Genomic DNA, 72,089 nt, shown 5'->3' with positions numbered 1-72,089 from the left:
GATCCTCATATATTAAATAGTCCCTTCTGTGGACGGTGGCCAGGTTGAAGACATGTGATCAACAATGCCTCATCTGAACAGATAGTGGAAACCGAGCCTCATTTTTAGGTTTCGCTGGAGGGCGGAGCTCTTAGCTCCGCCTCCAGAGAAATCTCTTGATTTCCAGTAAGGAGAATGGAATACGCCCCCCTGCCCCATTGGCTAGCTCCATAAATGGAGGCTAGCCATTGGAACAGAGCTCTGTCCGTCAAGGCCGGACCAGATTCGGGGGCGTTCCCGAGATTTTTTCCCAGGGCGGAGTTACGTTTTTTCCCGTTCCCTCCCCTTTCACTGATGCGCTGTCCATTTCCGCCCCCCCCTCGCTGTCCTGTGCACGTTTCCCGCCGTCCGTGTCCTCTCCCGCCCCCTCCCGCCCCCTCCCGCCGTCCGTGTCCTCTCCCACCCCCTCCCGCCACCTCCCGCCGTCCGTGTCCTCTCCCGCCCCCTCCCGCCGTCCGTGTCCACTCCCGCCCCCTCCCGCCGTCCGTGTCCACTCCCGCCCCCTCCCGCCCCCTCCCGCCGTCCGTGTCCACTCCCGCCCCCTCCCGCCCCCTCCCGCCGTCCGTTCCACAGGTTCCTCAGGTTCGAGGGCAGAGCGTTCCAAGGATTACCCTGGCATCCTGCCAGCCTGCAAACATGTAGCACATATATAGCGTGACCCTGGCCAAAAGGCATCGGAGCGCTGCACTGTTGATCCTTGACTTAACCCCACGGACCAGGACGCTGCAGCGGTTTTAGAACCTGCACCGGATATACTCTTTCAAAAGTTTTCTAAAGGTGCTGGTAAGTGTGTCCTAGGACTTGTGGTTCGTTCCCACGGCCAACAGAGATGGACACCAGAACGACCACCCTTCTCATCTGTGCGTGATGAATGGTTTGTGAATCCGATTGGCATAGGAGATACCACGAGAGGAAGTGACGTCACCTAGAAGGGATCTGTCTGAAGGCATCTGGGCATGACAGGCTTTTACAAGGTGGTGAAGCTGAAACTCTCGACAGTCAACAGATGCACCCCAAAGCCCGGGTCCCCCCCCCCCCCCCCCACCTCCAACAACAAGAGAACAAAAGCCAGCTGTCATGGCCGACTTCCCCTGGACGTTGAGCCAAAGAGGCCCACTCCACGGTGGTCTCACCTTACCCGCCCACCTTATCACCTCTCGCTTTTCAACGCCCTGCAATCCTGTCCCCTTGTCTTCCCTGCTTGACTCAAAAAAGGGCCACCACCTTCCCACTCGGCGCCTCTCCCGTTTCAGAGGCCGAGCCTGCTCTCAGGGGCCCTCACACTGTCAGGGGCAGAACGGGCCATTCAGGCAGTGTTTGCTCGGCACACCTTGAGGTGTTTGCAGGACTCAGGAGGACACGGGACAGCGGCATGCCACCGAAGCGTCACACCCTTGGGGGGGTGAGAGGAGGGTAAGGCAGCAGAGGTGTGGTGAGTGTGTGATGAGTTGACAGGCTCCATACAGCACTGACTTCAAGGTGTGTTTACTGGCCACAAACCCCTTCATATCTGCTCAGTCGAGAAGGTCAGAGAGGGTCCTCTAAGAACAGATCTCCTAATAGAAGCTCCTTGGCAGTGTCCAGGCTAACTTTGCTCGCCATGGTGCCATGATGCCAGTTCAAGTTGCCGACCTAGGCCTCGTTTCCTTACGTTTGCGCTGATCTGGATGAAGTGTCAGCGATCGAAAATGTCCTCTGTCGTGAGAACTGCACACCAAACTCACACACCCGCAGCCCGGCCACCTGTCACCCACCTTCAAGAACGGATGACGCTAATCTCAGGGCCATGTAGAATGTTACTGGACCGCTGAAAGCGCCATGAAGCCATCCCGACAGCAGAAAGCATTATGCAAACACGGAAAGGGTCTATTTATATTCGTCTACACCTCATGAACAAAACACAGAAGTGCTACGTAAATTCCAGCTCCGAGGACCCTAAGAAATAAAACAAAGGTATCATTAAAAGCATTTCACTCAACACATAACATAAATGAACAAGACAACAAAAAAGAGAGAATAAATAGGACACCACAGCTAAATAAACAAGCATTTACAATGCAACGGTTTCGCCTTTGGAAAAGTTAGAGCTATTAGCAATGTAAATGACAATGCCATTTATTTATCTGTTTTCAAAACCAACACATAAATACAAATTTTGTCATTTACAATGCCAATAGCTCAAACTTTTCCAAAGGCGAAACCTTTGCATTGTAAATGCTTGTTGTTTTAGGTCTTGGGGCTTACTTTTTACTTGGACCACCTTGATGACCCCAAAGACGCATCTCCGCCAACCTCCTGGAAAGCTTGAGCAACATCCGCCGCACTCAACTTGTCACCAATCACACACACAGCACAGGACACGCGCTTGACCCGATCTTTGCTGCCATTGACAGAGTCAAGTACAGCCATGTCACTGAACTCACCTGGAACGACCACGGCTGGCCAAACCATCATGCACACTTACAGGGTGCTCATCACTCCTCCCCTGCAATGCTCTGGCGTCATGGAGCTCAAACCTGCCTGCACATAAGGAACTGAGCCACTACAGTAGGGAAAATAAAATGATAACGCTGCGCTTTCATTTTAGTTTTCCTATTTGAACTGCTAAGAGAGCAGTGGGGGCGCACCTCCGCCTTAGCAGAGGAGCCGCCCTGGATGCAGAGCTGACAGGACTCTAGGTACTGGGGCACTCAGTTTCCCATCAAACTCTTCGTTTCATGGAGTGCTCCTTTTAAAGTGCTACACCACAAACAACTGGGCAGGAACAAGTCTGACAAAAGACGCTGCATCCACATGAGGCTGTGTCTGAGGCCTATAAGTCTATGTTTCTTTTCGTGTCTGAAGCTGACTCCATGAGGGGTTGAGTGCCACCTTGGGGCTACAGTTTGATTGTTTTAGTGGAAGCAAAAGGTATAAGTATTAAACTTAGCTGGGACCCAGGACGTCACTAGCACCACTTGGTCATAGTTGCTTAGGAAGCAGCACACAGAAAGAGCCTGGATGAGTCCTTGTTAATTATACCTCACAGAGTCAGCTGCCTGCAGTGCCTCAGCACCTTGGTAGGAGCTTTCTTAATATGCGTGACTAGGCATTTTAATGCGGTGTTTCCGACACCAGCATTTAATTGCGTTAATATTACCCTTGATGCGTGGTATTTGGCAGGATGTTCATTGTTTTTTTAAGAGAATTCTTAATGTGCATTAATTTATTACATTTATATTTGTAATCCATTCTACTTTATGTCCTTTTGATTCTTCTTCTTATGATTATGACTAAAAATTAATTTCATTGATTGTGATAGCACAATTGGAAGGTCATTATAAACTTTTGCCTTAATTATTGTCTTATACGTAATTATTGTCTTATACGTATGATTCACAGGGCATTATGTGAGGTAGGTTCCAGGAGAAAAACTATCCAACCAACATCATTGCTAAATGTTTAATTTCATAATCAACGCTTCAACAGATCAAAACATGTTCTGAAAAACAGCAGACACAATTGAGGCTCTTTTGGTAGAAACATTTTAAAAGGAAAGCACACAAAGAATATTTACAGAATGGCATAGAAACCTAATAACATTTAATTACTCTATACAGCTTTTATGATCAAAGGGTAAAAGCAATCCAGTATAAGTAACTCGCTCAAAACAAGAAATGCATATCATGACTTCAGGAACGAATTGCAAAGAGCATTGTTGATTTACCTGATATCGCTTTATTCAATCATATAGCAGTAAGTTATTCAAATAGAAGTAACTGATTGTATTTTACTTCCCTGCTGTATTATAAACCTCCATTTATATCCTCTGCACATCCAGGAGCCAGTGGCGGCTCATCCGCTATGGCGGAGGAGTGTCGCCTCACTGATTACAAGCAGTGCGGGAAGAGGAAACATAACATGATAATACATTTCAGTTATTATCATGTTATGTTTCCTTTGCGGGCGGGATGGTGGCAGGGCTGGTCTGCTCACGGAGCAGGGCAGAGGCGGAGTGGTTTGCCCACTCAAGTGCTCAATGACTGTTTGGTTGACCTTCTCGGGCCGCCTAAAGCAGTCATGCCGCTTCCCTGTTCTCCATGCAGGCTGCATTACAGCCTGCATGGAGAACATGCCCACCCCTACAGCCCCTGTCTGAGAGCCGTGTCACAGCATTGCAGCATTGTGATTGGCTTACCGGAGGGAGCCTGGCTGCCTGCTTCCTTGTGGACTCAGGTGAGCAGGAGCAGAAAAGTTGTGGGACCCGGCCTCCAGGTAAATTTTTTTTTTTACATTTCTAAACCCCACTCCCCCCACGCAAAACCCCCAGTAACCTCCCGTGACCCGTCTCGTGACCCCCGCGCCCCCACACGTGAGCCATGCCGGCCGCCCCTGCCAGGAGCTTGTGGATGTGAGTTTGTCAGATCAAAGTCACACAGGGTGCCCCAAATTGTGGTTCATACATTGAGACAGAAACAAGATGTGTCTCGCCCTAATGCTGCTTCAACTGGACTCATTTCCTATTGTCATGAAACCAAGCTAAAAACGAATAGAGCAACATATACCACAGTTTTACATAGAAATAAAGAGCACATGTAAAACTTTATACCAATTGAAAATGGCTGTCAGACCCAATGTAGTTGACGATTGTCAGTAAATATCTTGCCTAGCATCCACAAATACATATGGCATTATACAATTCAGTCTCTTTCTCATCTTGAAATTGTGTTTGTTTGATCTCTAAATTTCCATATCTTTTTGTACCACCTCCCCCACTTGCACCAACATTTCTCCAAAGCACACCTTTTTAAATTCTTGTCTTTCCATGTATGATTAATATCATTTAAATGACCCACCTCAGAACTATGCCCTTTTTGCCTCCAGAGGTGGACACAATACTTGCAATGTGGCCCCCACAACTACATAGTGGGGCGTACGTACAAGCCCCTATCACCACCACAACGTCACTTTTTACGACATTGTGGTGGCGATAGGGGCATTAACTTCTTTACAAGGCAGCGTTAAGCCACTTGACGTGGCTTAGTGCAGCTTTGTAAATAAGGCTATCATGCTATGCTTAGCGTGAAAGGGGTGGGCAGTGGGTGTTGCGGTGGGCGTTCCACCACAGCACCCATTGATTTTGACGCTTTCCCCTATTTACAAGGGCAGCGTTAACAGCAGGCAGCTCCAAAATTAAGACCCAGGAAAACCTGGTCTTAAGTTGGTGAAACGAGGAGAAATGCAATATTTCTCCTCGTTTTTGCTTTTTCCATGTGTGCTGTACATAAACAATCTTAAAAAACAAAATGCCATTTTGTGAGTTCCATGTGTGCTGCATTAAGCAGCACACATAGAAGCGACAAAATGGCATTTAAAGATTGTTTATGTGCAGGAAGGGGGACCTTCCTGTACATAAACAATCTTTCCCCTGCACGCAGACACCCTTGCACTATGGTCCAAGGGTGCCTGCGTTGGCGCTACACTTCTAAGTGTAGCGCCAGGGCAGGGAGAAACACAGGGCTGCATCATATCGTTGTAAATATGGTGCAGCTTTGCGTTTCTGAAGTGGCGGAATGAGGTGTTAAGCCATGACGGCTAATGCCTCACTCCGCCACTTCCTTACACATATGCCTCAGTGTTCTATATGTGAGATCTGGAACAGACACAGAACTCAAGATGTGGCTCCTGATGCTGGGCACATGTTCCAGATGTGTACTTCAGAACTAAACTGAATATGCCACATGTCGATCCAGACCTTGTCACACTTCTCCAGCTGAGGCCTTCATAGTGCCATGTACGCTACTAACAACCTCCTTTTCTTTGTGGTTTTCCACCTCACCTTGAACTTTCGGACAAGTGTGCTGCTGACATTCGCTGCTGAGTCACAACTAAAGACGCAGAGTTCCTGATTGGAAGCTTGAATTAACCACCGCATTAGTTAAAATATGTACTGTGCAGTTAGTTTAAATTATAAAATAACAAGAATTACAAGACACGAGGCACAAGAAACAGTGAATAAATACATTGAACTAGGCGTATGTGCTGGCCTACAAAAACAACAAGCTAAAGAAAGAGGCATTAGTTACAGAACCAACATCCAATTATTATTACAAGTCAACTAAAGCACAATATTAACAAATATTAAACATTCCTCATATAAAATGTCATTCAAGTGAACAATAAAAACACAAAGGAGTTGTTGTTGCTGGGAATAATGGTCCGAACCGGCAATGTTGATTGTGGACGCAATGCACACCTTTGCGTGGAACTTTGATTGGCAGACCTCTGCCTGAATTTTATCTGACTGTTGTGGAACTGTTGCGACATGATCCTGGATGCATATATCTGTCATTGTTATTCATCTACGGGTGATGTTTGCTATAAAAATCATTAAATATATGTTTAAAAATGAAAAAAACTCAAAGGAGTAAAATATATGACAGAACACGAAATAGACAGGGGGACATTAAAACCCAAAATACTCATATACAACTTTTGTTTAGAGACGTCAATAGTCTCCAGCATGTAACATTTCAGTGCATTTGATTACTGCTGCACAAACTGGGGGGGAATGAATATTTAAATACAGTGCTGCAGCCTCACTGCTTAAAGCCTGATATAAACTGAAAAAAATAATTAGTAATTTTCTCCCACTAGCAACAAGAACAGGGTATAGGCAAAGTAAAAGGAACCCATTTTTTTTTCATACTCTTAGAGGTAACAGCAATAACACTATACCTCACCAGACTACCAATCATATCTATACTCATAAGTTGCCAAAGAAAAACATCTAAACATCAAACATTTCAGGCAAACTTTTTCTGCTCATAGAACTCTGAGATACCCCTATAGGTTACAAATCAACACAATTCGATCCACTATGCTGTGTTATGTTACATGAATGTGCACTAGACAACGTCATGCCCTTAAAGTATATGTAAGAAAGAATCAGAAGTGGTAAATTAATAATCTGCCTATATCAACACCTGTACTTAACTAAAGGAATTTCAGATCAAATTCTCAAGGAAGGCTTCTATTTGGCACGAATGGTCCTCCAAGTCGCAGTATATCTTGAGCTACCAACGTCTATGAAGGAACTACGGAAGATTCCTTGGAGTATTGTAAGACATTATGGAAGAGTGTGGCTGTGCATAGCCCTATCCTGAAGATATTGGAATGGTGAGTTGCATGGAACGTGAAAGTTGTGTAGGACGTAGAAAATTGAGGGGCATATTATCAATGAAGTGGCGAAGAGAGGCGATAGCCGTCTTGGCTCATCGCCTCTCTTTGCCACTTCGAAAATGCTAGGCTGCACCATATTACCAAGGATATGGTGCAGCCAGGCGTTTCACCCTGTGATGGCAATATGTTTTACAACGTATCACCAGCACAGGCACCCTTGCACCAGAGTTCAAGGGTGTCTGTGAGCAGGGAGGTTTGTTTATGTGCAGGAAGGAGTTCTTTCCTGCACATAAACAAACCTAAAATGCCGTTTAGTAACTTACATGTGTGCTGCTTCGTGCAGCACACATGAAAGTTACGAAATGGCATTTTTAAAAACTGTTTCTTCATGTACAGGAAGGCACTGCTTCCTGTACATGAACAGACCTTGTATTCCCAACCCAGCAGCACCATGCGATAGTAGCAGGATAACGCGCCAAATAACCACATAAAAATCAACGCAACACTGGAAAAATGCGAAACACGAACGTGAAAAAAGTTGTGATGGTCCAAATCGCTATACAAAAATCAGCATCAATCAGCGACAGGTCTGCAATTCCCACGTGTCATGCGGGAAAATGCACTACAAAAGCAACAAAAAAAACCCACACCAAAACCAAATCAAACTGCGTAGCACCATGGATGCCTCCGGACCAAGTGCAGATGACAAATCGAACCCCACAAGCCCCAGGGAGGACAGCCAGGAACCCCGCGTTCAGAGAAGGGCAAGGAGAAGAGGAAGATGGGGTTCAGTCCGCAGGAAGACCGGATCATCGTCGCGGAGGTGATAGAACACTACCAACAACTGTTCGTCACCTCCACTGCGACATTGGCAACACAAATGGAAATATGGCAGTCCATCGTCAATAATGTGAATGCAGTCAGAGTGGTGAGGAGGTCAATGGAGGAGGTCAAGAGGCGATGGCATGATTTGCAAAGAGAAACTCACTGCCAACAGGAAGGCAGCTAAGGTGACTGGAGGTGGGAGTCCTGCTCCACAGGAGGAGCTGGATGAGCTGTGGGAAATGGTAGCCACAGTCATCAATGTGGAGACGATGCAAGGAATCGGGAGCTCATACACAGCTCAACATGACCTGACCCAACAGCAACAGGGTGAGTAATGACTATTGACTGGGGGGACAGAGGGAGAAGGGCACAATGGCACACATGCACAAACAAATGTAGCACACTGCACACCCACAATGATTGTGGTACATGTCCCTGATACCCTTGGCACACTGCAGCACAAATAGAAACACCAAGTAGGCCACCGTCCACAATGTGCACAAAGGGGCCCCCCTCCCTATCACCAATCCCACAACTTACCCATGCACATGTGCTGAATCCAGGAAAGCCGCGGCTTTGTGAGCCACACTGACAATGCAAGTGACACTGCATGACCGATAGCACGGCTGAAGCCAAAATACAGGACATGGTGCACGGCACAACACTGAGGTGGCCCAGTGTGGGCCACATCCTAAAAGTAGCCGGTCACAGTCTGACACATCCACATGCACATACAACCCTTGATGTCAACAACACAACTGCAAACAAACAATGCACAAGAGTACAAAAACCGTCCAAGAGCACAAATGACCCACGCTGGCCACACCTCAGCACCTGAAAAGCACACAAGTCCAAGGCACCCCACCTCAAAGGGATAAGGGGCCGCTAAATCAGAGCTGCAGGGGTGACTCACCCACAAGGCAGCACACACACATAGCAATACAATGTGTCAACATACATGGAACACACTGTTTACCTGCATCTTCCATTTACAATGCAAAGGGACAATCAACACCTCCTGCAGAACAGACCAGACATATCTTCAGTGACAATGAAGAGGACCCCCTGGTCATCTGCACCCACACCCTCCAACATATGATAGACAGCCTCCGCACCCCACCTCCAGGAGCAGGGCAGCCCAGCTGCATGGAGGTGACATCACCCCCTGCCCAGACCACACAGCAGAAAGCAAACACCACCACGGCTGGCTCACAGGACCCCCATGACCAACACATGGATTTCCAACGCTGTGTGTTAGGGTGCCAGGAGAGGACGGCTGATCAGCTGCGGGTGGGGTACGGCCTCATGGCAGCCAAACTAGATGCCATACGTGGATGTCTAAGTCCCATCAGGGACCATTTACAGTCCCTAACGGATACCCACTGTCTACTCCATGCTCTCCAACAATCCTTGACTGACATTGCTGGGGCCATTACTCGGATACAAGAACTGTTTAGTCAGACAGGCTCCAACGATGACAGCACATAGGTGGCACAGATGCGGAGGACAATGGAGACCATGGAGCTGATGCAGGCTGGAAGTAAGGCTGCCACGGCTGAACACCAGCGAGATGTAGCTGGGATCTTCCATGCCCTGCAGTTCCTCATCTTGCCATTGCTGCCACAGAGCCAGTACCTGATAACAGCTACAGGACCTTTGACCTACACTTCTCCGCCCCCTGATGTGTCATTGGCACACATTGATGCAGCCATTACACCTCCACACACTCCGGACACACCGAACACAGAAGACGTATCAGAGGAGTAAGATGTGGAGGGTAATGACAGTGTAAGAAAGGAGATAGTAGCATCCATTCCCCCCATATGGCCTGGCCCTGCCTGGTTCAGCCCTCTGCATCATGCCCTGGAGAAACACCTCCCACTGTCCCCTGAAACACTCTGTGATATTCACCTGGACCCCAACATGGACTGCCATATCTGCTATGGTTACCAATGACACAGCAATCCAGCTGCGGACTGAACTCTTCCTCTTCCAATTCACTTTTTATTCCCCCAAGGACTCTGGTTGGCCCATCACTGGGCAACCATGTAATGTGGCCCTGGCATGGCCATGTACTGCTCCAGCTCCGACACCCTACAGAATGTGAATAAAACATTCAAACTCACACAGATGTGTAATGGCTATGTTCAAACAAGTATAAAAGTAGGGATGTATGTAGGGACATTGATTGAGCTAAAAGGTACACCCTGGGAAATGACATCAATGCACATGTTTGACCCTGACCCAAATGGCCAATTAGATGACTGTGAAGGTGTAAACTAGCTGTGGCATCATTGCACATGAACAACAATCTCGTAACCCCCTAACATAGCTCCACGTCCATGTATCAAATAGGGCTATTTGTAGAAATGTCAAAATCGGTAGCAGGCCTGAAGTAGTGCCCCCCATCAAATGTGGCAACAGAACATCTCTTTGCATGACCTGCTCACACACATCTGTGTGGACACAGCCTGTTTTGATGGATCACATTGAGCCACATGGCAAAAAGTTAGACATCATACTCACATTGCTGAAGACACATAGGAGCACAGGTCTACCTACAACTATCCCAACCACAATGTCTGGCTCACAGAGGTCGAGCTGCAAATAGGGACTCACCCCCAATGTACATGCAGCAGTCTGTCCCTCCCTGTGTACGGACAATGCTCATTGAGCCACTCGTTGTGTCATACTAATCAACACTCATCACAGTTGTACACTAGTGAAGTTGCGTAGACTTTATTAGCATGTGTGTGTCACTGCGGGCAAAGCAAGGGCCACAACATGCAGAGAAATGCTTAAGACACTTACACAAATCATGGGAACATGACGAGGTGCAAGACGATGTGCAAGAAATGGGGATGCAAAAATGAAAACAAATCATTACAGGTGGCAATACTCTCCGCACACATTGCCTTGCTGGATGAGTCATGTGATGTTTGGCGTCTGCTCATTGCCCCGTATCAGGGGACACGACTCACAGCCCATGTGAGCTGCATAGTGCTGTACCACCAGACTGCGCCGACTGTGTGCTTTGCTGACAGTGAGCAGGTGAAAGGGTCCAACAAGGTCACATGTCATGCTACATTGCCATTTGTGTAGTCTCCCTCCATCAGTATGTCTGATTTAGGAACGTTGCCAAACAATGCTGTTCAGCTCTGCCCTTGCACAGGTGTGTACTAACATGCGTAGGTGCACGCACATGCATTCTGAGTCTGGGTGAATGCAGACATGTTCACTGTTGTTCTGGGATATGTGAGCATTCCTCCAAGATGCAACAAGGTGTGGGGAACTGGGCTCTGGGTGTCAATCAGGTGTGGCTGCAGGAACGAAGTTACTCGTCCATGAATGCGAGCGTAGCTTCATAGGCTATCAGTTTGAGTAGTACATCGTTCTCGAGTTCAACAAACACGAGGGAGAGCCAATCCATTAACTGGTCCGGACAGATGTTCCCCGTCCACGCAGTTTCACTAATCTGCAACACGGCCCAATAATGGAGCTCCTCGATGTGGTCACTGCACAAGACAACTTGTGCAATCTCCCATCCACTACTGCCAGCACATACGCCACATATCAAGGCATCCCATGCACGGGTATCCTGGTTTCACTCCTGTTCATGGGCCAACAGGGGGCGCACACACAAGTCATAATCCAGTTCAGCTACCATTGTGTTGGATAGGCAGACCTCCATGGGCCACTCAAATGTGCATGATCGACAATGGAACCAGGGCTGGACGCATGTGACGTACGCAAGACGGAAACTCAGATGGTAACTGATTCGCAACACTGCCATTGGCAGTGATCCCAACAGATGCAGCATTTGTGCACGGTACAGTCCCACGTGACAGGGGTTGTGCATGTGCCCAGGATTGCCTGCGATTGCATTTGTTGGTCTCGTAGCACCGGCAATCCTCAGACCAGCGGCAGTTCTGGGGACAATCTGCCAAAGCTCTGGGCAAGGAGTCGTATGTGTGTGCAACATTTGAACGTATGGGTTGTTTTTTACCAAACAGAACAGGGTAGTCTTAAGCAGTTTCCTAAAGAAAAGATGATTAGAACATTGCTTTAAATTTAGAGGAAGCTCATTCCAATACCATGGGCCAAGGCAGGAGAGGGTTTTTCCCCCCAGTCTTGCTCTCCTAGCTCGGGGGACCTCCAGCAGATGTTTGGAGCTGGAGCGGAGAGACCTTGAGGGTCGACAGGGAGCACATTTTTCCGAAAGATAACTAGGGCCAAGGTTAAGGAGTGCCTTGTGGATGGTACAGCAAATTTTGAATTTTATTCGTTGGCGTATGGGGAGCCAATTAAGTTGCAGAAGAAGGGGGCGAGAGGCTGTCCTGGAAGGCATGTTCAGAACCAGTCGTGCCATCGTGTTCTGGACCACCTGAAGTCTGCTGATCGAGGTCTCATTAGCAGAGATCAGTAGACCGTTACAGTAGTCCAGATAGCTTAATATGAGAGCCTGAGTCAGAGTCTTCCGAGTAGAGTCCGGAAGGAGAGGAAAGACTTGACGCAGTAGGCCCAGAGTATGGAAGCAGGTGTTAGACTCCAACCAGCCCAAGCACTGCAGGAACGTAGCATGCACCAATCCCCTTTACTTGCCCCTTGGACCCCCACAGGTCAAACTCTATGTGGGCACCAATGGACCCGAAAAGAGGGTGGTAATGTTGAGGAGACACCAAGTCTTCCACCCTTGGCAATGAAAAGGACACAGCTCCCTCCTGCTTTACGCTTCTGCACCACTGTATAAGGGGAGACAAAACAATCCCTTCATGTATCTCTGCAGGTATTAACACCACCAACCCTTAATGATCATGCCTTGCAATACATACAACAACCCCCTCTTACCACTGTGATGTGCAGGCTTTGCTTCGTAAAGGTAAGGAGTTCGACCTAGTGAAAGTCGCACTCCAGTAACTGCAATGATGACTGTATAATTTGCAGGAAGTGGAGGGAGCTTTCGCCGTAAATTCCAAAAAATAATATAACAAATGAGGGGAAAAAGGTCTTACTATGGTAAAAGCCACCGCCTAAAAAAAACCCTTCGATTAGTTCCTAAAGGACAGGGACAGAGGGTAGACTTCCGTAAATCCCCACAACAAACCCAGCACAGCCTTCGCGGAGTGACCCGAAACGTCACTTCCGCACAAAACGAGGCAAAAAGCAGTCCCAGCAAAGACGCGCTGGAACCGCCGGAGCTTCGTCTAAAGTTCGCGTTGCTTTCTTTTCTCAACACGAGAGAATACGTCTCCGTGCAACGCGAGTGTATTCGGGGGCCCCCGAACACACCAAAACAAGAAAAATAGTGCTGGGATACAAAATAAAAGGATAGGCAGGAGGGAAGGGAAACCCGGGAACCCAACACAGACTTACTAACTAAGGGGACATGGCGGGGGAAATGGGAAAAAGCGAATCTTCTCACGAGCCCGTGAGAAAGGCAAAAATAAACCAAAGGGGCTTCCTAAAAGCTGGGAGATTCTTGGAACAGCAACAAAACGGCAGCCAACAACCAGGGAAGGAATCCAAACACTGGCAATATCAAGCATCGAAGTAAAGGTAGGACCACCTTTTATCCTACTTCCTTTGTCATGTGATGTCAAGGCATGATCATAAAAAAGGGACTAACCCGATTCCTAACAGTACCCCCCCCAATGATCCTCCCCACAGGTCGGGGCTTCGAGGGGTGTTGTCTGTGGAACAATCTAACCAATCGCGGGGCATGCACCCCCCCTGCTGGTTCCCATGTCCTGTCCTCCTTAGTGTACCCTTTCCAATCCACCAGGTACAAAAGGCGCCCTCTAACCCGCTTCGAATCTAGAAAAGCCTGAACTTCGAATTCCTCCTGCCCATCCACCAAAACAGGTGGTGGAGGCGGTAAGGCTTGGACTGATGGTATATAGGGTTTAAGCAAGGAGGTATGAAAAACGGGGTGTACCCTATATTCTTGTGGTAAACTGAGCTTCATTGCTACGGGGTTAACAACCTGTAGTATGGAAAAAGGGCCCACAAATCGGGGCTGCAATTTACGAGATCCCTGCAATCTCAGGTTGCGTGAAGCCAGCCATACAAGATCCCCTATCTTGTATGCCGGAGCATCGACTCGATGCTTATCCGCCTGTGCTTTCATCGCCCCCTTTGCTTCTATGAGGCTGTTCCTGGCTAACTCCCATATGCCTCTCAATTGCTCACACACGTCATCGATGGCTGGCACGCGACCCGTGGGCTGTATAGCTACTGCTCTAGGATGATACCCAAGTGAACAGTAAAAGGGTGTCATGCCCAAGGCGGAATGCACACTGTTGTTATAAGCGAATTCCGCAATGGGCAGAGCAGTTACCCAATCACAGGACAAGGATGCTATCAGACACCGTAGGTATTGTTCCATCGTCTGATTAGTGCGCTCAGTCTGACCGTCGGACTGAGGATGGTAAGCCGAGGATAAACGTATCTCGGTTTTAAGCACCAGACACAGTTCAGTCCAAAAGTGTGAGACGAACTGCGCCCCCCTGTCCGATACAATCACCACCGGCAACTCATGTAACCGCACAACCGAAGACATAAACACCACCGCCATCTCCTTCGCAGAAGGGATTTTAGGAAGCGGTATGAAGTGGGCCATTTTGGTGAACAAATCTACCACCACCAATATGGCGGTGCAACCAGCAACTAAGGGTAGGTCTGTTACAAAATCCATACTTAAAGTATGCCATGGACCAGGTGGTACCTCCAAAGGCTGTAAGAGTCCTGAGGGTTTACAATGCGAGGGCTTGCTGATCGCACACACAGGGCAAGCACTCACATATCCCTGAACATCCTTAGTCATGGACTCCCACCAGAACCACCTCAAACACATCTCCTTGGCCTTCCTTATTCCTGGATGGGCGGCCAAGGCAGAGGAATGACACCACTCCAATACCTCTTCTCTCAGCACAGGTGGAACAAACAACCTATTCTCATTATACAAAAGCCCATCTTTCATAGATATCTGGGGTATAGACAACCAAGGCGCCAGATCTACTTGGTTCAACCGTTCTTTCACGAGGGCAGGAAAGTCTTCCACAACCAAAGCCCCTATTATCCTTTCCCCCGCTATCATCGCCCTGCTCTCCTTCACTACACCTTCTTCCTTTGCCTCCACGTGTATTCGGGAAAGAGCATCAGATTTCGCCTGTTGGGCTGCAGGTCTGTATGTTATGATGAAGTCATATTCATTAAAGAATAGAACCCATCTCATCTGGCAAGGAGTCAAGGCCCTGGCAGAACGAAAGAATTCTAGGTTCTTATGATCGGTGTAGATGGTGATGACATGTCTGGCACCCCATAAATAATGTCGCCATTCCTCAAATGCCAGTTTGACCGCCAGCAGCTCTCGTTCTGCCACAGTATAATTACGTTCCGCTGGTAACAAGGTTTTAGAAAAGAACGCAATTGGATGCATGTGACCAGTGGCTTCATTCCGCTGTGACAATACCCCACCTACAGCACACGAAGAAGCATCAGTTTCTACAAAATACGGCATGGCAGGGTCAGGATGCACCAATACCGGTGCAGACACGAACTGTCTTAGCAACGTACGAAAAGCCTCCTGAGTCTCACTTGACCAATCAAAAAGGACGTCCTTCCTCAAAAGGCGAGTCATCGGAGCCACAATGTCAGAGAAATGCAGTATAAATCGCCGATAAAAATTGGCGAAACCTAGAAGCACCCGTATTTGCTTCACATTTGTTGGTACTGGCCAGGTCTCTATAGCCTGAATCTTTTTCGGGTCCATTCGGATGCCTGCTGCAGATATTACAAACCCCAAAAACTCTACTTCGGGAGTACTAAACTGGCACTTCTCCAACTTAGCATATAAATGATGTTCCTGCAATGTCTGCAAGACCTGTAACACATGCTTGGTGTGGTTGAGCCCTTTCTCTGAATATATTAGTATGTCATCCAAGTATACTATGACTGTCTGATCCAGATACTGGCCTAGGACTTCGTTGATAAAGAACTGAAATGCAGCTGGCGCATTACACAAGCCAAACGGCATTACTGTGTACTCAAACAGTCCGTACTTTGTTTTAAATGCCGTCTTCCACTCATCTCCTGGCCGGACCCGTATGAGATGGTATGCGCCCCGCAGGTCTAACTTGGTAAATACCGTCGCCTTGCGGAGCTGGTCTAACAACACGGAGATAAGCGGAAGAGGGTACCGGTTTTTGATGGTGGCCGAGTTCAACGTTCTGTAGTCAACGCATGCCCTCAAAGACCCCTCCTTCTTCGGTATGAAAAATATAGCCGATGACACTGGCGAGGAGGAAGGACGAATGTAACCCAAAAGCAACATCTCATCTATATACGATTTCAAATGGGCCTCCTCAGGCTCAGACAATGCGTAAACCCGACTGCACGGCAAAGGTGCTCCTGGTATTAGATCGATCTTGCAGTCATACGACCTATGCGGTGGAAGGCCTTGGGCACACACCGTATCAAACACATCCTCATAAGCTGAGTACTGGGGAGGAATAACACTCTTTTCAATCATGGCACAAGACAAGGGGTTGATCTGTTCCGCTGCCACAACATAGCAATTCCTCAAACAATGTACTGAGTCCAACGTTACCAATCTCTGTACCCAGTCAATCCTCGGGTTATGTTTTTGCAACCACGGGACCCCTAATACCAACCCGAAAGAAGGTGCATCGATTAAATCAAAGATCACGCTTTCCACGTGTCCGTTCTCACACAACAAACCAAGGGGAGCAGTCTGTCTAGTAATACACCCTGATGTCAACTCTGTCCCATCAATCGCCCTTACTGGCTCGGGCTGTTCCTTCAGGTGACAAGGAACCATCAACTTCTCAGCCATCGAGATGTCTATAAAGTTTCTGGTGGCCCCAGAATCTAATAATACCGACACAGGAATGCGTTTCTGCGCCGAAAGCAGCAAGTGAGCGCTAATCACGAAATGTCTTGGAGCTTGATCTAAGGCCCCTACCACCTCATACTGCTCTATTCCGTCTTTACCTGAACTTTGATCCACTTGTATGCATGCCACCTTCTTGCCAAACCCTACCCCTGATGGTTTCACAGGGCAATCACGTGCAAAATGGCCCCCCTGTCCACAATAGAGACACAGATTCAGCTCTCTTCTTCTTTTCTTTTCCTCTGAAGTCAAGGGTCCCTGTACTCCACCTATTTCCATGGGTTCCGGAGCTGCTCTACTCTCCCCTGTTGACTTCACCTCTGGTTTCACATAACTGCCACGAGAAGACTGGAACCGAGTACGTTCTCCACGCCGTTCCGTCATCCTATGATTCAGTTTTACCACAAGATCGATAAACGCTGCACAATCCTCAGGCGGATCCACCACCTGTGACACTGTGTCCTTTAATTCCTCACAAAGTCCCTGATAAAACAGAGACGTCCTTTTCTCGATTGGCCAATGCGTCTCTGCTACTAATCGATTAAAGTTGGCTATATAAGACAATAAGTCCTGCCTGCCCTGCCGTAGTTTCAACAATTCAGCATCGCTGGCCTGCATAAACGCGTGCTTAGCAAACAGACCCCGCATTAATTCCTTAAATGCCTGATAGTTATACAGCACACGGTCGTTGCTTTCTACCAAGGGTATCGCCCATTGGGCCGCGTTGCCAGCCAGATACGACAGTATAAAAGCAATCTTAGCAGAGTCGTCGGGAAAGGCATTCGTCCTACACATAAAGTGCAGCTGACACTGGTTCATAAAGGTGCCGAACTTATTGTTCTCTCCTGAGAATCTCTCCGGGGGGGCCAAGGGGACTGCCACGGGGGTCGTCACAGTTACCGCTATGGGATTACTGCCACTCGTAGTACTTGTTCCCGCCCCTCCTGTATATGAAAATGCAGCAGGCTGTATAACAGAGCCTGTGCCCCTGTTAGTTGCTTGTTCTCTGGCTCTAACAGCCACCAGTTCCTGTTTCAGTCCTACATTCTCCTGCTTTAGCTCCTGCACCTGTGCCTGGAGGGTATGCACGGCTCCCATAATATCCTGCAAAGTAAGAACACCCGTTCCCCCGCCTACCGGATTCCCATCCTCATCCATGCTAGTCCAGGCAGTGCTATTATATCGTGGGCTTGATATTCTGTTAGACTCCAACCAGCCCAAGCACTGCAGGAACCTAGCATGCACCAATCCCCTTTACTTGCCCCTTGGACCCCCACAGGTCAAACTCTATGTGGGCACCAATGGACCCGAAAAGAGGGTGGTAATGTTGAGGAGACACCAAGTCTTCCACCCTTGGCGATGAAAAGGACACAGCTCCCTCCTGCTTTACGCTTCTGCACCACTGTATAAGGGGAGACAAAACAATCCCTTCATGTATCTCTGCAGGTATTAACACCACCAACCCTTAATGATCATGCCTTGCAATACATACAACAACCCCCTCTTACCGCTGTGATGTGCAGGCTTTGCTTCGTAAAGGTAAGGAGTTCGACCTAGTGAAAGTCGCACTCCAGTAACTGCAATGATGACTGTATAATTTGCAGGAAGTGGAGGGAGCTTTCGCCGTAAATTCCCAAAAATAATATAACAAATGAGGGGAAAAAGGTCTTACTATGGTAAAAGCCACCGCCTAAAAAAACCCCTTCGATTAGTTCCTAAAGGACAGGGACAGAGGGTAGACTTCCGTAAATCCCCACAACAAACCCAGCACAGCCTTCGCGGAGTGACCCGAAACGTCACTTCCGCACAAAACGAGGCAAAAAGCAGTCCCAGCAAAGACGCGCTGGAACCGCCGGAGCTTCGTCTAAAGTTCGCGTTGCTTTCTTTTCTCAACACGAGAGAATACGTCTCCGTGCAACACGAGTGTATTCGGGGGCCCCCGAACACACCAAAACAAGAAAAATAGTGCTGGGATACAAAATAAAAGGATAGGCAGGAGGGAAGGGAAACCCGGGAACCCAACACAGACTTACTAACTAAGGGGACATGGCGGGGGAAATGGGAAAAAGCGAATCTTCTCACGAGCCCGTGAGAAAGGCAAAAATAAACCAAAGGGGCTTCCTAAAAGCTGGGAGATTCTTGGAACAGCAACAAAACGGCAGCCAACAACCAGGGAAGGAATCCAAACACTGGCAATATCAAGCATCGAAGTAAAGGTAGGACCACCTTTTATCCTACTTCCTTTGTCATGTGATGTCAAGGCATGATCATAAAAAAGGGACTAACCCGATTCCTAACAGCAGGTACCCACTGTCTGAGCTACGTCCTCCTTAAAAGTAAGGGCTTGGTCCAGACGGATGCCTAAGTTCTTAACAGAAACTTTAGGCGTAGGCGACCACAATAGGGGAGCAAAATTTCTGTTTTCCCGACATTACATTGGAGGAGATTGCTTTTCATCCAGTGTGAGATAGCTCTTATTCCAGAAGAGAAGGTCGTCTGTACAGAGGGAGTGAATTTGTGAACGGGAAAAGCAGCTGTGTGTCGTCTGCATATGATATTGGAATAAACCCATGGGTCCTTAGGACATTGGCCAAGGGAGCAACATAGATATTAAACAGGGTGGGGCTTAGAAAGGAGCCCTGAGGTACTCCCTTGGATAGTTCCATGGGTGGCGAATGAAATGGTCCCAAGTTGACAGTCTGGGATCGGCCTGATAAAAAACTCGACATCCACTGAAAGGCGAAATCTCTTAGTCCAATCTCCTTCATTCTCCTAGGCAATATTAGATGAGAGACCGTGTCAAATGCGGCCGATAGGTCCCATAGCACAAGAATCGTGGAGTAGCCCTTGTTTAGAGTCATTCTGATGTTATCGGTGACCACTAGCAGAGCTGATTCGGTGCTATATTTGGGCCAAAATCCTGACTGGGAGGGATCTAAACAGCCAGAAACTTTGACATGGTTTGAAAGATGTTTATTGACATGACTCTCAAGTATCTTGCTCAGGAAAGGGAGGAGCAAAATGGGACGGAGGTTAGTCAGATAAGTCATATGGACCTTGGCGTTCTTACAAATCAGTGTAACCTGCGCAGATTTCCATTCGGCGGGATATGACCCTATTTTAATGAGAGATTGAGGAGATATTCAATCTGAGGGGATAGTTGGGGGGCCAGGATGGTGGCGATTCTAGCTGGAATCAAATCACAGGGCGAACCTGATTTTATTTTATGGATTAGAGTTATTACATCTGCTGTAGTTAAAGGAGGAAAACTTTCAAGCAACAGCGGAGGGGCTGATTCTGAAGTGTCTAAAGTCAAAGGAGCCAGACACTGGCTCCCGGACAAATTTTTTTTCCATAAATTTGCTCAATTTTTTGTAAAAAATAGTGCGCAATATCATTACACAATGTTTGTGTAGGTGCTTCAGGGTTCCCCCAGGCCTTGGGTTTCGTAAATGATTGCAAAATATGGTATAAAATCTTAGGAGCGTTGCCAGCCAGTACAAGTAGGGTGGCAATGTGGTTTTTGCTAAGCATGGGCGAATTTTGCGAATTCACGATCCGCGAATTTGCGAATTTGCAATCCGCAAAATTTGCGAATTCGGCCGAATATGCAGATTTTTTTATTTTTGTGTGTTCGCGGGGCGCTTTGCGTGTTCGCGGGACGATTTGCATGTTCGCGGGGCGCTTTGCGTGTTCGCGTTTTTTTTGTGCGAGACCGCTCGTTGTTGTGCCCTTCTGCCCTCTGCCCCACTCGTTTTTGTGCCATTCTGCCCTGTGCCCCACTCGTTTTTGTGCCCTTCTGCCCTCTGCCCCACTCGTTTTTGTGCCATTCTGCCCTCTGCCCCACTCGTTGTTGTGCCCTTCTGCCCTCTGCCCCACTCGTTGTTGTGACATTCTGCCCTCTGCCCCACTTGTTGTTGTGCCCTTCTGCCCTCTGCCCCACTCGTTGTTGTGCCCTTCTGCTCTCTGCCCCACTCGTTATTGTGCCATTCTGCCCTCTGCCCCACTCGTTGTTGTGCCCTTCTGCCCTCTGCCCCACTCGTTGTTGTGCCATTCTGCCCTCTGCCCCACTCGTTGTGGTGCCCTTCTGCCCTCTGCCCCACTCGTTGTTGTGCCCTTCTGCCCTCTGCCACACTCGTTGTTGTGCCCTTCTGCCCTCTGCCCCTCTCCTGTTTTATTTTAGAATGGCGCCGGCAAGCTGCCAGCGCCATTCTAAAATAGTTACTAAGTTAGCTTCATCACGAAGCACTAATAGATAAAATAAAGCAGGTTGCTCGAATTCAGTTAAACTCGAGCACCTGCTTCTATTAGTGCTTCCTGTTGAAGCTAACTTAGTAACTATTTTAGAATGGCGCTGGCAGCTTGCCGGTGCCATTCTAAAATAGTTACAAGCTTGAAGCTTGAACTTTTGCCCCCCGGATCCGTTCCGCTTGCGGATTTTGGGATTTTCGGCAAATTCGCGGGAATTCGCGGATTGCGAATTTGCCTAAAATCCGCAAAATCCGCGAGCGGAACGGATTTTGCGCCTGTGCGGTTTTGATGTTACTATGGTAGCTCGACAGGGTATCTAAAAACAACGTTTTATCGCATTCATCATGAGTGGTATGCCACTTTTTCTCATGTTTCCTGCAGAGTTGGTTTTGTGCATACAGCTTGGGAGAAAACCAAACAGCCTGAGGACGTTTGGAATGATTAGGGGATCGTTTCAAAGGTGCAAGGTGGTCAATAGTGTGAGTTAATACCATATTGAATTTAGTTAGAGCTTCTGCTAAGTTGTCCGATGGATGATTCGGAGGCATTTCAAACAACGTTTGAAAACTCTCCGAGGTGACCTTCTGCCATTGTCTACAAGTTAGATGGGGGCCACGTTTGTCCCTTGGGTTCCTTAGGGACCTGGATAGAAAATTCAATTAACGCATGGTCAGACCAGGTTAGTTGAGACGGGGGCTTGCACTGAACATTGGGAGAGTTGGAAAAAATGATGTCCAGCATATGACCAGCAGTATGAGTGGGACCTTCATTCAACTTATTTAGGCCTAGGAGTGCTAGATCGTCCAGGAGGGTTTGTGAGTCAGCGTTCGTGGTACATTCACTGGGAATGTTGAATTCGCCTGACAGTAAGAAAGTGTTACTTGCGAGCACATGGAGGCTATTAGTTCGGTAAGTAGCAGTGAAAATTCCGCTGGATGTCCTGGAGGTTGATAGACCAGGGCCCTCTTCCAGCTGACATGGGAAGAGAGGTCAATTCGAAAGATAAGGACTTCCATCTTTGCATTACTGCACTCATCCATTGGGGAGACGTTAATGCTATCTTTATAAACAATAGCAATTACTTCCCTCACCTTGAGTGATCTATCCATCCTAATGAGTTTATAACCTTTGGGTATGGTGAGAGCAATGGAAGGAGTGGAATGGAGCTTAAGCCAGGTTTCAGTTAAGAACTCAAGCTCAGGCTGTACAGAAGATATTATATCCCAAATCTCAGTGGAGTGCCTGGGCAGGGAACGGACATTACACAACACATTTTTCCATCCTATCTGTGATTTATTTGTAGGATTCTTAATGAGTTGGTCCTGAAAGGTAATGATCTCTGTACTAGAGGGGCTAGTACTGGATGTGGGGTGATGAGATGTTTCATAGATCGACACTGTTTCGCCAGAGTTGCTCTGGTACTGACAGACTCTGCAGGTGAAGGGGCCTTCAACAAAAGGCAGGGATTCAGTTCGACAGGAAGGTGCGACCTTGACTCTTGACTGTCTACTGTAAAGCCTAAGTAGAGCTATGCCCATTTTAGATATAATTTGATCAGGGGTCCTGGCGACTTTCAGGCGTAGACCAGCGCAGACTGTCTTGCCACCGGCGTGCCGCTACGCGAGTCCGCTGTGTGTCATTTGGTGCATCCGGTTAAGTAGAGGGGGTTGGGGCCCTAGAGCGCTAACCTCCCTCTCAACCGGAAGTGAGTAAAGGTTTAAAAAACTCAAGAACTCCCTCCACAACAAACGAGCAATGCTTGCGGTGGACCGGGGAGTGAAAGTGCAAATCAGAGCAAGTAAGCAGGCAGGGAAACAATATTCATCAACAAGAAAGGTATACTGTTCCCACAGGGCGGACAAAGAGAAGGAGGGATATAGTAGTGGGGTGGATCCTCCTCTTCGGAACTAGAGTCCTCACACACCCAGCAAGCTAGGTGTCATGCTTCATCATATGGACTTGATCCTCGTCGGGCCGGCGCTGCAATGCCCGACGGGCACCCGAAACCTGGCTCTTTAGGGGAGATCTTTAGTTCCTGCCATTTGGTGCGTGGGTTTGAGGGCCCTAAAAAACAGTGTAGATGTGGTGCAAGTGAGTGATATTAAAAAAGGTTGGATAGTCCACAAAACACTCTTTATTAGAATGGTAATCCACCTTCTTAAAAACAAACTGAGAGGCTGTGCTCTGGCTCAATGGTCCAGTGGAGCTCAGCTCAACTCATGTGAAGTAGTCGACATGTTTCATGCGTTGCAGTCAATACTGATCTATCACGTTTCATCAGGACCTATTCTACTCATTACTATCTACAGGTGGGGGTGGTGAGCGAGAATGCTCCTAACTACCACACTCCTTGGATGGGAGCACGAGGTCCCGGCAATCCTAGTGGTAACCTAGCTAGTGGCAATTACTCCATTTGATAATAGTCGGGCTGCTGACACCCAAGTGTTGGTGTCCTGTCTCCTTCGGACGTGCGCTGCTACACCTTCCACGCGTGGAGCCGCCGACGAACCGTCTCTCTCTCTCTCTCTCTCTCTCTCTCTCTCTCTCTCTCTCTCTCTCTCTCTCTTTCTCTCTCTCTCTCTCTCTCTCTCTCTCTCTGTCCTTCTTATCTTGGATATTGTCTTGCAGGCTTTGACTTATATATTGTCCAAGGTGACCCTCCATGACTCTTCCAAATAGTTGTTTGGAGACAAATTTGGTTGTGATATTTTGTTTGGACATTCAATGGTGAATGTATGATTCTGTTTTTCTGTACTCACATGAATGTTAATTGTTGTAAAAGTGCGACATCAGGCGAATGATTTTGTTCATGATTTCGTGACGTTGATGTGCAATATCTTGGTCCGGAGGAGGTGGGGGGTGCCCGGGGGACAGGGCCTGGGGGGGGAGGTAGTCCTGGTGGTGGTGGGTGTTATGGCCCTCTTGGGTGTCCGAGCTCCATGATCGTTGGCTCCATGGCATCTGTTGTTCTTCAGGTGTGGCTCTGGGCTGGGCTCCCTTTTCTGGTGCAGGTTGTAGTCCGACTTTACACCAGGTCAGAGCAGGTGTTAATTTCCTGCTGCTTATGTGCCTTATTGCCTGTTTTGTGGTCTTATCGCTGATCTGGCTGGTCGTTGAGAATGTTGTGACGTGGTGTTGTCGTGCTTTTTGCACGGGAACGCCGACTCTCTGCATATCATTAGCGTTTGTTGCCGGTGTAATCTGTGGCGATGTTTTTGCGGCTACTATCGCAGGTAAACTGGTGATGTGGACTGTTAGCACCAGCTTGTGAATGGGGCGATACATTTATTGCGACTTTGGCTGCAAGAAAGTGCAGATAACTCGGCGTTACATCCTTGAGAATATGCCCCCAGGATTTTTCTGGTCTTAACTTTGGCTCTGCCACCTATTATAGTTTATCATGAAAGGGGTCCCATCATCAAGGCAGCGTTAAGACAATTAACGTGGCTTTAAGCCACGTTAATTGGCTTAACGCTGCCTTGATAATCCCGTTAGCGGCAGAAAAGCGCCTATAATGCGGCGATAAAGCCCTTGATAATATGCCCCTGAGTGCCTTAGGCAGTTGCCCAACACGGAGCATGTTTATGATTATATACTCTGATCTTCACATGAGTGTGGCGTTGATACTAATTTTGCCTTCATATTTTCTGTAGTTGTACTATAAGACAGACTGGGCTAAGATTGACCATTCCCTTGCAACTACAGATGCAAAGTGATAGCATAAGTTTGCCGCGGTTCTTTGTAGAGACAATAGACAGGCCTTGCATTGTGATGAGGAACTAAATGTGCCAGCTCTGGGACAAATTTTGTTAGCTATATTGGTCAACCAGACTCTGTTCCAAGGCATGTTCGATTTTCCTTCAACACTGCTATTGCTGTTAGTTCTGGGCCACTGTACATAATTTGTGCCAGAATTCGAGGGTTCTGTGATCGACAATACTAAACATATGTTTGAGTCTTTACAGCAAGCAGCGCTAAGGAGGATTTTCTCTCCAAGATCGTCCAAGATCTCCTCCACAGCTCCTCTAAAAGAAATAATGTTATCCACAGGAGTCTGGCCGCATGAAAAAGCCTTAAATCCTTATCAGCTTCTCTAACGCTTAGCCTGTCCTCCTTTATGCATTTCCTTACCTGGTTACAAATTGAATCAATTCTTGCACGCTTATCCCTTTACTCTTCCGTAAAGACTGCCACCAACAAGGCATACACTTCATACATCCTCCATCCTCCTCCACTGATTTCAAAACACAGCAGTAAGCCAATGGTTAAACATTCTGCACAAATATTTTTATTCTCTGACACAAATGATAATTTTACCATACACTTCTAAACTCTACACTCTATGACGTAACCCTCTTGCAGCAAGAAAATGCTCGAATAGAGATGAGCAGGAAGGTGGTACCTCATATGTACTGTGTCAGCTTTTCCAACTTTTCCACTGCTCACAGAATTTAGCACAGCGCTTAGAAATAGCGTTAGGGGTTTAGGATGTTTAGAGCTAGCTAATCATGATAGAAATGTTCTTATTATTTTCACTGACCATCACATGCATTGCTGAATTTGTGTTTGCATTCTGTGTGAATACCGTTCATATTTTACACTCCAGACTAGGATTTTAGAAAGAGTATTTGAATGTTCACTCTGTCCCTGAACTTATCTATTAGGACTGAACTTTACCAGAAAACACTTCCAGTGCATTACTGCTCAGTGGCTTGTGCACAGGTCGCAGGTCGCAGTCCAGCTGGATTTGAGATTCGTATTAGTGCATTGAACTGCGTTTTTGGACAATGGAGTTAGAAATCCGACTCTGCTGCTCTGGTGGGCGGGGCCATATTATGACATGAATGCCCAAGAGCAAGTGGGTTAGTCGAACAAACGAGCAGAATGATCAAGGTGTGCTTGAAGACAGACTGTGTCATCAGTATTCCTCAGAGGAGCGCCCTTCAAGAGATGTGTGGGTCTCCTAACCCTAATGTGGCCACCTCATTCCATCATTATGGACATCACTTCCAGTTCTGGGATTTTGTGTGTCAGCCTAATGCATTCCAAGTGTTGTAGTGTTGGTCTGTTTCCAGTGAACTGCCACGCCTGGCAGAAGTGAACTCCTGAGTGAACATCTGATACCTTTGGCAGCCGGAATCTCGACATCAGATGAGAGACAATTAGCCATGTTGAATGTGCATCTTGAATAAAGGCTGTTTCCTCTCATCTTTGTTGTGGACTACGCTTCCATAACTGGTGGGCTAATCATCCACCTACTATTCCCTTACCTCAAAATTGACCCCATTCTCCCCTATCTCACAACCTATCCTCAAGTTCTCAGACTTCCTCTCTTGACTTCTTTTCTTGCATTCTTTCAATCATTCATCATGTTACCTCTTCTTAAACATATGCTCCTCATACCTTTCCTTGTCTCATCCCTCCTCACCCTATCACTATGTCACATCCCCCCTCTCTCTCTCTCTCTCTTTCCCATCTCACACTTAATTCACACACCCCAGCTGAATGTCTGACAAAATATCAAGACAGAATATCGACATACAAAAATATCGGTACAAAAATATCGATGTCAAAAATATCGACATCCTATCTTCAACATGGTAAGTACAAAAATATCGAGAAAAAAAATATTGATGTAAAAAATATTGTTATAAAAATATAATTTTTTTCATTAAAAAAATATGTGGAATACATTAAATAATACTTATAAATATAATAAACATAGTTAAAATATTTTATAATATTTAAAGGTAATAATTAATATACATAATTTAATAAAAATTAATTAAACATATACATATAATATATAACATGTATACTTACTTAATAATACGTTTTAATATTTATTTTAATAACTTATAAATAATTAAAAATATTATAAATTCCATATACATATATACACATAAAATAATAACATATATAAAAATTAAATAAACATGTAAAACAAATTAAAAAAATAAAATGTACTTTTAATATTTTTAAGATTAATTATATACTACATTAGCTAAAATAATACAAAAAATATTAAATACCAGAGGGAATAAAACTATTATTCCAACTCCAAAAAAAACAACAGTAAGGAAAATGTTGGATAGCGTAGGGGTAAAAATTACTATTCCTACTACAGAAAGTGCAACAGTAGGAAAAGTGTTGGATAGCGTAAGGGTAAAAATTACTATTCCAACTCCAGAGAGTGCAACAGTAGGGAAAGTGTTGGATAGCGTAGGGGTAGAAATTACTATTCCCACTTCAGAGAGTGCAACAGTAGGGAAAGTGTTCCATAGCGTAGGGGTAAAAATGACTATTCCAACTCCAGAGAGTGCAACAGTAGGGAAAGTGTTGGATAGCGTAGGGGTAACAATTACTATTCCCACTCCAGAAAGTGCAACAGTAGGGACAGTGTTGGATAGCGTAGGGGTAAAAATTACTATTCCCACTCCAGATAGTGCAACAGTAGGGAAAGTGTTGGATAGCGTAGGGGTAAACATTACTATTCCAACTCCAGAGAGTGCAACAGTAGGGAAAGTGTTGGATAGCGTAGGGGTGAAAATTACCATTCCGACCCCAGAGAGTGCAACAGTAGGGAAAATGTTGGATAGCGTAGGGGTAAAAATTACTATTCCCACTCCAGATAGTCCAACAGTAGGGAAAGTGTTGGATAGCGTAGGGGTAAACATTACTATTCCAACTCCAGAGAGTGCAACAGTAGGGAAAGTGTTGGATAGCGTAGGGGTGAAAATTACCATTCCGACTCCAGAGAGTGCAACAGTAGGGAAAGTGTTGGATAGCGTAGGGGTAAAAATTACTAGTCCCACTCCAGAGAGTGCAACAGTAGGGAAAGTGTTGGATAGCGTAGGGGTAAAAATTACTATTCCCACTCCAGAGAGTGCAACAGTAGAGAAAGTGTTGGATAGCGTAGAAGTTAAAAATAACATACTTATAAATAAATTAATTTTATAAATTAATTATTAAATAAATCTAAACTATTTACAAATACCAATAAATTAATAATAAATATCAATTAATAATAATTAATAAATATTAATTTACCAATTAATAAACATTGAACAATCAAATATATTTTTATAACAAAAGCATATTAAGTATTACAAAGTAATTACCAATTAACTAATATTAAACAATTAAGTAATTTGTTCTACCGAAAATCTTATCAAACATTAATTACCAAATATTAATTACTTATTAATTAAAAATATCAATAAATATTATTTTGTAATATTTAATTACCGATTAATTATCAAACAACAATAAATTAATTTTCATAACCAAAAATGTATACCTTTAAATAATCACCAATTAATAATTAATATCCAATACATTAATTATCAATACCCAACTATAAATGTAATAATTAAACGTTTGCCTCCTTCCATTCAAAGTAGACCCTCAAGTACCCTCACCCCTAGTTGGCAGATGTTGTGGACAGGAGAGGCTGGTAGGGAACAGTGGCGGGGGGGGGGGGGGGGTGAGGGGAGGTGGGGGGTTGGGGTAGAATATAAAAAAAATTAACAAAAAAGTTAAAAAAACATAGCTGCTGCTCGTGCCATCAGCCGCTGCACCTCTGCATCTTCACTCTCCTAGTCGCAGGGGAAGCAGACGGATTCTTAGGGTCTCTAAGCCAATCACAACGCTGCATTGCACCATTGTGATTGGTTCCCCTAAGTTCCACTAAGCCAATCACAAATCTCCTGGATCAAGGAGGGGTCTGCTATTCCTGAAGGCCACCATTCCTTTGATTGTAGCCGGTCGCAGGGGGTCGCAAATTGTGACCTCCCTAATAAATATCAATTAAGCAGGTCGTTCAGCGACCCCCTGCGATTCTCTATTTTGTAAATTTACTGATTAGTCCACAGGTCGGTTAGCAAATTCATATTTAATTTGAATAAAGTTGGTGACGGCTTTGAGTGAATTAAATCATAGCACATCTTGGACCATTGTCCATATATTATGATTGTGCAAATATTTCAAAGGAATGTGACGAAGATTGAAGATTTAACCACACAGGATGTGTGAGTCAACTACTTTTGTGATACATTTCATCTGGTAGCTTCAGAAATGCATGACAAAAAATATTACTGAATATGTTGCACACGATGAACTGGAACACTTTGGGGCTTGTTCACAAAATGCAATTTGCAGTACATTTTGTGGTACTACAATAGTACTTCTCGTGCACAACAAAATAGGAGGGGTTTAGGAAGAAGTAATGAGTGGTTTATAGAGGTCTAAGGAGGGGATTATGGAGGGATAGACAACCACCCACTAAACTGTAAGCCCATTTCTATTCACAAACTGCCCATCTAAAAATGCTAAATCAAAAAAGGATTCAAACTGTTGTAAATATACCAGCGCTCAGCCCTGGAGTAGGTCAAACACTGCACATGGCAAACCAGAAGTACTGCAATACCCTCCCCATGAACATATTAAAGCCAGGAACTTAAAATAGCACACCATAGGAAATAATGTTAAAATAATTCCTTTTTTGATTAATTTAGACTTTTTCTGAATAAACATAAAGTAATTTAATGTTAAAAAATTCTAAAATTAAATGAAACTTAAAAAATTACATTAATTTAAATTAATTCTATGCATAATTTTTGATACTTTTTACTACATAATAAATATAAACCTCTTACTTTATGTGGTATTTTGTGAAATAAATATTTAAAAAATACATTTAAAGTAATATATTTAAATTAATTACTTAATTTTTTCAAGATTAAATTAGCAGCATTTTATTTTCTTCTATAGGTAAAATAAATATATGAAATGTATATACATTAATGTTTAATATAAACATATTTTTAAATTTTTTAAAGTTTAATAAGCTTTTGAAATTGTCCCTATACTTTACCATAGGGAGATCTCCGTCATGTTGGTGGAGGTCTCCGCCTAAGGGGTCGATGCCGATCTCTGTCGGAAGGGCTGCAAATTTCCGACTGAATAATTCACAGTTCCGAACGACCAAGTACCATGCCTGGAAACCCATACCGCTGACCGAATCAGTTCTGGAAGCATTCGGAGAGATAGAGCGTTCCAGAGCCGATTCTTACAGCTCTATGGACTAGGTATTCTGAGCGAGCAAGTACGATGAACAATTCGGGCTGCCTTTCCAATTCGATTTGCCGGAATGAAAAGGCTGCCAGAATCGGTCTTTGGGGGCCTATAGCAGACCCCCCTTTACCCAGGGCCCTCCGAATCGGGCCCGTGGGGGAACCCACGGGTCCCCCTTTGAAACCATGCACAGTGTGGCAGGCACCAAGGCGTGCCTGCCACAGGGTGCACCATTATACCCAACCACCCCTTTTATCAATGGTAGCCTGTGTTCATGTTCGGAACACATGCTCCCCTTAAAGCCAAAGGGAGCCAGGCCGAATCGTATCCGGATGCATTTAAATGCATTGTACTCGTTTAATCGGACTCTCCCAATCTGAGTCGTCCGGAAAGCGTTCTGGACCTGGGTCGTTCGGGATGCTTTCCGAACGAGATCGGACTCGAACCCTAAGTTTGTAAAGATACAAGTAGTAACTTTACAATTGTAAATTTGGCTCCATCTCTGGTTTCAGGGGGTAGAGACCTGTAACTTTACACTTTACACTTTGCAGTAGATTTATTGTTGGAAATTGTGAATAGCCAATAGTGGTATATTTGCTGCAAAGTGGAAGAGTAAAAGTGTAAATTTATCTTAATGAATTGGCCCAGTTATGTCTGTGTTATTGATGTGTGCATAGTTCTGTGTCTCCAACCCACACAAACAGTCATGTGATACTAAGTGGCTACATACACATAGCTGGTTTGCACAGGACTGACTTATCAAAACTTTGCACTGGTGCAAAGTTAGCAAAAGTGATACAAACTGACGCCAAGTGTTGATTGGGAGTTTACTTTCTACTGAAAGTTGCATAAAAGGAAAGCAATATAGCACCATGCGCTACTTTGCTCTACTTTGCATCAAGCGGGCGTCCTATGAGTGGTGCATGGGAATTCCCATGCAACCATCCAAAGTTTTTGATGCAAAGCTCTATCTACTAACATTTGTAGACCACCCTTTGTACTTACCAACTATGCCTCCTTGGGCTGGCACAAAGAGGTAGAAAAGTTTTCTTTTCTCTAAACTGTTTTAAGTTTGCATGTGTGCTGCACTGTACAATACACACAGAAAGTGGAAAAAGGTTAAATATAAATATTAGCACAGTTTATGAACTGAAAGGGCAACTTTCCAGTTAAAAATGTATGTTAGAATCACACAGACACCTTTGCACTTCAAGACAGTTAAATGGTGCACTGGCGCTTGTAGAAAGAGTAGCAGCACCATATCTTACTAAAGATGGTGTTGTCATATTCATCTTCTTTAACACAAAGCAGCTCAGCAAATTAGGGCTCTGCACTGCATTGCGTGGAATATTAGTAAATCTGTCTCACTCCGTAAATATTCACTCAAGCTATGCATTTGAGACACTTTAGTGAGGCTTCTGCAAGAGAAAGATGATCAGGGTAGGCCTTCCAGAGCTGCTAAAATGAAGGGATTTGCACCTGTATTTTAAATGCCTTGTGGTGTGGCTGTCTAATTGGTTTAGGAGGTCGCCTCTGGTATCTTGACTTCCCTTGGGGCCTGATGACCTTGGATGGATTTCTGAAATGTGGAGATGATGTACCTCAGGCGTTGAGCAGAGGACCCGGAAGTGCAATTGATAGAGAGGCTGTAATCCTTCTGGATAGCCAAACTGAGATGAAATGGAGGTGGGCGTCCAAGACGCGGGCCAGAAGGCAAAACAGAAGTTCAGGGCGAGTAACAAGCAGTGGCGGCTCCACCATTGGGGCGTGGGGGCGTCGCCTCACTGCTTTCTTGCAGTGCGAGAAGGCAGAAACATAAATGGTAAAAACTACCATTTTATGTTTCCGCTTCTCGCGCTGTGAGAGAGCAGAAGTGCCTGGTTGGGGCGGGCGAGTGGGCGGCACTGCTCAAGGGCAGGTCGGGGAGTGGCTTGCCCACTGTTGTACATACTGACTGTTTGGTCGGCCCTGGGGCTGACCAAACAGTCAATACCCACAACAGTGGGCAAGTAAGTCCTTCCCTGCCCTCAAGCAGGACCGCCCACGCTCCCTTTTTCGCTATGTAGGCTGCTATGCAGCAGTCTACATAGAGAAAATGGCCCGGGTGGGTCGCGCTCTGCTTTGCCTCACCAATCACAACGCTGCAATGGCAGCGTTGTGATTGGTGGAGGGGGGGGAGGCTGCCTTTCCTTGATCATGTAGGTCAGAATGGTGGAAGGCGGGAGCGGGAGTCACCGGACTCAGGACCCATTCAGAAGCGGGACTGTAAGTTTTATTTTATATTTTACTTTAATTAAACGATAAACTGATAAACGATTACCCTATTTCCACTCCCCCGCCCACCCGCCCGTCATGAACATGCTAGCCGCGACTGCCTGGATTGCCCACGGGTCAGTAACTGCTGGAACCGCCTCATGCTATCAATGAGCGCTGGTTTTATTTCATATAAATATCAGATAAATCTACAGCGAGCCCCACGCTATTGTCCTGAACAAATGTGTTTTTTAAAGACAACCCTGAACCAGCCGCGGCTGGTTCTGGGTTTCGTTGCACACACTGCATCACCAAATGCGATTTTATTTATTTTTATGTTTACTTACCTTTTAAAGTCCGTAATCCATACATTACTACCCCCCACCCTGCCCCTCCCACCCCCACGTCACCGCCCGGCCGGTACTCCCACTACCGGCCGCGTCTGCCCAGAACAGAGCATGTGTGTGATGTAGGAACACCGATGCAAGGGCAACTGGAAGCGCCCCTCACTTGGTTTACACCTTGTCAGTGCAGAGGCCTTGGGTGCTTGCCCTGTTCCGGTGTGTAATGCAAGTGGGTTACTTTGTCAGTGCTTAGAGTGAGGGTCGAGCGGGTTGATTGTGCAGCACACGCGCTGGTGGGATGTCCCTTGCAATATTGGTTTTGGCACTTTGTTTTGCAAAGCATCAGCTCGTGTTACACTTGACTTGCACTGTTGCACAGACAATCTTGATCCCCTAGACATTCCTCATGGTTTTGAATCCCCAAAAATGCTTCTGTCCATAGTATGTGAGTGGCGGTGTTTTTCAGTGACTCCATTGGCGTAGGTGTCTTCTTGTAACTGTAGGCGCTCCCTGTGATGCCCAAACTTCACTCCTCTGCACGCACTCGGACACAGACTGCCTGCTTTATGCTTAGGCCAAACCCAACCTTGCTGTAGGACAGTTCCAGAGTACCCCAGGCCAGGAGAATGCCTTTGCCTGCATTTTTCCTCCGGGTGGGTATAATGCCTCACGTTACATTATTGAAGAGATATCAAAACTTTGTGATCGTTACACTGCAGCAAATGTGAAAACTGAAGTATGAAATATGTTTGGCCTGTGTATTAAAAAATATTGCAGGCGCAGTGCAAGCACGTGTCTCACTACTGAAAGACTGGGACGTAAACGACCGATTGATCACAGAGAGAGGCGAAGCTACGGTCGGGGTCTTGGGGCCAGCTGCCTCCACACTACAGGAGTGGGACACATTTCTGCTGTATAACTGTTGAACTATTATTGCCCTACTTTGCTTTAGAAAGAGGTGTGCAAATGAGACATCCATGCAGGACAGCCACGGTGTAGCCCTTCAGCTCTAGTCTGGGAGCAGGGGGGGGGGGATCCATAACTTGCACACCGCATGCACCACTCCTGATCTCACACTTGACATGACAGGTGCAGCATTAATGTTGTAACTCATCTCACCAATAGGATTACATAACACACCACCATCAACACTGTAAAAGGCACGACTGTGAAAGGAGCATTATATGCTGGTTGAAATATGTGCTGTTACTTAACCCGTTCCATGCTGATGACGGAACCGCTCCGTCATCAGCTGTGGGTGCGCTGTGCTGATGACGGAGCGGTTCCGTCATGGCCCGCTCGCCGCTCAAGCGCGGCGCGAATTCCGCGCCTGCGCTGAGCGTTCTATTGAGCGGGGCGGGCCATGACGGAACCGCTCCGTCACAAGCACAGCCCAACCGCGGCTGGTGACGGAGCGGTTCCGTCACCAGCATGCGGCCGCCGCGCGGCCCCCCTGCCCCCTTAGCACTGCGGCGGAATAGCCGCCGCAGTGAAGGGGTTAATGACTTTGTGCTTTCTGGTGTTTGGTACTTATTTTACAGTGGCGGCTCCTTCATAGGGGCGTCAACAAATTCTCGGGGACCCCAGAACCCCCCGTAGGTGGTTCAAGCTCGCTCGCCACAGTGTAGTACAACCAGTGCTTTAAATGGGCCGGTACCTACCGGTATTGAGTACCGGCACTTCTCAGATTTATCACTCTGAGTACCGGCACTTCTCTACTGCCGTAGAGAGTACCGGTACTCATAAAAAGTAAGGCTCATTGCCTATGCTGGTGAGCCGGAGTGGAACGTGTGTCTGGCAGCCGAGGCGCCGCTTCTGCAGCCCCCCATCTGAGCCCCTTCTGAGCTATTCAGCAGGGCTCATTTGAATAATGTCCGGGTGCTCACAATCATGCTGTGCTTGACAGAGCAGGGTCCGTTCAGGCCCTTTGCTGTCAATCACAGTCACACTATCCTGGGCATTTGTGCAAACAAGTGTCAGATGACAGAGGTTTCCGAGGGAGTGGTCAAAAAGAGCATGATATAACGAGTCACAACTTTCATGGAGCACCTGATGAGGCAATGAACGTTGTATTGATGGTGTAAATGTTATGGATGGATGAGTGAACAAGGGTGGATGTATGGATGGATGAATGAATAGATGGATGGATGAGTAAAAGCATGGTTTCTGGGTGAAAGGGGGTGGTTGATTGGATAAAAGGGCGAATGATGGGTGAATAAGTGAAAGATTGGATGGAAGAATGAAAAGGAGGGAGGATGGATGAAAGGGTGGATGATGGATGAGCAAAAGGAGGGATTGAGTGAAAGGGTGGATGGAATGAAAGGGTGGATGGAATAAAGGAGTGAAAGGGTTGATGGTTAGATGAGCGAAAGGATTAATACATGAGCGAAAGGGTGGATATAGAGACGGATGAGTGAAAGGGTGAATGGATAGGTTTGGAGATGAATGGATGGATGGATGGCTAGGTTTGAATATGAAGGGTGGACAGACGGAATGGCGAAAACTGAATGATAGATTAAAGACTGAACAGATCACATAATAAAAAGGTTAAATGGCGGACATCAGCAGGTAAATGGTAGGATGAAAGAATGAATGGATAGATCTATGGAAGAGACAAGAGCTATCTTCTGGGGAGGGTCATGATGATTTGCTTCATTTACATTGTGCCATTAGAGCTTTGGGTCGAAGTGGGGGTATTTTCAGTGGGTGAGTGTGTGGATGGATGAGTGAGCAAGGGTGGATGTATAGATGGGTGGATGAGTGAAAGCATGGATTGCTGGGTGAAAGAGGGTGAATGATTGGATAAAAGGGCGGATGATGGGTGGATAAGTGAAAGATTGGATGGATGTATGAAAGGGAGGATGAATGAAAGGGATGGAGGACGGGTGAGTGAAAGGAAGGATTGAGTGAAAGGGTGATGGAATTAAAGGGCGGATGGAATAAAGGAGTGAAAGGGTTGATGGACAGATGAGTGAAAGGTTTGATGAATGAGCAAAACGGTGGATAAAGAGATGGATGAGTGAAAGGATGAATGGATAGGTTTTGAGTTGGATGGATGGATAGGTTTGTATATGAAGGGTGGACAAACGGAATGGTGAAAAACTGAATGATGGATTAAAGACAGAATAGACGACAGAATGTAAAGGGTAAATGGTGGACATCATCAGGTAAATGGTAGGATGAATGGATAGATCTATGAAAGAGACCAGAGATATCTTCTGAGGAGGGTCCTGATGATTCGCTTCATTTGCTTGGTGCCATAAGAGCTTTGGTGCGACCTGGGGGTATTTTCAGATTCTTCCTACTCATGTGCCGAAAAATATATAGTTTTGTGCCAAACAACAGCAATTAACAGTATGGCATTAAGAAGGTGCATCTATTGCAAAAAAAGGAAATGTTAACATATTATAGCATTTCTCTTTCATTTTGTGTAATGAATTAACTTGCTTTGTTTATATAAACACATTTCTCATGTGTTTTGGTGTGTGCTGCAACTAATATAGGTCATGAAGTATCATCATGGCTTGCCTTTAGCCCCGCCCCTACCCTCTCACTACACCTCTAGCTCATTTTAATGAGTACCTGCACTTACTTATTCCCATTTAAAGCACTGAGTACAACAATTGTTTTATGCCACACCACTTTCAAATGTCACCAGCCGCCACTGGTAACAAGACTGAAGATTCTGGAGAAACTCCCCGGTTTTTACTAGTGATTTAACAAAGCATGAATCAGAGAGTAGTGTGCCAGTGCTCCATGGAGTTTGGTCCGTATATCAAATACCTAACATATATATTTGTATACGTGGCATAGCAATGTAGATAGATCGTTTGAGTTTAAGAAGCAGAGATGAGGAAGAGGGCAGACAGGATGTGTTAAAAAGTGTGAAAATAGTGGTGAATAAAGATAGAGCTCACATGCTGGAAGGTGCGACTGCAGCTATGAAAAGAGGAAGGGGGCAAGCAGAAGCAAGTTGGGGGAGGGGTCTGTGAAGCCACAAAAAGGAGCGGTGGCTGTGTGCTGTAAGGAGAGCTGTTGAGAGAGACCCGCTGACCAGAGGACAGCAGTGGTGAGTACTTCAGGTCTATTCTGACACTGGGCTCCTTGAATTGTTGTCAAGGCAGCAAAATTGGGGAAATGATGTGGGGTATGGGCCAGAACTGCCGACTTTGGAGCTGGCGAACCAGGTTCGAGCCTGGGCTCAGCATCCTATGATTCCCAGACAAATCACTCCATCTCCCTGTGCCTACCAAAAATGAATGTGTCATTGTGTAACTGTACCTGGTGCTCTTGTAAAGCGCTCAAATACCTTCGGATCGAGTTCGCGCTATATAAATATGTAAAAAAACAAAAACAAAAATTCCTAAATCATGCCCTGAAATGGTTCTCTCCTAGTGGCACCCTAGAACGAAAGAAGTATATAAATCCCTGCCCATGAAAACTAGGAAAGGGAGAGTGACATTTCCACATCAAGGAGGTCTGCCCCCTTGATTTGATGTGGCAGGATCATGGTGCCCATCCACTGAGGACAGAGACATGTGCACAACCTGGGTTCTTGGTAAATTGCACTCTATCTCAACCTAAGGTTTGACTTCTCAGCATTCTGAGAGGTAACTGTGCGGAGCCGGAAAAACGCCCTGCAGAAATATTATTGGATATTTGGCCTGATGAGCGTTTTTACTAAGTTCATTGGTAATTGCCAGGTGTAGTTGTAATGTCAGGAGAGGCGCAGTAACAGCATGCACTTCCGTAATTATCTGGCATGGCTGTGCCAGCGTTTTGCTGCAACGGAAGACATATTATTGATGGCAGGTGGAGGTGATGTCTGTGCCGGTTATTCCCCACACTCCAGCCCCATATGTAAACACAACTAAAATGGCTGTGGGTAACGGTAGTTCTTGGTCACCCCTTTCCTTCACATATCACGACTCAGGTTGTAAAGGGAGCCTTAGTTTGAAAGTATGACAGGGCGAATTGGACGATGCCGGATTCCGGAGGGGGGTTGAAAGGTTACTACCATATACCAAAGTAGGGGTGCCCTGTGGAGTGAAAGGTCCATCTGATTGAACTAATGTTGTTAAACTAATAGCACCCGTTAATTAAAGCACTTCGAAGCTGCAAGCTAGTGGCAGTAAGATTTACATAGATACTGCACTTTATTATACTGTTATTGCAATAGTAAATAAGAAATGAGATTTATCAGTGCTGCTGATATTATTAAATACTAGCAGTAGTCCATGCTTGTATTTTTGTTATTATCTTCTTTACTATACTTCTGACCATTACATTTCCTCTGCCTCCCAACTATTCACAATACAACTGGTCGGAAAATGTGGGGGGCACTGGGGAATGCGTCCTCTTAAAGAAACAAGCATAGACAAAGCCAATAGCTGTCTTTTTTTTTTTTATAAAGAAATGTTTTGTATTTTGCTTCATGGAATTCTTCTGTGCTAACGCATAAACTGTGAGTCCCAAATCATTCAGTTTTATGTTAATACCATGGCTAGCTTTCATGTTATCTCAGATAAAGTACAGTGTGTAAGACCTTTATAGCTTTAAAAAGATAGCACCGTGAGCACCCACCTTTTGTCTGTTGTAACCAACCATAAAAAGGAGAACACGTTTTGTTTCCAGCAGTACACCTTAGCGATCTTACCTTGGGTTCTGGAGCAATGTTTTTTAACATCAATAGTCCTCTAATGGTGACCATATTTTTCCAATTGTTATCTCTGTCAAACATAACCCCCAAGTAATTAAAAGAATCTACGACCTCTAACTTTAAGCCTTCAATATACAATCAAGGTTGTCTCTTCCGCTTGGACCCTGCCACAAGAACAAAGGATTTAGTGTAATTAATCTTCAGGTCCAAATTGTTCATAAATTTTGAATACTCCTTTATTAATTGCTGTAAAGCATTACCAGTATGCGCAATGAACACAGCGTTGTCAGCGTAGAGGAGTATCGGGACAGGGGAGGAGTTAATGTAGGGAACCTAACAGAGCGGATTCGACAGCATTAGTATACATAGCAAATAAAAATGGTGCAAGCATGCATCCTTGCCTCACACCCCTAATAATTCTACTGACGCAGACTGTGGCTTCGGCATATAAGTCACAGAGAACATTAATTATCTGGGTCTCGATTCCCATGGCTTCCATGATCAGCCATAATTAAGATTGTGCCACACAGTCGAAGTCTGACGACAAATCCATAAAGGCAAGGTATAAATGACCATTCTCAGCCGCCGTATATTTTCCGATAATTCGATTTAAATTCAAACATTGGTCCACTGTTCCCTTACCTTTTCTGAAGCCATATTGACTTGGGATTATTAGATTCTTATCCTCGGCCCATTCCTCCAGTCTATTTAAAAGTAGCCTGCCCATTTTTTTAGCTGCTGAATCCAATAAAGATATTGGCCTGTAATTTTGTGGGACCGACTTGTCCCCTTTTTTTATAGATGGGAATGATAACCGTCTTCTTCCAAGAAGATGGTACACCTGATTGGGCTATTCTATTAAAAACATTTGTAAGAAGTAGAGCCCAAAGCTCTTGATTATCTGGGAAAAAATCAATTGGGACCCCATCTGAACCCAGTGCCTTTAATCTTTTACACTGGCTAAGAGCAAGCTGTGTCTCTTCCAGGCTAAAAATAATCCTATCTTCTAAACTAGATGGCAATAAAGGCGGTAGCTGGGGGATTAAATCGGGTGTGTTACCAAAAACACCTTCAAAGTGTGTGATTCATGCCTCCTCATCCACATGAAAATATGTAGTCATCATATTATCATCTCCCAGGAAGGGGGCATTAATTACGGACCAAAAGTCCTGTGAGCGATTTAGTGCTGAGGGCCCTTTGCAACTTTTTCGACATCTCTTCCTTTAGGAACTTTAGCCTTATTATGCTTGCTTTTTTGTAGGCTTGTCGTAATGTCTTCACAAGGTTCTGATCTCTGGGTTTTACCTCCAGAGCCATGTGAAGGTTTTTAAGTCCTATCACACAATCATCGTCAAACCAAGTGGAGGGCTTGCCACTCTCTTTGGCTACAGAGCGTATCAGATTATGACTAATTTCCAATAGGATTAATTCAAAGGCTAGTAGCATTTCGTTGTTAATAATTGGGTCAAGACATCAATATTTCTGATTCCCGCTTTGCTACTATATTCCCAACAAACTTGACTGAATCCACCTTTTCCTACTTTCAAGCCACCCCATTTTTCTTTACAATCAAAGGTTTAATGGCTAATTTAGCAGAAGGTTTGTTAATTTGGGTAAAGTAATTTCTGATTGAGTCTGAAACCAAAATATAATCAGGAGCTGAAAAATAAGAAGCCAAATCCAACTGACCATTAACAATATCTTGTGGATTTATCATTACAAGATTATTCGCTATCAGTAGCAGGGCCGGACTGGCCATAGCGGGCACCGGGCAATCCCGCGGTGCTCCGCACGGGTGGGGGCCAGTTTTGGACCCCTGGGTGCCGTTTTTGTTACAGGGCCGTTTTTGCAGCATAGCTGCAAAATCGGCCCTTTAACAAAATCGGCCGAAAACCGGCCCCGGCAAAGAGCTTGGTGGCACCTCCAACCCCCCCAGTGGGGAGGGGGGTCGGCCCAGCACTTTGCTAGAGCCTGTTGTGGTTCCCAGTCCGGCCCTGATCAGTAGCCTATTTAGAAGGTCACCATACTTATTGTGGCTAAAATAGGGAACAGAATGGCCCTCTACAGCTGTCAGGCCACATTAAAATCCCCAATCCAAACTAGGTCACAAGATTGGTGATATATGTTCTAAAATGTAGCAATTTCTTTTTCTAGGAGAGCCAAGATTTCTGCTTGATTGGTACCAAAATTATTATAATAGAAATTTACAAGAATCCAGGTTCTATCTTTGTAAGGCTCACAAAGAATGATATGGTAATAAGAAGATGTATTAAGAATCTTTTTTATACCTTTAGTGTAAATGTGTTAGGCAACGTTAGTAAGCCTCCCCTTGAACGACCAGCATTTGATGGCATAGCAGGAGACTGACCTGAGGGCAATTACTTACTAGCATGCAGAGGGGAGAAGAGGGTATGTTACTGCTTCTCTGGACTGTAACAAGCTTCTGAGGAAAGAGCAGGAGCTCTGAAACGCGTCAGGCTATGAAAATGTTTCGAATGAAATGCTGGTTTGAAAGTAAAGTTTCTGATGAAACATCCTTTGCTGAGTGAGTCTTCAATTTTTGGATGCAGATTTCACAGATTTTCACAATGATTTTGCTGGTCTTCACCTCAAAATACTGATCAGGCTGCTTCCTTAATGGCCATGTGGCAACTCTGCCTGCAGCATTTCTGTGCTGTCTGCACCCACTATGGCTCTCTATTGGCCCACCTGCCCCCTGCAACCCTGCAGTGCACCCTAGCTTGCCCTCAGCCCCCTCTTTTAGCACCCACTATATCCAACCCCTCTTTGTTCTCTCTGCCACAACACTGCAGCACCTCTATGGACCCCCACCCTTTGTGGCTCCCATATATGCCTCACCTCCCCTCTATGTGTCCCTGTTCCCCTGCAGTCCCCCGCTGTGCTACTGCCCCACCTGTAGTCCATGTACTCTACCAACACCACCTGCCCCTGCTACATGTTTGTGGCTTCCACCCCTCATGTGCTGTGCCTCATAGCCCCACAAGAAGCAATAGTGTGCCCCCCATGCACTGCTCATTTGTGCCCTCCCCTCTCCCCCGGGAAAGCCTTTATGTACCTCCTCCTCCTCCTATCTGCCCCCTGAAGCTCCTCTGTGTGCCCCTGCCTCGCTCCTGCACCCATTATGTGTGCCATATCCCATTATGCAGCCCTTCTTTGTGTCCACATTCACTGCCTGCATGCCATGCTCTTTGTGCCCCTTGCCTCTCAAAAGCCTCTTTGTCTCCCTGCCATCGGTGCAGCCCCTGTTTTGTTCTGTCATGCCCCTACAGCTGCTCTGCATTCTCCTCCTCAACCCTGCACAGACTTGTGTGTCTCTTGTGTCTCCAGCAACCCCTCTGGCTGCCCTACATGCCCCTGCTGTGCTATTGTTAACCTTGCAGCCCCTTTCATGACTCACTGCTCCAACATGCTGGGCCTCTCTGTGGTCACTGCAACCCTTCAGCCCCTCCTTATGTCACCCTCCCTCGCCCCCATGCAAATCCTCTGTGCCCCAGTGCCTGATTTTAACTGGTGGCCACAGGAGAGCCCACTGGCACTTAATTGTGGGGACTGGCAGCTGTTTTTCCTCTATATACTTTAATTCTTTATCCAAAGAAAGAGTGAGATGAGCAAAAAAGAACATGCAAGAGTTAGATAATGAGACAGGCAGTGCCTGATGCTGGACTAATGTGGCATGAGGCGGATTCAAAACTATGCACCTTGGTATTTTATCCAGCACCTTGACAGTTGGCCAAGGGATCATGCGCACTTTAGGTCCTTCCACCACTCCTCCCCCTGTGATGTGGGAAGCCCAGCCCCGCCTTCCTGGATTCAGCTGCAAGCTGAATACAAAAAACAAAATGATAACAAAGCTATGAGAATTTTATTTTTTGCATTCAGCTTGCAGCTGAAGAAGTGGGGCGAAGCTCCACCGCCTTAGCAGGGGAGTCGCCATTGGGCAAGATCAAAAGTCAGATAAGTCACTCTTCCGCAGCTCATGCAATGCTGTGGCAACATAGGATCGGTTAAGCTGCGGGTACCAATACAAAGGCATGTACCATAGGAAATGTTTGTGTGCTTATAACTTCCAAACCGCTCAACTCACGATCAAGGGAGTCGCCAGAAAATGAAAAAATGCCCACTCCCCATTTGAAACACATCTCAAATCCCACCAAGCATGTGAAGTGAGCGAACGTGACCCTCCAGCATCCCCACACACACTGCAATTCTGCCAATGCACTTCAAACCTCAAACATGTCTCAATTAAAATAAATCTTTCATTCTGAGGCAGAGGGCAGTTTAAGAGAGAGTAGTTGCAACCTACATTTTCAAGCTAACGAGTGCTGGGAGAGACTCCTTGTTTTCAGATCTTAGGACGCAGGGTGAAAAGTAATATTGGAAGTAAGGAAACGGGTTTCATAACATGAGGACAAGAAGGAATCTGAACTAAGAGTCCTACTCCAGTGGATGAAGCAAAGAGACCAACTCCAAGTCCAAAGGAAGAGCTGGCTCAAAACATTACATATATGGATATATGCAGGGCTTTGAGTGGGATGAAATAACTGAGGGGTCTCTCTAAAGGGCGTGGCCGATGTACTTACGGGTGTGGCTTAAAAACACATAAGCTAAAAATCTGTGCTTGACATAGTGTACCGCACGACTGGCATTTTGTTGCTTCTGTCAGTTCACCCAGATATGTAATACAACAAGTAACATTACACCAACAATAAACCAGGACTATTGACTTTGTCAATCATTGGTAGTTGCATATGCTAAATAACCAACAACTATGGCTTCTTTATGTACAGTATTGAAAATGCTTCAAACTATGAGACAGTGAAAGCAGTTTGGCAGTAGCTCCTTTTGCCGCCCAGCTGCAGGCAAGGGAGGGTGTTGGATTCCGCCGCCCCGAAAACTCGTGCCAGCCGGGCCAGAATGCCCTCCCGCCCCCCTTGCTATGCCACTGAGTGAAAGAACTATAACAAGTCTTTTTGATTGTATATCAGAGGCAGTGAATGGTGTTACTGCTGCATAGTCCAAAGAAAAAAAAATCCACCCTGAGGATGACGGCAAAAATGAAGAGCCCGTAAAGACCTGTCTCGGCACCTGTTTTTAGAACTACCGATGCTGAGCACCAGCAGGACCCGGCCCATTTAAAGTCCTGGATCTTCAGCAGATTAAATCACATCAGCATGCATTGTATCAGCTGAGCTTCTATGTATACGGCATACACAGGAATAGTATTCTCGAGATTAGTGGTACCATGAGGTCAAAATCCCCCTAACAAAGGTAGGTGTGGATTGAAATGTTGCTGCAGTGGCAGGTTGGGGTAGGTGCTAATTATCTCACCTGCTGAAATCCAGTATCCAGGGGTTTCGGAATTTAACTAGTGTAATAAGTAGCACCTAACACAAATTATACCCTCTCAATGTAACATAACATGCTAACTCTGGTGCTTTCTGTAAGAAAATTCACCTATTTCAGTATTTACTAAGTTCATCATACTATTAAATTCTGGGAGGTTTGAGATGATGACATTTGTGGAAGTATCTGTGGGTGCGATCTTTATTGTACCTGAAAAATGCCAGGTGCAATAAACATCACACAACTTGGGAGGGTTTTGCACAGGGACTGTTATTTAATAAATATTGATGGAGAATCTAACTAAATTACTATTTTCATTGAGGCTTTATCTTCTCCTGACTAGCTTTTGAATCACAACACTTCCTGATCTAGACAGATATGAAGTTATGGGTTCCTATCACCTTGACTGCTAGTGGTCTCTCCCCCCCACTGCCCCCTCTTCTTGCCCCGCCCTCCTCCTGGAGGTGAGCCATTTTTGGATGTTTGGGGTGGTGTGCGTAAAAGTCTTTATAACTTTCTTCATAAAAGTTAATGTCCTTTTTTCTCACATGTTAGGGATTCTAAAGGCACCCAGGGCTTGTGGAATCCCTTGGATGGAACCAATAAAAAAATACCAAATACAGCAAAAATTTTGGGGGTTTGGAAAATTTGCGAAAAAGTGCTGGGCATGAAAGCCTCATTTTTTACTAACAATGGCATCAACAAAAGGTACGCTATGCTGGACTCTCCATACACCCAGCTTTCAGGAACACACTGAGTTGCTGGAAAACATTTTTAACCACCATTTTTGAATTTTTGTATGTGGTTGTCTATTTTTTCTATTTTTTGTAGTTTCAGCCTACTAGAAGTTTGAAGTGGAATCAGGGGTAAAACCCCTGGGTGAACCTGGAAAGCTTTACATTTCTGAAAAGTAGGCAACATTTAGAATTCAGCACTTTGCATAGATCGCTCAGGGTTTTCCAAATAAACTAATTATTGAAATAAAAAATAAGGGAAAAAATAGAAACGCTAATTTCATCTGTAATCTTTTCCCCAATGGATGATTCACAAAAGTAATATACTGTTGTGCTGATCAGACCCTTCTAGTCACAGGAATATAAAGTGTTTGTTGGTTGCCCAAAACACACTCAATACTCAGAGACAACAAATGAACTGCAGCTTATTATGATTTTTCACACTGTTCGACTGTGCTTCATTTCATATGGTGCCATCTAATGAATGAACAATGGGCATAAAGGAAGTGTTTACATTTTTTAAATATACACAAGATACTGTGTCGTTGTGTAATGCAGATTGATGGGGAATTTGCCTAACAAGATGGTGGAGTAGACCTGTTTCTCATCCAAACCAAAGAGGCATCCTGCCTGAATAGCACTGCAGGACCACCAGATGGGAGGATGGCAGTTCCCTTGACGGGTGTAGGCTTGCCAACCTGTTGATATTCTACTGTGAAAACTGAGGGCACTTGAGGTGAGGTGGTGAGACCGTGCTCCGGTGGACATGTTGGGCAGACCAGCACCTGCAGGGTTGACAACACTGCTCTCGATTGGAGCTGTGAGCCCCCGCCTGGAGGACATTGTAGGCTGCGAATCTGCGGGCTACTTCCAAGGCCAAGGTGGGCTTGCTGATCCGGTGATGTTCTGCAGTGCACTTGGAGGGCCCCTGAGGTGAGGAGGCGAGAGCGGGCTAGGCAGATGTTCCGGGACGGTGTTGCGGCAGTGAAGTTTGGCTGCACTAGTTCTGATTTGAGCTGAAGCCCCTGGCCAGGAGGACAACAGAGGCTGCACTACTGCGGGTGACCGCTGATGCAGAGCGGCCTTCCGCCTTGGCACAGTTGAGGTGGTCTGTGGTGGTCGCACTGGATGGGGCCTCCTATGGAACTGTGGTGGAGGGGGCACCCAACTCCACTGATATAGGCCTAACAGAGGACATTTGGAGGGTTCTCGGGTGAGGATTGGGCTCTGGTCCTGTCAGACGGCAGAGTGCAGGTGAATACAATGCCTCGTGGCACTAAGAAGGCTGGATAGGTCAAATTTAACTATGGCCCCACATAGGAAGGACCCTGGTAGGATCAATTCACAGGGGCCTTGTAAAACCAGCCTTAGCAGGGGACTAGCACATCACCTTGGGGATGCCCCACAGAGACCCAGTGAGAGGCCATTTCTGGCAGCCAGAGAGAGTCCTGGGTCCAGAGCTGCCCTTCCGCAGTGAGTCCTGGGTCCAGTACTGCCAGAGGGGAGGCCCCAGAGGGTCAGCTAGACCTGTAGACCCTCACAGCGGGCGGGCCTCTGAGAGCCTGGGAGATGCAGCCGAGACGGGATAGGGAGATCTAGAGTGGACTGTGCAGAGGGGTTCAGAGCCTGCAACTGAGAGAGTCTTGAAATCCTGCAACCAAGCCGCTGTTGGCGCAACTCATAGGAAATCTGGGAGAGCCAAGTGCACCCCTCACCAACTTTGTGCCTTAGTGGCCCCCTTGGCCCACTGTTATTTACTCCAGGAGGCGCAAGCATGGGTAAGGAAAGAGCCCCTAAACACAACAGAATAACACAATATGCAAGTCCTTCCCGCACTACGCACCCGATGGAGTCCCAGACAGTGCAAGAACTGGAGGGTCCCTCAGAGGAGCCTTCAGGGGCATATTTGCTGGCAGCTACACACAGCTCTTGCAAAGCCCTGAAGGTGAGAAGGGTTAAAATTGCTATCAATGTAAACCTGGCTTATACAGACCTACAGAAGCTAGAGGAGCGAATACACACCATATAAGGTATTGAAGAAACGGAAGGTGCAGGTAACGTCACTAAAACTGGCAGTCAACCTGTTGAATGATGGGGTGGATTAAGTGGAAAATTTCTCCCACTGAAATAACTTGTGCTTCTTGGGCTTTCCGGATGTTTGTGGCTTCGAGTGCCTGGATTGTGGATTTACCGTGATCTTCGACCTAGACTCACTAATAAGGAGTATACTGGATTGCATATACATTAATAGTATCGCCTTCACTTTCCTGATTAGCAAGCGTACCTAGGGACATTGAAGTGGACGCCCTCACTTCTGAGGGCGTACCCTGTGTGCACCAGACAAGGAAGTCATCTCGTTCCCCAGGATTTTTGAAACCTGTGGGTTTAATTGTCAAGTACCTGTGTCCTGATGAAGCCAAAAGAGACAACTGGCGGAAACGCAACCGTGACTGCGTCGACACCATTGTGATAAGGAGTCCCCTATATTTACACCTTGTGTTTGATTTCTGGTGCCCTGACTTATATATATATTTTGGGTAAAGAGAATTTACAACTCAGGTGCTGCGAGGATTTCCTTTGTAGATATATATCACTCTAAGTTAGGAGTGGATATTGTAAAATCTAATCTTATTACTTTTTTGTGTAGGGTACACTGTTGTATATGTAATGTATATATTGTATTTGTGTGATGTATAGATATTGTAATGGTGTATAATTCATATAATTTTGTTGTTTTGTGCCACCTTGTCCTGTGACGCGAATACATGTTCTTGTAAATTTGTGAAATTCGATTCTATTGCAAAATATTTTTAAATAACAGGATAATTAAATATATCTTGTTTAAGAAGTTAATGTTGAATTGATTCCTTAATACCTTTTTATTCTACTTTTTCATCTTGTGATGTCACTAGCCCAGGTATGGGAGGGTAATTTGGACAGAACCCCTTCATAATTTTCTAGTCCTGGGCTTTCCAGAGCAGGCAGAGGGTGCCAACGCAGCAACCTCTCTCAAGGACTGGACTCTTACTGGCCTGAGACCGAGAGGCCTCTCCCCAGAGTTTGTGTTGGAACAAATGTTCTGGTTTTGCCACCCATGCAGGGCGCTCCCCAAGAGCTTTAATTGCCCAGGTTTCAAACCACAAAGACCGGGACCGTATCCTGTGGACAGCCAGGGAGTCAGACCACCTTTCCTTTGAAAATAAGAAAATCATTATTTACCTGGACTACACAAGCAAGGTGCAATCGCAAAGTAAATCTTACACTGAGGTGAGGCAAAGTTCAGAGCCACGAATCTTGAATATATGTTGCTCATCCCCGCCTGCCTTCAAGTGATCTGCAAGGGAAAGAGTCACTTTATTGAGAATTCAGAGGAGGCAGGGGGCTTGGCTGAAGGTGTGGGACAATGCTGAGTTGCAGGAATAGGAGATGATCTAGACTCCAGAGAGGGGCCTGCTGAGTGACACCACAGAATACGATCCAAGCGGACCAGAGAACACACTATAATGGAGCAGAGGCCATGGCGAAGAAGGGAAGGGGGATGCGGTGCTCCTGGGGGGTCTGGGGTTGTTTTGGGAGTGGGACACCTTTCAATATCCCACAATGTTGTTCACACTGAGCCACGAAACCCATTATGCTCTTAATAGAGGAAAGATGCTAGGGGGGCTTACTTGGTCAGTCAAGTTCACTAAAACACTCAATCTGTCCATGATGAGACAGATCTCTGTGGCAAAGATGCTCTTCCTACAATGATGTCTGTGTGTTCTACAGAACGTAATGTTCTGAAACCCCCGTCTACTATTATGCAACTCGATAAGCTACTGAGGGACTTGACATGGGGAGGTGCACCTAGCCGGTTAGGCTACACATTGTGAATCTCCCTTGGAGGAATGGTGGTCTGGGAATACCCAATCTTTTCCTGTAGCATGCAGCAACGCGATTGCAGCATGGGGTGCAGGGGCTTGAAGAGGACCCAACGTGGCAAAAATCTATTCTTGTAGGGTCCTACGACCCACACACATTGATAGAGGTCCTCGTGATGGGAGAGGTGATCCCTGGTACCCTCCCATATTTGTTGCAGTTGATAGGTTGATGGGTTGAGTGTGGCACAGAGTGATGTTGGTGGTCCTGAGAAGAGTACCCTATGCAGAAGACCTACTCCTGTAGGCTCTGAAGCTGGTTTCTGCCCTTTAAGGTACACGGGGGACACGCCGGTGTGCGTAACTCAGCGCTCTATAAATGCCCCTATTATTATATCCAATGACGGGTGGTGTGATGGGGGTATGCCTGACTGTGGGGATCTTTACCTGAACAAGAGGGTTATCTCTTTTGAACAGGCCCAGGAGTGCTTCAAGGTAGGCCAAGGACAATTCTATAGGTTTTCTAGGGGCAGACGGCCTATGCCCTCTGGAACTCATTAACAGATGCGCTGCAGGTACACACAGTTATGAGGCAGCTGATAGACCTGGAAGGTTGTAGAAGATTGATTACACACCTCCATATAGGACTACTGGCAGACAAGGGGGGGGGCATACAGTGAGTACCAGAGATAGGTTAAGAGCGGATTGCGTAGATGAGCTAACTGAAGTTGAATGGTCAGAGACAATATGAGTAGGGCAGACTGGTGTCACCCAACACACACTTTCAACTCACTCTCTTCAATAATTTGCTTGACACTAATGAAGCTCTCTAAAATATATCCCGAGAATTCCACCAAGTGCAGTAGATGCGGGCAGCTTTCTGCGGATTATTTACTCATGATGTGGTTTTGTGCCTGTCTGGCGGGCTTCTGGATGGAGGTGGTTAGCACACTGTCTCATATAAATGGCGTGACCCTGAAAAAGACAGAGAACTTCTGTTTACTAGGGGTGCTCCAGGGGCAAGAGCCAAATGTCGGCCCAAATGCTGACGCTCCGGGTGGTTCTGGCAAGGTGAGGGATCGCTGTTCTCTGGAACCACCCTGGGAGCCGGAGACCGCAGTTTGGAGGTGGGATTTACTAGAAAGGGCTCTGGCAAATGAGCAACATATCAAACATATCCACAAAAACGACAAGGTGGCTGAGGATTTACAAATTTGGAGGAAGATGGTTGCAAAGCTATTGGATCTCCTAACCACTGAGTTTTAGTAACTGTTATGGAATGATATGGAGCATATGCATGGTCGAAAATTTTGTGAACTGGTCGAGGGTTGGGGCGGGCTTACTGAGTACCGCAACAGTCAGACATTTGAAAGAAATGTTCAGTGGAATGAATTGCCCGGGTAACATCTCATTGTTTTTCTTGCCATGTGTTTTTTATTATTTTCAATGGAAAATGGCAAAATAAAAAGTTTTTTACAGATGCAGATTGATAGTAACAACCGTTCTACTCCTCATTACTCCCACACTGCTTTATCCCTATTGTGTGGTCGGGCCTAGTGCTGAAACAGACCCCCTCATATTGCAAAAATTCAGCTTAAAAAAAGACCCATTTCAGCAATGTTGGTAGTTGCAGAATTTGCTGCCATCCGGGAAAACTGACTAAAACAGCCTTTTCTGAAAACTAGACATTAGTGACACCTTGGAATATCGAAAAAAAACGGGAAACATCCTTTACAACGAAACTTTTACAACGCAGTGCTTTTACAACGCAGGTTTTACAATGAAAACCATTACAACGCATTGCGCTGGGGGGCGCTCTAGGATAGGGAATAGATTTAATTTACTATCCAACACCTTCCCTAGTGTCCACAGGGACTGGAGTTGGAATAGTAAATTAAACTATTCACTATCCAGCACCCCAAAGCGCTATGCGTTGTAAAGGTTTGCGTTGTAAAAACTGCGTTGTAACAGCATGCGTGGTAAAAGCATGCGTTGTAACGTCATACATCCCAAAAAAAAACACAGACATTTCTGGAGTCTGGAAGGTATTTCCGACAATGCACTACAAGCCTCAAACCTTGGCTAAGTGAGTTACAATCTGTACTGAGAGTTCCAATACGAGTTGAAACCAGGATAACACTACCAAAATTATATCTTTCATGGGCTTGTTACATGACTTTCAATGGTATCAAATGCTTTCTTGACTCCTAGTGAGGCCAATGTGTATTCCTCCTCAGATATGTCCAAGAAAATGAACATATGCTCCAGGCTCCATAGGTTATGTATAGTGTTCTTTTATGTAATAAAACCTGGCTGTTCAGGATGTATTATATCTCGGACTATTTTCAGGGCTCTCATTACAATGGCAGGTTAAGAATTGTGCTATCTACTGTCATCATTGACATTGGCCTGGATGAATCTAGTCCTTGTGTGTTTTGCCAGGTTTAGGGACATTACAAAGAATGTTTCTCTGAATGAGTCAGAAAGACAGCCCCTTCCATTGGACTCATTACAAATTTCCAACTTCTCCATCAGTAGTCTAGCATGTGAATGGTAGAACTCTGGAGTGGATAATATTTACTCTTTAGTTAGTGAGTTGTCAAACTGCTCCTTTTCCTTCTGTGTGAGATGCAGCAATCTGGTCTTCTGTAGGTGTACACTAATCACTTATGAGTCAGGGGTTATTTCCCTTGTATGTCATTTCTATAATTTAAAAATTGTTTTAATCACCATTTGGGTGTGCTGAATTTCTTAGTTGTGATTAGCTATATGAAAAATGTGGGAGTTTCCATGTATTTTTCCAAACACAGTGCTAATATCTGTCTCTGTTACACGTGTAGGCATAACCAAATCATGTGTACTAAATAAATACAACCAAAATTTGCAGATGGATGAGTAAAAAAAACGAACATGTTTTCAATCTTTTAAGTTTTGAAAGAGAAATTCTTGCCTTTTTCTTATTCCATAACATTTCTAAAAAAAGACTTAACAATCTTAAACAGGAATCTAGGTAAATTTGATAGTGTAGAAATAAAAAAGGAGCTAGTATCATCTTCAGGGTATCGTTTATCTCCAACAGAATAATCTTTAAGGAGAGCACTTCAATGCCATGCACATCTTTGATTTACTATACCCAAGGTTTACTTAAGTTGTCTCTTCAATTGAGTTAGATACGTAAACATACACACCCTTGATTTTTTGTGTTTTCTAAATCAAACAATAGTCTCCAAACGTATTCAATAGCAAGATTTCTGACTTATCAACTATTCATTTATACTTAGAATCAATGGAAAATTAATCCACTTCAGAAAATAATTCTTGCATTGTAATACACTGTTTGAAACGTGTAATACGATGTCGTCAGAATATGCAGATAACTTTAATTCATTGCCAGGCAAACATTATTTTCTTTAATCTGATGTAGAAAAGGTTCTACATCTGGAAAATACAAAAGCACTGATATGGGGCATCCCTGTCCTGTACTGCTTCTGAAAGAAATTAAGCAATAAACTAACAAATAAAATGATATACTTCAAACATTTGGTTCCAATACTATGCCATTTTAAAGTTTGAAACATGTATTCCGAACCCAGCTGGTCAAAAAAGCTTTGTCGTGCACCAACTACAAGAACAACAATTTTTAAGGACATACCCTAGGTCTTACTTAATAGTTATATATTTTAAAGTGACATTATCCTAAATCAATGTTCCCCTGCTTATATGTAAATAGATTAGGAAGAATGAATGTTTAGTCTCCGAACTTTCAATTTAGCATATAACTTGCAATCCGTGTTAGTCAGCGAAATTGATCTGTAGTTCTTCCATAAAGTTAAATATATCCTTTCATGACACAAATCTATGGCTCAAGAAAAGAACCTGCTGACTTATCCAGCAAAAATGTCTTATATAATTTCAAAGTACGCAGGTATTAGTATATAAAAACTTTATTCTATCTGGACTTGGAGAGTTTTGCAATAAATTCAATGTAAACTCTCGAATAGTCAACTCTACCTCTTCACAATCTTTGAAATAATCATTTTTAATATTTGAAAATTTGTATTTTAATAGCTGGTGTAGACGGAGTAATCTTTGCAGCATGAAATTCCTCATAGTGTTTAATTAAAACAGATACTAATATTTTTATTCACAACTCTGCTAGTTTAATCTTCAATACTCTTTACAAGTGATCTTCCTTTTAAACCTTCAAATAATGTTTATAATTTGCCCATTTTGTTTTGACTGCCATAATATTTGACTTTAGCTTTGCACTGATTAGGGGTTGCATTTTTATATTTTTCTTAATAAAGTTGACATTAACCTTGACTAATTCTTCCAGTACACCTTGTGACCTACTTGTATACTAATTACTTTCTAAGCAGTTCATTTTCAACATATTCTCTTTCAATTTTGAAGAATTTATCAGAGATCTTCTTTATATGAGACACAACGTATTTCATAAAATCCCTAAAAGGTATCCCAAGAGATTTGCACAGAGGTGTCTACGTGTGAATTTAGTCCTCAAACTCCTTTAACCAGGGCTTCAACTTTAGATGCATATAACATATCCTTTACCAAACTAGTATGAAACTCCATCTACTTTATTCATTTTGAAAAACAAATCTAATTCAAATCTAGTTAGGGCATTATCAAATAGTAAGACAGTTTCTTCTTAGACCCCTTCCATTTTGTGAATGGGTTACCACGTCAACTTGGAAGTGGTAACTGTTCTATGGTTTACAACTGCTATTTTGGACCTAAATCATTGAGACATATGGATAGTAAATGCGATTTCTAAGGCTAGTCTATAACGTCTCCTGAATAATTATTCCTTATATATTTTTAAACCCGTTTTAGGAGTCAAAAAAGTTACTGACCTCTAAATGGGATTAGTACATTGCAAAAGGCCTATTTGATGTTGCAAACTCCAAATCGGAGCATTTGTGAACACAAAAATGCTTTGTATATCTGGCCCCACATCCCTTTTGATGTTGCAAACTCCAAATCGGAGCATTTGTGAACACAAAAATGCTTTGTACATCTGGCCTCACATCCCTTAACATAATACTGAACATGTGTTTTAAAGTGGTGGAACTGAATGATTTAGGATCTGCTTCAAGGCCACAGGATGGGAGAAAGTTTAATGAAGAAATGAAGCAAGATGGTATATTTGATTTTTTTAGAAAGGCTCTTTAAAATAGCCTAACCCAGTTTCCTGACCTGCTAATACATGTTTAGGAAAATAGTGCTAAACAAATCAGTGTTTTGCTGCCATTATATCGTTTTCTTTTCTGAAGGGTGAATCCCCAAAAGTCTTGTGGAGGGTTAGGTTCCTGAGCATGTTGTTAATCTTTTTTGAATGTTTAATGAGTAACTCGTGTGATTTATTGTACTGTATATATCTAAAATGACAGCGAAATTATGGAAGATTACGCAGAACTGCACAAGCAGCCTAAATCACGGTTTAGTGATATTTTCCTTAGCGCAAAATGCACTCTTGCATCCAAAATGGAACAGAACACAAATCAGCCAGCAGCCTCGCGTGCTCGCTAAGTTCATTGTTCATGTGCTGCTGTAGTAGGGTTTTTGGGGCATATTATCAAGCCCCTTATCGGCACTTTTCTGCCGATAACGCGGCGATATTTGCATCACCCTATTATCAAGGCAGCGTTAAGTCAATTGACGTGGCTTAAAGCCACGTTAATTGACTTAACGCTGCCTTGGAAATAGGGCCCCTTTCACGATTAACTCATCATGAAAGGGGGCGTGCAGTGGGTGTTGCGGTGCGCGTTCCACCGCAACACCCATTCACTTCGACGCTGCCACCTATTATCAAGAGAGGCGATAATATGTGGCAGCGCCAAATTTAAGAACAGGAAAGACCTGTGCAGCACACATGGAAAAAGCAAAATGTCAAGGTTTGTTTATGTACAGGAAGGTGTCCCTTCCTGTACATAAACAAACCTCTTTTTAAAAATGCCAATTTGTAACTTACATGTGTGCTGCATGAAGCAGCACACATGTAAGTTACAAAATGGCATTTAAGCTTTGTTTATGTGCAGGAAGGAACACCTTCCTGTACATAAACAAACCTTCTCTGCCTGCGCTGGCGTTAAGTTGTAAAACTTATCGCCATCGCATGGGGAAACGCTAGGCTGCACCATATCCTTGGTAATATGGTGCAGCCTAGCGTTTCCGAAGTGGCGAAGAGAGGCATTAAGCCAAGGCAGCTAACACCTCTCTTCGCCACTTTGTTAGTAATATGCCCCATTTGTGCCAGATTATCATAATTACGTAAATGAGCGTAATCGGGTACTTTTTGGAAATTTCACGTCAAAAGAGTAACACGAAATGACTGAAATTACTTAGATTACTTTGGCATAATTAAAATGTTACCCAGGCAGAATTTTTAGAGAATATAAGTGAAATCCATGCTGTAAAAGGCACCATTTAGTTACATTTTTTTTTAAAAATGTAGCAACTCACTTTCCCACCCTCTCTGAGCGCACCTGAGGCAATCAAACTTGTTTCCTTGTCCACTGTAATTTGAGGTAGGTATTTACTCACCATCACTTTCACCAGGCACAGCTGATAACAGCCAGATTCTGTGACACGAAAGAAGTGCTACCTCTGCGTCAGTTCCCTTTGTTGTCTGTGCTACCCTGCCGCACTTTCAAATAATCCAACTCTATTAAAAGGCACAACACATATGCCTTTTAGTGAGCTTATAACGAGATGAAATTAAAACCACCCAAAACACGGCACCAATTTTAGAAACAGGAATTGCTACTAATGAAACCTGCTTTATGTTTACTAATGTCAGCACTGGTGCTTCCAAAGTGCTACACAATTTAGTGACGTGCTTGCAGGACGGTTAATGCATAGCAAATAGACGCCACATTTTCTACTACATTGTGCCATGTGAATGCCTTTGCAAAACTTTAGCAAATATACCTCTTGGTTTCCTGTGGTTTTACCCCTTTTGATTACAAAAATGATATTGGAAACTGAAATGTAAAGTGTACTTCTTTCACATTCACATACTTTTATTAGTTCTACCCTGCATTACTAGATTTGCCATGCAAAACAGCTACAAACCAAGGTTTATTCTTTTTAAATGTACGAGATTTTTGGTTTACTTCTCTCAAAGAGGACTAGTGTGTTTTAATTTTGGACAGTTACCTTGGTATGAAGTGACTACATCTGTATATGCTCATAGAGCTATCTTGACAGAATCAGTGAATTAAAATATGGTAAATCGTGGGGATGGTGTCTACATGAACCCTTGATACTACGCTAGTTGCATTCATTCTCTGTGCTTCGTTTTCAGGTGAGCAAGAGGTCTCTCGTTAGGGCGCCATTCAGTGGTGGTCATGGGCCACATTGGGAAACATGTGTTTTCCCTGTGGGTGCTGGTGGTGGCCCCAGTACTTATAGCTAATGCAGATGGCCGCTGTACGACTGCCACCCCTGAAGAATGCAAGACATACAAATTCATCCCTGGCGTTTCCAGCGCTGCGAATGGCTTCGATATCACCACAATGAGCCAGAAGCAGTACCCAATAATCCAGATGACAACAGCTCCTGGCAAAACATGTATTGTGTGCCAGAACAGTCACCAGCACCAAGACTTCCAGAAGCTGCCAGATGTCTTCACAGACTGGACAACCATTGATCAATGTCACAGGAAGATTGGCACCACCAACTTCCCATCCAGTGCTGAAGTAGTGGCATCGCTTGGAAAGTGGGTGAAGAACAACTGGGCCCTAGGACTTCGCCGGCTGCCCCGGAAGAACACCAAAGAGCAGCTGGTCTACGTCGGCTCTCAGTCGGGGGAGGCCAAGTTCGCGAACAACGAAAGGCTCCACGACAAATACAGTTTCACAAAACACGAAGTCCACTGCAGTTACTACAAGTAAGTAACATTGGGTATGGAGTCGGTGAATGGCAAATGTTCATAACAACATGCTGTAGAAGGGGCTATTTTGCAAAGTGCTCAAAAACTGCGTCTCTGGAGGGGGGGCGACCACGCTGAAAGGATGGGGAGCGAGTGAGCCTGCATTGAAATGAATGAGACCCACAATGTGCAAATGATTCAGTCTATTTGGTGAGTACGTCACTGATGTGGGAACGAAGGTCAATGAGGTGAGGAAGGAAGAAGAATGACGTACACTCCGTTGCATGACAAGGGACCAGTGAGGAGCAAGGAGTAAGTCACCGTGGAGGTGTGTGTGAAAGTAGGAGGAACCCTGGTGAAGCAAATGAGGGCAGTCGAGTAAGAATGAGAGGTATTCCAATTTAATCAGACCTCGCACACTCTTTACACACTAACGTTGTAGTTTGCCCTACCTTGGCAAAAACAAATGCAGAGCGAAAAAAGTAACCAATCTTTGTCCCAGAGCAGCCTTATTCTTACCTTTAAAAAGGGAGATTCGAGGGAGGAAACAAGCACTACCTGACTACCACCTACTCAGAGTAAAGTAATGACAAAAAGTGCCAGAACCTTCTTTCCCCTATTAACTTAACAGTTTGGAGCTTTACAACTCTGACCTAGCTAACCTATCCACATTCCCTATCCTGTGGCCAGCACCAACCCGCCTAAGAGCCGCGGGGAAGACACGGCTCCCCCGCACACATTTATTAGCACATGTGCAGTTATGGGGGGTAGGGGTTGAATAAGACTCTCCTTATGCACACGAGGCTGGGGGCAGAGCACGAGCAGGGTTCCAGAAGGCGGGTATATCAGATGACGTATCTAGTGCATACAAAGCCAGAGGATGGGAGTTGAGCAAGATTCCTTTGGTAGTCAAGCATCCAGCCATGTAGAAGTGAGACAGGACTTTTCTAGAAGGAGCAGGGTGGGAGACCGGCAAATCCCATGTCATTTACAATGCAATGGAAACTAGTTCAATTGCTGTTTCCCTACTTTAAGAAACTCCAGTATAGAGCCCTTCTTTGAATGTGTTTTGGCACTTTCCAGCGTACCGATACCAACCTGAAAATCTGCCATTCTAAAAGAGAACGTTTTTGCATCATTATAGATCCGCCATCTTAGAAATGTCAGTGCGTGACACAGGTTCTTATATACATTTTCCTCTAGCCCTGTGCCATTCTCCTACTCTTGAAAATTGACTGTAGACACATGGACTGGTAGTCCTCTTCAGACAAGGATGTGGAAGGAATGCTTGTATTAATCTCACCCATTAGTGTCCTCAGACCTGCATGTGAAATTTTAATTTTGTCTAAGAACATTTGCAAAGCATACAAACTTTGCAGCTCATGAAAATTGCACTGTTTTCGGATTTTGCTAAAAGTTTTTTTGCAAAACTTTGTACTAGTGTAAATGTGTGCCAAAAATTGTTTAGCAGAAGAATTGTGCTGTAAAAGATTTGGGTGCCAATTCATTCCCCTGATCTATATTTGCCCCAATTTCCTGCAATTTGGTTTAATTTATTTCTTACAAATGTTATTAACTTCATAACCGTTTTAAGACATTGTGAAGGTTTTTGAAGATTTGAAGAAATTCACAGTTTGCGGAGAAACACCTTCACAACTTTCCTCACTTGTAGTTCAAACACTAACCACTCTTTGTGGACAGATTACTCTGTCTATAAAGGCCTCAATGGATTTTCATATCCCCTGATTCAAGCTGAAATGTACCAACCACTGTCTAGCCAGTGTGCTGTGGCCAGTAGGGGTTTGCTTTCTTTCAACCTGCATTTCCCCAGCTGGCTCTGTTGTCACTGTCCTTTGGCCTACATTCATGAACACTTTAAATCCAGCCTTACCTGACTATAGGAGAACTAGATGAGAGATCATAACACAAAAGTGGTAGACCACACTTGTGACATACTTTAAGACGATCTCTGCTTTAGCTCCCGAGCCTATCCTGTAAACTGAGGCTAAGCCCGATAGTAATTGCTTGGGGAGTTACTGTCCTGAGTTAGTACTACTTTTGCAACAATACGTCATGAGTAGCACATAGCAGTAATGGAAATAGGTCTTGATGCCCAAGACCGTATAGTAAGAACTGCTAGCAAACGCTGCATTCTGAATTTAAGTGTTTACTATGGTTTTCAATGTTGTAGATCATTAAAATGAAGACCTTCGCTTATGTCACTCCGTGGTGGCTGAAATCTTTATACCTGCTTCATGAAAGATTTTCCAGAGTTTCTACTGAGGAGATTCCTCTATTTTCATCTCACCTTGTGGTTTTTCCTAACAGAAGTGGGCAACCAACTTCTTTTCCTTTCTGTACCTCTCCATACATTACTTCTGTAAATCCTCAGCATGTTTCCAAAGGAGGATATTCTTGCCTGGTCTCTGCATTGATTCTGCCACTATACTTGAATAACATGGCTCCCACCCCTTCAAAAAAGGAGATGGAAAGCTTTGGAGAAATGTAAAAAAAATGCATCAATTGAAACCCATCACCAATGCCTTAAAAAGTGCCTTGAAATAAAAATAAACAAATAAGAGAGATGCTAACAGGTGATTTCTTCATATATTTTCCCTTCCCTTCTGTCTTTTGCAGGTACGGTTTGAAGCGCGATATCCCTCTCGAGCCCATGTTCTTGTCATGGCTGAAAAGACTGAAGCACCCATACAACTCCCAAAACAAGGCTGTGTACCAGGAGCTTCTTCAGCTGTACGGCACACACTACATCCATCGAGGGGAGCTGGGAGGCCATGCTGAGGAGGTGACTGCACTGAAGACATGTGAATTGTCCCTAGATGGCTTGACCGTTGATGAGGTAGGTGACTGCCTGTGGTCGGAGGCCTCCACCCAAGTGTTCAGGATGGGCACCAAAACCACCCGCCATGAGGTGTGCCGGAAGGCCAAACAGCGCCTGCTCTCAAATGGCCTATTCTCAAGGAAGTATGATGAGCGCTTTGTGAAGGCCACAAGCCGCTCTTCAAGTGATATTTCTCTTCTCTTCATGGGGAGTGAGAGCCGCAGTGAGATGTTGACCTGGATGAAAAACTTGAAGAAGGAGCCAGACGTCATCTCATACTCATTGACACCTATCCATGAGCTGGTCAATTTTAGCCCCACGATCAAGAAGGACTTGAAAATGGCGATTACTGACTACATCCGTACCAGAGCCTTTAGGAGGAAGTGTCTGACCTGCCCGAAGGACACGATGCCAAGCCCCCTTAAGCCTTGCACATGCCTTTGCCAACAAAATGCTCAGATCACCCAAGACTGCTGCCCCAAGAAACGAGGCCTGGCCATGCTGACCGTACAGGTGAAGAAAGGGGAAAAGTTGTATGGGGACGTGATTTCACAAACAGATGGGTTTGTGAAGGCGTGCCTGGGGAAGAGGTGCCTCCAAACAGACACTATTGATAACAATGATAACCCAAACTGGAACTACACAATGAGTTTTGGACCCATTGGCTTGAGCCCGAAATCCAAATTGGAAGTAAACATCTTCGATCAGGACTATCTCTGGGCAGAAAAACTGGGATCATGCACGGAGGCACTGGTTAAAACCAATGGCTTTGAGAAAAAGATCTGCTACCTGAAGCATGGCAAAATCTTTTACGATACCAATGTTGAGTGCGGCCCTTATCTGACAGGGCTGTCTTGCTCCGAGCACAAAGCCAGCTACCACTGAGCTCCACCAGTGCTGGCCGCCATAACCAATTTTTCCCTCACCAATGAAAGCAATGACCAAGTAATTTACTTCAAGAGAACATATGGCCCTGTCTGGAGAAGAACTTTACTTCAACATAAAAATGCTTTGATCTGCATATGAGGCCGTCTTCAACCATATTTTAAAATGATAATCTTTGATGTCTAACTTTGATCTTTTTGGAATCAGAATTCAAGCCGAGTTTTAGTTGTGAATTATACAGATTCTTTTTAGGTCTCGCCTACGAGAGAGAAAGTAATGTCTCTTGCGAGACCTCATGTTACCTTACAGGGGGCTAAGAGGCCACCCATTGGTTACCATTAATGGCTTCATTGTCACGCCTATTTGCTTGCTTCTTATTGGCCAGCTTCCATAGGCTTCCTTACTCTTCGTGTGTTTTCCATTTCCTGGCACATGGATGTATTACTTGTGTCCTTCTACTGCTCATTTTTTAGGCACTGCTTTTTGCTGTTCTGTTTTTGTTTATGTACCCCATGGCAGTGTGTATTTTTTAGATGTCTCACTCATGTACTGAATCTCCTCTATGTTCCTCCCCCAGTCCCTCTTGGCCGCCGACCCTCTGTTGTCTGTCCGCTTGTCCTGGCTTCTTCTTCTTTTGCTCCATTGTGTATCTGTTTGCTCACAGCCCACCCCAGGCCCCCTTCAGTTGCCTATGTGCTAATCTCAACCCCTATCTCACATCCTTTAGTATCCCTGTGCTCTCCCCTCCTGTCCCATCATGCCTGTCCTCTCCCCCAACACCTGTCCTTGTCTCCTGCATTAAGACCCTCATTGAAGATCCCGGCAGTGACTCCACTCAAGGCACCACAGAGAGATCCCACATGCCTCCACTGTAGAAAATGCAGACATACCCAGTAGTGCCTGTGTTGCAAAGGCTGCACATCCTAACAGTGCCTTAAATATAGGCCTGCTGATAAAATGTGTGCTGTCGCCCCGCTTTGTTTCCTAACCCTCTCCCTCTCCTGCCTCTTCTATTCCCTCCCTCTCTTCCCCTAATTCTCTCTCCCCTGCCTGCTTTTCCTTTCCCCATACCTGTTCCTTGCCTTTATAACCCTTATTTCTCCAGAAATTACATACCTGAAACTGTTGTAATTATGTAACTATGTTTTTGAAGCAATAGTACCTCCTCATGTAAAGCGCTCTGATACCTCTGGTATATAAAACTTCTCAAAAAGGAAGGTTGATCCAAGAGTGCTCCTACTGCAAGCACTGCAGATCCCTGCAGTCCCTCTGCTGTGAGCATAGCAATACACTTCAGTTTCTCTACAGTAAACAGCGCTGATCCAAACAGTGCCTCCACAGTATGCCGCGCAGATCACAGCAGTGCATCCACTTTAGGCACTCCAGACAAACCCAGCAGTGCCATCACTGTAAGCACTGCTGATCCCTGCAGTGCTTCTCCTGTCAGCACTGCAGACTCATCTAGCGGTGTCTCCAATGTATGCAGCGCACATCCCACCAGTGTCCTATCTGTCAGCACTGCTGATCCAAGCAACACCTCCGATGTAAGCACTGCAGACATCCCAGTGGTGCCTCCACTGCAATCACTGCTTATCCCATTGCTACCTTAACTGCAAGCACTGCAGTTCCAAAAAGTGCCTTTACTGAAAGCAATGCAGGTCCCAGCAGTGCCTCCACTGTAAGCAGGGCAGACAGATCCAGGGTCGGACTGGCCTATAGGGCAATCAGTCTGGCAGCGCCAGAATGGCTTGTTTGACCGGCCCATGTGTGGGCTGTTCTTTGTTTCTTATATGTTTCTGTGCCTGTTCTATGGTCTGGTGGGCCAGTATTTTGCTGTTATTTTCCCTGATAGTACCAGAAACACTGCATGCAGCAAGCAAAAATGTATGCACTCTCTCATACTTCCCTCTTGTCAGGGCACAAGTCCTAAAAAAATAAGTGGGGGGACGGGGTCACCGGAAGTGACGGCACAACAGGAATCTCATGGGTATTCATATGCCTTTAGATGAAAGGTGGTCTGCACCTTGCCTCGTGGGGGCTGCCGGTGCCTGCGTTTAATCCCCCCGCAGTGAATACAGATGTTCTGAATGAGCTCCGATCTCGCCCCAGGGAGGCCAAAGAGTGAAGTCCAGTTTTTGGGGAGAAAGGACGGCGTCCGCCCAGTAAAAACCCAGTAAAATAAGTGGGGGGACTCCATCCACCCGCGTGGTACCCCTACTCGAGCCCTGCCTCTTGTACTTCCCCGCCTCCCTGTTCCTCCATTCTGCCCTCCTTCCGTTATCTGTAGTGTTGCCACCTACCACCCGCACACCCTTCCTTCAGTGGTTTGTGGTGTTGTTCTCAATCACGCTCCAGCCCTTCTACCCTGTCCGTGGTGTTTGCCTCTTTCACCCTGCTTCCTTGGTGCCACCAGGGTCCGATTGATAAAGCGGGCACTCGGGCAAGTGAAGTTAAGAAAACATGCCTCTTTTAGAGAAACCCAACTACTTCTTTTTATAATACTTAAAACAATGATGCAGAGTTTTGTGAAAAGGTGCAACCCGCAAGTGTGGGACACTTTCTTTTTTTAAGGTTCCCTGGCCTATTTTTGTTCCCAATCCAGACCTGGGTGCTACCTACACATCTTACCTCTATTCCTTAACCCCACCCCCTCCCGATGGCAGCGAACTGCTCTTCCTTGGCTGTCAGATCCGTCTCTAATCCCAAAACTCTTGTTGAAGGTGTGATCCTCAACAAGAAGCTGCGTACGTCATTTGCCACATGCCTCTGATCTCCCAAAAGTGAAATTTCTTAGCACTCATATGAAAGCTGTTCTGGGCACTAAGGGGCATAATATCAAGGACAGGCGATACATTATCGCCGCTTTTATCGGCAGGAAACTGCCGATAAAGCGGCAATAATGGCCTTGATAATATGCTCTATGAATTCCAATCGAAGCCCATGTTAGATGTGTTCACATCTAACATGGGCTTCGATTGGAATTCATAGAGCATATTATCAAGGCCATTATCGCCGCTTTATCGGCAGTTTCCTGCCGATAAAAGCGGCGATAATGTATCGCCTGTCCTTGATAATATGCTCCTATATGAAGCTGGAGAACTGGTCATTTCGACATAGGCAGATGCCTCACATGTCGAATTGCCTGGGGCAGAATCAGTCAGATGCCAGGTGTAAACTCATGAATCATCTTACTGAGAGTAGAACCCTTGTCCTGCCTGCAGTTTGTGTAGATTGGCTATAGGCGTGTTATCAGGGAGTATGTGACCTGCAAGTCCAGCTGCATTACAAGCATGCCATAGAACCTGCTGCTGTTGGAGGGCATGACAGCAGGATGTTACCCCCTAGCTGGTCTTTGCGCTGGGCACCCCTAGTCGGCTGCGCTTTTCTGTTGGCAGCTGGGTGAGGTGTGTTACACCAGACTTGTTGCGCATCACATTGTTATATAAGCAGAACTGTGTTAGCCAGATATAAGCTGCAGTATCTATTGCATGGATGAATGATTGAATTCGTGAATAGGTGCATGATTAAATGTATAAATGACAGCATGCATCGATATTTGAATGAATGACTAAATGCATAAATATGCAAATGCTTGGAAGTATGATTGAATGCATGAATGAATGAATGGTTGAATTCACGACCGAACAAGGAAATGATTGAATGCAGGGATAAACAGATGGATGGGTGATTGAACGAATAACAGAGCACATTAATAAACACATGCTTGAATGAATGCATCCTTTGATGGGCCAATTAATTATTGACTTCATAAATGGATGGATGAATTGCCGTACATGCGAGCGACTGATTGAATGCATGAATAAACAAATTTATGGATGACTTCTTGAGTGGATTAATGACATTTTGATGGTATGTATGAAATATCTGCTTATTGAATTACAAAATACATGATTACATTTATCTTTAAAGCGATTAATTTGCATAGTACACCTCTACAAAGTCAGCCTCCTCGTACATTGGCTGGCTTGAAGGACTAGGTGCACATGAGCAACAACACTTCTTCTCAGGGCAGTGCCACTTTCTCTCCTCCTTCTTACCCCCACCCACCCCCTCCGTGTTGCCTCCTGTCCTGCTCTCACTTCCACCGCCAATAAAAAACAAACATCGGCAAAGCCAATAGGTCACTGCAATACGAAAGCGAATGGCTTTGTCAATGTCTTTCAGCTACGTTGTATAGCAGCGACATAGCACTTTTTTCCATGACTTTCAGCCATGTTGAACAGCACCATACTGTTACACAACATGACTTAAAAACATTGACAAAGCCAATAGCTCTTGCATTGCCAAGACCTATTGGCGTTGCCAGTGCTTGTCTATTTTTACTCTCCCTCCTGGCACTGACAGACAGAAAAAAGTTATCCCACCAAACACTCTAAATTGGGAAGAGTGTCGGGTGGCTATCCTCCACCAGCCATACTCCATCGGGCCATTGGAGGAGTTGGTCTGGGTCGAAGCTGGAGTAGTCTTTGCCATCGACATAAACATACTTAAGTTCTGCTGAGCACTAAATCGAGTGGGCAAGCAGTTTGGTAGAGAGGGTACTCTGTCTCCGTTGCAATGGAGTACCCTTTCAGCCATACTCGAAATCACCCCCATGGGCTCCAGTGCCGTTCGGCTAGATTAGCAAAACGCAAATACCGCGTACATAAATCTGAACTTCGTTCTGTAGGTAGCTGATGATATATATCAAGAGATGACCATGCTGAGAAGCTCTTGAGAATCTAAAGCAGGTGATTTTCAAAGGCAAGAGGCTTTTAAAAAACATAAAATAACTAGTAAAGATGTTTCCCTTTTATACCGAGTGCTCCACGCCTAACGATGCAACTGAGCTGTGCTGTAGGGGTCTTAGAATACTGCACATGGCAGAATGGTTGCATCTAAACAACAGTGTCACAAAATCTCAGGTACACATGCATTTGTTGAAATCTCATCAAAGAGTAATTGTAAATTTACATTTCATTTTTAATGCCCTGGGTGTGGTCAGTGACTAACTATTTTTCTTGAAGATTCTATGTGCTGTGCTGGTATCACTGTAATACGTGTTAGACAGTTGCTTACTTTAATTACAAATAAGCAAAAGTGAGACTGAATATCCAAAATAATTTAGAATAAGATGGTATGCCTAGTGTGTATCTAGTAGTTTGAGCAAAAGGTTCACCATGATTTTGTATCTTATTGAAGCTACTTTACGTTATGCTTTGCTAATATATGTTAAGTATACAAAAACTAAACAAAGTTTGCATTTCTCTTTTTCATAGTTTCAAATATTTTCAATTAGCTAATAATACAATTGAACGTTCAATTTTAACTTTGAGTTTTTTTTTAAATGCATTGTTTTATATGCTGAATTGTTTGTATATGCATCATTATATAACTCAGAATTTATGATATATTGGATCGTATTCATCAAACATGATAAGATATGGGATTTGATGCAAGGATTATAGCTGCTCTTTAATTGCTTTCTTTTTGTTACTTTTTTCCATTGGTTTATGGATCTATACGTTGGTCCTGATTTTTATCGGTAGAATAGTGCACATGATATCCCCTACTACTGAAGTCACATAGCCTAGTGAACCTCAATAAAGCATTTTTGGTTTGAAGCTGTAAAGTCTCATTTTGTTGTCTCCCGTAAAGATTTCTGTTACTGCGTTTAATCTGATGCGTCTGTTGCATTCTCTGCATCGCGTCAGGACTCAGCATTGCTTAGCATTCCACATTTCCTCCTGTTGGTGATTTGTCCATATCTTGAAGAACTGGTGAATCCACCTGCTCTGTAATCCCATTTTGTGGACCATTGTATTAATGCTGCTCATGGTCCAACACAGAGAAGACCTCATAACCAAGGAGATAAGACATCAATAATCCTTGCAAAGCACAAAGCAAGTCCCTGGCTGAAAGGGCCTCTGCACTCGTGCCGGGGGCCAGGCATTCGTAGCGGGATGTCCGCATTGAAGTTTCTCATCAAGGAGGTCCCACCAAGATAACTGCCATTAGAAAGCAAAGATATTGCGGGATAGCTGGGACAGGGGTACCTTTTAAAAAAACAAGCCAGATTAGGTGCCAAAATGTTGCAGGCTCTGTGCAATTTAACTTGTTTACAGACTAGGGAATGTCCTACTGTGGAATCGAAGTCCTCCCCTGTAACGAAAAGGTCCTTATCCGCGCGCTGACATCTGTAGGGGAAAGGTGACGACCACAATTCATGAATATAGTTATTGCCCAAGGGCTCATATCCACCAACGGGATGATGTTTCATGCATGATGTGTGAACTGAAAAAGTGAGATAGGCAGAGAAATAATCCCATGTATTACCCATACAGCTGAATCATTCTCTGCTACAGAAAATGGTAACTGTCCAAATATGTAACAATGTGTATGTTGCGTCTTTCATTGACATTCATTTCTGTTTATCAGTCAAATTAAATGGCAAAAATAGTGCAGAAGTATTCAAATAATCCCATGGCACTTTTCCATTTTTGAGTGTTTGCAAGGTCCAAGCAAACTGCATTACAGAACGTAACTGATTCAGACCATGATACAAAACAGACACTTCATGTTGAACATTGTCAATGACAGATGAAACAATATTATCTAAAGTATATATACGGGAAGACAGTGTATTAATGATGTTACCTACTACTGCAAGAACCTTTTCTAAATTAGCTTGGTCAATTTGTCCAGACGCACCGTAGCTTCCATCTGCGAAAGTTTCCAAAATTCATTACATGCTGAATAAATAAAACGTTTTGTCCGAGGGGATTTCGGACCTAAAAGAAAATCAGCCAGATCGATTTCACCTGACAAAAGAGAAAGGTGTTGTTTCACAGACGACAGTGAGGAAAGTTCCAATCATTGCTGACACAATTTACCCACTGAATATGTGGTAACTGTATGGGAATATGGAAAACGTGGATCAGGTCTACTTTGTGTAAACCCTTCTGTGGTATTCAGGAAAAGCAATTGGCAAGCATTGGAGCTCGTTGGCCACAGTAACCACCCCATGGGGTCAATATTAGAAGAGTTAAGTGTGCCATTTTGAAACATGACAGCCAAGTCTTCAATTGTGTAGTTGGTGTGTGTTTGACATGTATCATATGAAGGCAATAATGGACTGGAGGGAATATTTAGATTTTTGTCCCTGGCTAAACCAAAAGAAGTAGTCTGTTGTACCATGTCATTTACAAATAAAAATTGAGATGGTATCAGATATGCGCGATTCAAAGCTTCAGTGCCCTGCACTTGCCAATCTTTAGTGCCCCAAATAGATTTTAAATCTATTCTGTCCTTCCAGTGCTCATAATCCTTCATGGACAAATCATTCTTGAAGGACAGGGAGTAAACTAAGTTAGTGTGTATCAACATAAATTTAGTGTGGGACGGCATCTTTAGTTTATAAAAGTAGGACTGGGGGTCCGAAAGATTGCAACCAGAAAAATACATAAAATTACTCTGTTTGGGCTTTAAACTCCCCTATAAAGGTGTTGTGCAATGCTCCCATTGTATATAAAAAAAAATGGTCTCAGAGTGTTGGTTTTGTGTAAAAAATGATGGCCTTAATGTTGATAACAGAATAAATCTGTGTCATTTGCCGAATTTAAATACAAATCTTCAGTGTCAAAAGTAGTATAATATTTTAAATATTTAAAATCAGAGAACAAAGAATAAAAGGCATGAACATACCAGTCATCAGAATGTATGTCAGGCAAAACCACATCTAAGGAAACGCGAAACATGTATGGAATGTTTAAAATTTTGGTCGGGCCATGGAAATAGTATGATATTTTATCTCAAACAATGCCATCAGTAACCTGAAACACTGATATATTGACAAGAGCTTGTTCTTTTATTATTTTATGGGAGATTACGTATGGGGGACCAGAACAGAGCGTTCAGGTAAATAGTGGCCATTAATGAGTAGGAAAAACACAGTCATAAACCTAATCCACATGAAGAGGAATATCATTGTAAGCACCATCCAGGTATATGTCCTGGGTGGGACTAGGTAAGTTTTGAACCAGGAGAGGAAAATACTGGTACGTGTAGGGGGCTCTGCCACAGATGATGACGAGGAAGATGTGTCAGATGTAAAACTATTACGGTCCATATATTAACCACTGGACCCCAGCTGAAACAACAGGGGTTGTGCTGCATTAGATGGTTCAGGTATGGTACTCTCAAGAATGTCAATTATGACCTCAACTGGAGGAGAAGCATACTCAATATCTATAGTGGTGGATGAAGAAGGTAAAACAGGCAATAAATCAGTTAACATTTCCATCTCCCCCTCCATTTTTTGTGGAGTAGTCGAAGAAACAGAAGCCATCAGATTCAGTGAAAGATCTAGGCGTGGAATGCTTGGAGGCCCGGAACGCGAAAGCATGAAATATCTACTGCTGCAACCTCCCCCCCTTAATCAAGGCAAGGCCCAGGTTCCCTGTTTACTCTGTCCTCTTGGTCCAGGGACCACATGAGTCTGACATGCTCAAACTACACACACCACAGGAAACATGCTCTCCCTCTTCCAACTTCATGTGCTCCATCCATATCATGGATAAAAGTGTCCCAAAGGTATGGAGAGTACGCAGCGCTGGTAGTGAGAGCTGGTAGTGAGAGGAGGAATTCACTACTGTAGAACTTGTGACTTTCCTGATTTAGCCGAGCTAGCTGGGGCGAGGTCCTGAATCGTAGCGCTCGGACTGGAGCAGCGCTTTCAGGATTGACGACCTCACCTGGGGGACTGCAGATCCCAGCACGCCCTCTGGCCCTGCACACCTGGGACGGACCAGCGACACGCCCACAGCCACAGGCGCCTTCAAACAACCTCGCCGCACCCGCTAGCGCGGGTGCCGCAGCGCTGGTAGTGAGAGCTGGTAGTGAGAGGAGGAATTCACTACTGTAGAACTTGCGACTTTCCTGATTTAGCCGAGCTAGCTGGGGCGAGGTCCTGAATCGTAGCGCTCGGACTGGAGCAGCGCTTTCAGGATTGACGACCTCACCTGGGGGACTGCAGATGCCAGCACGCCCTCTGGCCCTGCACACCTGGGACGGACCAGCGACACGCCCACAGCCACAGGCGCTATATAACTGTTACACTTTACCGCGTCGCGGGAGCGCCCGGTGCTAAGCCCGGGCAAAGGGCGGGCCCTCTGTGGCCCTCAGTGGCAGAAGTAGGCTGGGCTGGGCCCACTTACTAACATTTATTTTTAAACATATCTATTTTGTATCCATTCAAGCCTTATAGACCTTGGCAATTGCCGCAATATTTGTAATTCGACTGATGCGCTTCATTTGCTTCGCCTTTTTTAAACGTTGAGCATATTTGAAATCGTTTTCTGGCATCGTGTATTGTTTCACCTACTTTGTGACATAGTCTGAAATATGACCGCAAAAAAGCTTCGATCTGGGAGATTGTTGGGGGGAAGATCCTCTGCTGAGACAAGATCCAACCCCCTCCGAAACAAGAATGCCTCAACTCTCCAATTGAAGGGCCAAAGCCAGATATTTCAGTTGTGGGAGAAAACGGTGGATAAGGTGCCCCCGGAAAAGACTGTTTTTAATAAGGGCGCCTGTTCAACTCCCTTGCATAATTTAGTGCCTGATCAGGTAAAGAAGGAGACGGAATTGGGAAATCTAAATTTAAGCTTACATTCTAGTTTGGGTGTTTTATCATCTCTTCCTATATTTTCTGAGAATGATAAGTGTTCAGCCCCTAGCCTGGATAATTTACATCAAACTAAGGATCCATTAACATCTGAAAACTTTATTCCCAATGTATCATTAGGCCATTCCAGGTTGAGGGAGGTTATTAACGGGGATTCTCAGCCTTTGGATATTGACCTAGAGTTGTGTGGACGCTACTTGGTAGATGAGTCTAGGAAATTACTAGACGTTATTAAGACCCCAATTGGTGCTACCCCCTCTGGTCTACATCTTTATAGTAGCACTCCATCCCTCAAATCCCAAGATTTATCTTTTCAGACTAACATGTCAAAGAGTCCGATGCTCAATATAACGGGGATTGAGGTCATTAATGATCCCAGCTCAAAGTCATCAGAGAAACCTATATCAGAATTTCTGATCTCCTTGGAACATTTGTTATCTTCAATTCTAACGTTATTGAGTAAATTTGTGGGCAGTACAGATTGTGTATTGGAATCTGTCACTCAAATCTTAAAGGTTTTATTATCGAAAACTCCAGAAAAGAATTCCGGTATGGATCCCTGTACTATTCTACTTCCTGAAAAAATACCAGCTAATGCACCTTGTTTGCCATCTGAGAATATACTAGTTGCCCCTGTTATGAAGGAATTATGCCCAGTTTTCAAAACGTCTGCTCATAATTGTATAAAAGATTTTGAACCAGGTATTGTTATAGATGAAAAAAGTGTTGTATTGTCAGATGCCAATGCAGAAAAGGTACTATTTCCCATGTTTGGTCCAGAATTCAAGGGGATGGAGGTTGAGGAGAAAGTGGGAAAACAAAAAAAGAGTAAAGGAAAAAAGAGGAAGCCTCTCCGTAGATTTAAAAAGAGGAGGCAGAGACAAATAATTTTCGAGGACTCCCAAGTTTGCCATAACTCTTCCCCTGCTAAGGCTGAGATCGACAATGGCATCTCGAGGCATGATTCAAATATTTTGTTATTCAATACTGTGGTTCCTCCTGTCAAAATCGATGAAATTACCACCAGTTGCTCTAATCCAATTTCAGGAGAACTGGACGTAGAAAAAGAAAGGCCCATGATCCACTTTCCTGTAGTGGAAATAAGAAAATCTGTTCCTGTGGTATCAACCATTCTTAACCCTACTGCCCCTTCTTTCCATACATTGGCAGAAGGGGTAGTTCCTGGTCAAAACTTTTCTATTAATACGATGGAAACCCGTACAGAATCACTGATTTTGGATTTTCTCCCACTATTTGATCTCGATTTGGTATTGAATAGAACTTTATTGTTGAAATGCTGTAAGGACATAGAGTGTCTGAAACTACTTCAATCAAATGATATCGACTTAGTAACGATACTAGGAACAGGGTCCATGTCTTTTATTAGGGTAAGGTTCTATTCCAAGTTGATAGTGAATCTTATTCTAAATCAAGCAGAAATTTTCCAGAGTCAGGGGATTGATGTGGTGCCTTTTTTAGCTACATGTGTTAATAACCACTATGAGAACGGCTATCAACGGGTCCTGGGTCAAGCCGGCTCTTCTCAGCCTTTCGAAGACTTAAAGATTCGTGTCTCAAAAACGAAAAGGCTAGTTACGCATGTTATCCCCGCTCCAATGACAATAAATAGGGGTATAATTGAGAATGAACAGCAATGGAACTGGTTACCTGGTGCCTTGTCGTCCAAGGTGACAGACAACCCAAAACTGTTTTCTCACCTTTAGCAGCTCTTTCACTGTTATTTCCTGGAATGCCGCTGGCATTAACAACAACCCTGAAAAATTACTGTACCTCTCTTCCTTGCATTCCAGTGTAATTTGCATCCAGGAAACATGGTGCGTTGATAAATTGAATATAGGGAGAGATTACTTTGTGTTGGAGGTGGCAGCTACCCCTTCCAGTAGGGGACATGCAAAAGGGGGAATTGCGTGCCTACTGACCAATAGAATAAAGTGGAGTTTTTCCCACTACGTAGACCCCAGTAATCTTTTCCAGGTAGTGACTCTTTTCAATTTAGATAATATGGGAGAAAGACATCCCTTCGTGATAATAAACGCCTATATACCGCCAGACGATCATTTTAATAGTCTATTAAAACAAGTTTTCGTTTTTATTAAACAAATTAAGGAGACAGTTCCTTCCCCCAATTTTTTGTTAGTAGGTGATTTAAATTGCAAAGTTTCCAACCTCAGCCTAGAGCTTTTTAGAAATAAAGCAAAAGAGGAGGCTCTGTTGATTCCCCAAGCCCTTTTCCCAGGAAATATAAAAACAAATAAACGGGGTAAACTACTGTTAGAAGAATTGTACATTACG

At 44.7% G+C, this 72,089-nt stretch overlaps 1 protein-coding gene across 1 annotated transcript; it reads left to right on the top strand.

The window, feature by feature from the left end:
* The first annotated feature begins 36,848 nt into the window (after positions 1–36,848).
* Positions 36,849–62,959, top strand: LOC144768665 (perforin-1-like). Its single transcript, XM_078652486.1, has 3 exons — positions 36,849–36,928; positions 55,801–56,385; positions 59,005–62,959. The coding sequence occupies exons 2-3, from the start codon at positions 55,844–55,846 to the stop codon at positions 60,089–60,091; spliced, it is 1,629 nt and encodes a 542-aa protein (XP_078508612.1). The 5' UTR covers positions 36,849–36,928; positions 55,801–55,843; the 3' UTR covers positions 60,092–62,959.
* The last annotated feature ends 9,130 nt before the right edge of the window (positions 62,960–72,089 follow it).

This window comes from Lissotriton helveticus, chromosome 7, assembly GCF_964261635.1.
Source record: "Lissotriton helveticus chromosome 7, aLisHel1.1, whole genome shotgun sequence".
NCBI classification, from domain to species: Eukaryota; Metazoa; Chordata; class Amphibia; order Caudata; family Salamandridae; genus Lissotriton; species Lissotriton helveticus.
This window is presented reverse-complemented; position numbering and strand designations above follow the sequence as displayed.

What these genes read in the sequence shown, in the direction of transcription:
- LOC144768665 (XM_078652486.1), top strand. Translation starts at nt 55,844, where the DNA reads ATGGGCCACATTGGGAAACATGTGTTTTCCCTGTGGGTGCTGGTGGTG. An exon ending in GTCCACTGCAGTTACTACAA is followed by an intron (nt 56,386 to 59,004) that starts GTAAGTAACATT and finishes TGTCTTTTGCAG; the next exon opens with GTACGGTTTGAAGCGCGATA.